General features: G+C 36.5%; 2 protein-coding genes across 4 annotated transcripts; both read right to left on the bottom strand.

Annotated features, from left to right (window-relative positions):
* Window positions 1-21,207: 21,207 nt before the first annotated feature.
* LOC127097162 (phosphatidylinositol/phosphatidylcholine transfer protein SFH8) lies at window positions 21,208-31,064 on the bottom strand. 2 transcript variants are annotated; one of them, XM_051035675.1, is made up of 14 exons: window positions 30,852-31,064; window positions 30,140-30,443; window positions 24,558-24,657; window positions 24,152-24,418; window positions 23,968-24,045; window positions 23,763-23,864; window positions 23,583-23,632; window positions 23,393-23,492; window positions 23,199-23,297; window positions 22,989-23,102; window positions 22,743-22,878; window positions 22,044-22,447; window positions 21,578-21,652; window positions 21,208-21,466 (listed from the first exon to the last, which is right to left on the bottom strand). In XM_051035675.1, the coding sequence occupies exons 1-14, from the start codon at window positions 30,856-30,858 to the stop codon at window positions 21,446-21,448; spliced, it is 1,857 nt and encodes a 618-aa protein (XP_050891632.1). In that variant the 5' UTR covers window positions 30,859-31,064; the 3' UTR covers window positions 21,208-21,445. The 2 variants fall into 2 exon arrangements, with proteins under 2 accessions (XP_050891632.1, XP_050891631.1); XM_051035674.1 differs by having other exon boundaries at window positions 30,825-31,063.
* An 8,091-nt stretch (window positions 31,065-39,155) lies between these two features.
* LOC127097161 (bifunctional nuclease 1) lies at window positions 39,156-42,391 on the bottom strand. 2 transcript variants are annotated; one of them, XM_051035672.1, is made up of 11 exons: window positions 42,121-42,391; window positions 41,457-41,751; window positions 41,099-41,269; window positions 40,963-41,012; window positions 40,730-40,786; window positions 40,550-40,615; window positions 40,375-40,449; window positions 39,974-40,092; window positions 39,794-39,885; window positions 39,473-39,527; window positions 39,156-39,391 (listed from the first exon to the last, which is right to left on the bottom strand). In XM_051035672.1, exons 2-11 carry the CDS (start codon window positions 41,740-41,742, stop codon window positions 39,385-39,387), a joined length of 978 nt encoding a protein of 325 aa, XP_050891629.1. In that variant the 5' UTR covers window positions 41,743-41,751; window positions 42,121-42,391; the 3' UTR covers window positions 39,156-39,384. The 2 variants fall into 2 exon arrangements, with proteins under 2 accessions (XP_050891629.1, XP_050891630.1); XM_051035673.1 differs by lacking the exon at window positions 41,099-41,269.
* Between the last annotated feature and the right edge of the window lie 29,698 nt (window positions 42,392-72,089).

Raw genomic sequence — 72,089 nt, 5'->3', positions numbered from 1 at the left:
TGTGAGTTTTCCCATTTTGATCCATTGTTTCTCTCGAACACAATCTATCAAAATGACAACTTTTTGGTTCAACCTTATGGTGAACAAAATCATTCATTACTATCTCTAGCTAACAAACAAGATTGGATGAAAACCTAGGTCAAGAGTTGGTAAACATCTCTCGATCATAAACCAACACAAAGAGTTTTAAATAGAAACAAAGTTTTCATCATATATTTACCATTAAAGAGTTTACACATGAAGATCCTTACATTTACACACAAAGCTAGTAATCACCTACATCTAACCTTGACAAATGGATGACTTAGCTACTCATTTTCATGGTAGCTTGGTCGGCAAGTTTCGGAAGAAGGTTGATCAACATCCAAGTCGGATAATCGATGTTGGATGGGAATCCACCTTCTTTTTGTAGAAGATGGTTACAAGATGAAGAGAAATGAAATCTAGGGCATAAAAGATCCTAAGAACAATGCTGTAAAAATATCTAACAAAAGTACAAAAGTGGAAAAATGCTGTAAAAACTAGGTATGGCACTCAAAAGTGGCACCTGCTACTTATAGAGTAGTACTGGGCTGTCATGCTCGCTAGGCGAGCAGAAAGGCTCGCCTAGCGAGGGTCTAATTGTGGCACACAAGGCACCTGTGTCCAGAGAAACAGGGTCTGTTGAACTGTCATGTTCGCCTAGCGAACAAACCTTCGCCTAGCGAAGGACACGCTCCAACCTTCGCCCCAGCGAGGTTGAGAGGTTTTGCTACTGGAATGCTCGCTGGGGACTCGCTAGAGCTTCGCCTAGCGAGTGAGTGCTGGCTGCGCTTTTCACCAAAACTGAACGAACTCGCTACCACCTTCGCTATCAGCTCGCCTGGCGAATTTATTGACATTTTACTGGAGCTTTTCGCTGGGCGCTCGCCTAGCGAGCAGGCTTCGCCACAGCCTTCGCCTAGCGAGCATGCTGATGAATGCTTGTTTTCTTTGGTTCCTTTGCCAACTTTCTTGTGTCTTAAATTTCAATTATTTCATGCCTTCTTCCTGCACAATAACACAAAAATCAAAGGCACCAAGCTTGTTTATCAATGTAATGCATTTCATCTAAAACAAAGGTGATTTTGACAATTTAGCAAGGAAATAGAGTGAAAGATACCCTTAATTGATGGCTCAAATAAGCACTTTTGGGTATCTAACAACTCTCCCCAACTAGATTCTTGCTTGTCCTCAAGCAAAGTATGCCTCTTGAAGGACAAAAGGATTTGCTTTAAGAAAATGGTTTCTCCGAAGTTGGATAAACGGCTCAAACACAAGCGAAATCAGCATATACAAGTTTCCAACGGTTCGAATAAAATAATACACAAGAACTAAAACTTAAATAGCAATGCAAAATATTTATCTATCTACAACAATACTATTCTGAATGAATCATCCTATCTCTCCTCTTCGAATAAGGAATGAAGATTTTACGCGTTTGCAACCGCGGGAATAATCTCACTCTCTAACAAACAATGAAGAAATCAAATAGATTCATACAATGTCTAACAATTATAAATGGTACTGTGGAAGCATAAAGATCAATAAGGGCTTTTCGGTTGAAGCTTGGTTAGGTTAACAAACAAGGGTCATTTCTAAGGCCATTGAAACGAAAGTGCCGATGCAAAAGAGACATTCACAGTATTATTCACACATCTCGACTTTGTTTCATTTGTTTCTTATTTGAAACCTTCACAACACATATTCCACAACTCAATTTTTATTTTTCACTATTTTTCTTCCAAGCAAGCATTCATTTTCATTCTTTCTATTTTTGTTCTTTTCTTTCACATCAAATATACAAAACAGATGTTTCTTTTCTATATTTTCTATACATATATTTTTTTATGCTTGCTCGGTTTTTCTTTTCTTTTTCAAGAGTTGTGGTACTTACCGATTCTTTTTCGTTCTCCCCAACTTATTTCTTCCTCACCCTAAGTGAATGCTCTTAACTTTTTACGGCAAAAGAACAATAATCAAGATTTTCCGGGTTGTAAAAAAAAGATTTTTGAGATCTCGCTTTATTTCAAGCCGAAATTCAACTGTTTAAGCTCAAAGGGGTTAACAAATACTCTCTCTGCTCACAGGTAAGTTGTTTTTGGATGTAGTTGTGCTCAAAAGAAAACAAGTGTCTTGATCATTTCTAATTGCTTCCACAATTTCACAATAATAAAAGACAAAGCATGAATCACATGAATCAACAAAACTTATTAGAATCCAGCATTTAAGTGTACAATGGAGGTTTCCTCACAATTTGTGGTTTTAAGTTCTAGATGAAACATTCATTCAATTATGTTGCAAAAAGACAATATTCAATTTACCAAAAAGAGTAAAGTTCCTAATGCATTCTAAAATTCTAGCCGGAGGTAACCATGTACCTTAGCTTCATTCACTTGTTTATTCTTATCATTGCCACCCAAGCTCGGATGCACCTTCATTGGGTACTTCTTGAGGAGCAACCAATCTAGAAGGTTTGCCACTTAATCACCCAAAAAATTATTAAACAGACAAAATTAAAAACATAAATAAATAACATTAACTGAAAATATAAATTTGTTCATGGGGGACAAAACACCCCAATAGTACAACACCAAAGTCAAGATACAAAATCTGAAAATACAAATAGAAATAAACATAAAAACTGAAAAGTACAAAAACTTAACCCTCTAAGGGCTCAGGACTCCTCCTCGCTACCGGCATCAGAACCGGTAGCCTCATCATCAACATCATCATCATCATCATCATCAGCTGCACCAGCGCCCACCCCCTCACTATACACTGGCGTGTCCACAGGCCAGTTGGCGTTAAGCAGAAACTGCTCACGCGTCATCAAAGCATGAGCACCACTTCCTTGCAGCTGCAACCGCTGCATAGAGTCGTGCATATCTAACATGGCTCTCTGGGATGCCGCCATCCATTCCAAACTGTAATTGCACACAGCTTGGACGTATGGATCTAGTCTAGGAGTAGAAGTACCAGGACCATCAGAAGCCCTGGTACTCTCTGAAGCAGCACTGCCTCTAGCATTCTTCGCTCTACAATATTTGGCCACATACCGGTCATCGATAGGTGGCGGGATCCTTACCTGACCCCGAGACGGAAGTCTCACCCTTGCCTGAATGCACAAACTCATGATCAAGCACGGGAAAGCTAGGGGACAATTTACACGAGCCCCCGACTTTAGCCCGCTCTCTATCACGGATTTAAGCTCATTGGCGATGATCCTCGCCACATCGATCTGGACGTTGGTGAGGATAGAATGGACCAAATGTGCCACTGGGATCGGCACTGTAGATGTGTGGGACTTCGGCTGTATGTTGGTCAGAACCAAAAGCAATATCAGTTGAGCCATGGGAGTCATGTCCTCCCTGTGATACCTCATTGGAACCCCAGATGGGTTCAGCTCAACAAATTTCCCTGGTAAGAGCAGGGCGGCAGAAATGGCTGGCACATCACGGTGAAGTCGTAGGTCAGTGTGGTATTGGTCCCTCTCTTCAGCTCCCAGCTGGAGCGGTTCCCCAAGGACTCGGTTGATGGCATCCCGATCAAATGCTACTGGACGCCCGGCCACTTTAGATACCCAAGTAAAGGGCTCGTCGTCGTCAGGCAGTGCATTAGCATAAAATTCACGCACTGTAGCTATGTCGTAATGCTCTAAGGGATTAATCAACCGATCCCATTTCTTCGCGTCAATCAACCCGGCAAAATTTCTGTTAGTGCCCTGTGGGTTGATCAGGAATCGCTTCTCTGGAAGAATTTTCCGCTTCTCCAGAGAAATGTACCTGGCGGCCTGCTTCGGGCCGACAAACTTATCTTGGTCAAACTGGATAGGCACAGTCCGGGAAGTAGTCGCTCCCTTTCTTTTCTTAGGCGCTCCAGACCTTGATTCCATCTGCAAAATATGAGAGGAAACAACACACACCAAACAAACAGATTAGACATCAAAGCAATATTCAAAAGACTGACATGCTCGCTGCTGCTTCGCCTAGCGAAGTGGCAGCGAACGCTCGCCCCAGGTTCGCCTAGCGAGTGCTAGCGAACCTTACGGGTTTTGGGGTTTTTCAGCATGTTCAGAGATTCTCCCCCAAAACCCATACTCAAATGGTTCCAACATCAGAACCTAATGATTTATCAAGTAAATAACCGTTCTATGCTATTGGGGATTACATATTTGCATTCAAAACCTAAAATCCCCAATTCTAAAACCTAAAATCCCAATTTGCAAAACCCAAATTACCACATGCACACCTAATGTTTCCCATACTCCACTCATCCTAATTGCAATTCAAATTGGAAATTTAGAGTTCAAACAAAAAGAAAAATGTAGTAGGGCAAACCTTAGTTACACGGATTTGGAAATGTGAAGTGAGTAGGATTTGCAATCGGCCGAGTAGGAAGAGAGTGTTAGTGAGAGAGATGCAAATGAGAGATTGTGGAGAGCTCTGTAAAAAATGTTCTCAGCAGGGTTGCAAGACAGCAAAGTTGTGTTAGGGCAAAAATGAGTGCCCTGCTGAGTTTTTAAATAAGTGTTGTCATGCAGCGCTCGCTACTGCTTCGCCTAGCGAGCAGCTAGCGAATCAGCTCGCTACTGCCTCGCCTAGCGAACAGCAAGCGAGCATGACAGCAATTGCCTTTTCAAAGGCAGCAATTCATGTTCATACAGCATGGTTTAAGCACAAAGAAACCCAACACAACACAACACAAAAAACAGTAAATACTTACAATGTTGAGGTGCCTCCCAACTAGCGCTTGTTTAACGTCGGCTAAGCTCGACGGTGCGATGCTCACAGAGGAGCATCAAGCGGTAGAGCACAGCTCTCGCGATCCACATGACCGCCGAGATAAACTTTCAACTGTTGTCCGTTCACGGTCCAACTATCTTTCTTGTCTATGTCTTCAATGACAATAGCCCCGTACTCCTTCACCTCTTTCACCCGAAATGGCCCGGACCATTTTGATTTCAACTTCCCGGGAAACAATTTCAACCGGGAGTTGAACAATAGGACCAATTGTCCGGGCATAAATTCTTTGTTACGGAGCTTCTTGTCGTGATATTTTTTTGCCTTTTCCTTGTACAACCAACTTGAGTGGTATGCGGCATTGCGCATCTCCTCCAACTCAAGTAGTTGCACTTTCCTTTTGTCACCGGCCAACTCATTTTCAAAATTTAAAAACTTTAGGGCCCACAAGGCCTTGTGCTCCAATTCAACCGGCAAATGGCAAGTTTTACCAAATACCAATTGAAAGGGAGTTAGGCCAATTGGAGCTTTAAAGGCCGTACGGTAGGCCCATAATGCTTCGTCCAATTTTTGGGACCACTCCTTTTTTGAATTAGACACGGTTTTTTCGAGGATTCTCTTAATCTCACGATTAGAGACCTCAGCTTGCCCATTAGCTTGTGGGTGATACGGAGTCGTCACCCTATGTGATACACCGTAATATTTTAAAATAGTTTCCAAAGGTGCATTACAAAAGTGTGACCCTCCGTCACTTATCAACACTCGGGGGGTTCCGAAACGGGAAAATATGTTTTTCTTCAAAAAATTTATCACCGTTTTCGCATCCGCCCGAGGTGAGGCAATCGCCTCAACCCACTTAGAGACATAATCGACAGCAACAAGCATGTACTCGTTCCCATAAGAGGGTGGGAAAGGTCCTACGAAATCTATGCCCCAACAATCAAATACTTCCACTTCTTGGATATTTTGGAGAGGTATTTCATCTCTCTTACCTATCCCACCGCTTCTTTGGCAACTGTCACAACTTTGCGCATGGGAATGTGCGTCTTTGAAAATAGTGGGCCAATAAAATCCCGATTGAAGAATTTTAGTGGCCGTTCTAACCCCATTATAATGTCCGCCGTAAGGCGAGTTGTGACAATGCCAAAGGATGCTCTGCGCTTCATCGCCAGTCACGTATCTCCTTAATAGGTTATCACTACCCAACTTAAACAAGTATGGGTTATCCCAGACATAATACTTCGCATCCGAAAGGAACTTCCTTTTTTGGTTCGAAGTTAGGTCGGAAGGCACAAAACCACTAGCCTTGTGGTTCGCAAAGTCTGCAAACCACGACCTAACTTGAACCTTAAACAGTTTTTCATCAGGAAATTCTTCCCGGATTTCCTTTTCAGACGCGGTAACCTCCACATTCACTAAGCGGGATAAATGATCCGCTACCAAGTTTTCCGACCCCTTCTTGTCTTTGATTTCCACATCAAATTCTTGTAACAAGAGGATCCAACGGATGAGCCTTTGCTTCGAATCCGGTTTGGTTAGCAGATATTTAATCGCCGCGTGGTCGGTATACACAACGACTTTAGACCCTATAAGATAAGACCTAAACTTTTCTAGCGCATACACTATTGCAAGTAGTTCTTTTTCCGTTGTGGCATAATTTATTTGAGCCTCGTTAAGAACCTTACTCGCATAATGTATCGCATGAAAAGTTTTGTCTTTTCTTTGGCCAAGTACCGCTCCAACAGCATAGTCACTCGCATCACACATTAGTTCAAAATTTTCATTCCAATCGGGAGCGACTATTATTGGAGCGGTAACCAATTTTTCTTTTAAAGTTTCGAAAGCTTGCAAACAATCATCGGTCAAGAGAAATACCTGGTCCTTAGCGAGCAAATTGCTCAAAGGCTTAGCCACCTTTGAGAAGTCCTTGATAAAGCGCCGATAGAACCCGGCGTGCCCCAAAAAGCTACGGATGCCCTTCACATTCACCGGAGGAGGTAATTTTTCTATCACTTCAACCTTAGCTCTATCCACTTCAAGCCCCCTTCTAGAGACTTTGTGGCCTAGCACGATCCCCTCGGTCACCATGAAGTGACACTTCTCCCAATTAAGCACCAAATTGGTCTTCACACATCTCTCCAACACCATCTTCAAGTTCGCCAAGCATTGACTAAAATACCCACCAAATACCGAGAAGTCATCCATAAAGACTTCCATTGTTTTCTCTATCAGATCGACAAAAATGGCTTGCACACATCATTGGAAAGTCGTCGGTGCATTGCACAGCCCAAAGGGCATTTATCGGTATGCGAACACTCCAAACGGACACGTGAAGGCCGTCTTCTCATGATCGGCCGGGTCAACCGCAATTTGATTGTACCCGGAGTAGCCGTCCAAAAAACAATAGTATTGTTGGCCCGATAGTCTTTCGAGCATTTGATCCATAAATGGGAGTGGAAAATGGTCCTTTCGAGTCGCGGTATTCAACCGCCTATAATCAATACACATTCTCCACCCCGTTGCAACTTTAGTGGGGATCAATTCATCCTTGTCATTCCGGATCACGGTAATCCCCCCCTTCTTCGGAACAACGTGCACGGGACTAACCCATGGACTATCCGAGATCGGGTAAATCATTCCCGCATCCAATAGCTTTACAACCTCCTTTCGAACAACCTCCTTCATGGTAGGATTTAAGCGGCGTTGTGGTTGAGCTACCGGCTTGAAATCCTCTTCCATCAAAATCTTGTGCATACAATAGGATGGACTAATTCCTTTTAGATCGGAAAGAGTCCAACCCATGGCTTCTTGATTTGTTTTTAGCACAATGATTAGACGGGCTTCTTCTTCATTTGTCAAAAGGTTGCTTATGATGACCGACTTTGCCTCGGTCTCATCTAGGAATACATACTTCAAAGTAGAGGGAAGCACTTTCAATTCAATTGGCGCTTTTTCGTCAATAACCTCCTTCTTCAAGTTTTCCTCCTCTACTTCCCATGGTTGTAGGTCGTCTAAACTATCAAGTTCCTTTAAGCATTCCTCAAGAGCTAGCTCTTCTTCAACAGTGAAAACCTCCAATGAGTCGTCAAGAGCTAACTCCATAGGAGATATCTCATGAATATGCTTTGAAACCTCCATAATAGCGTCTTCGATCACATCGATGCGGAAGCTATCATTTCTATCTTTTGAATGCTTCATTGCCTCGAATAGATCGAATGTAACTTCCTCATTTTGAACTCTCACCTTCATTAAGCCGTCATCAACATCTATCATCATTCGCGCGGTCTTCATGAACGGTCGGCCCAAGATGAGCGGAGCATCATCATCTTCCTCCATATCAATAACAATAAAATCGACCGGGAAAAAGAATTTGTCAACCTTCACCAAAACATCTTGGGCTATGCCATGAGGATGGGTCGTCGACTTATCCGCCAATTGCAACGTCATTCGGATGGACTTAATCTCAATGTTGCCAAGTCTCTTGATAATTGACAAAGGTATAAGATTAATGCTTGACCCCAAGTCAATAAGTCCTTTCCCTACATAAACGTCACCAATTTTAACTGGCAATGTAACTCTTCCCGGATCAACCTCTTTCTTAGGAAGCGTCCTTTGAATAATGGCACTACAGCTCGCATCAAGGACGATGGTCTCCGGTTCCGTATACCTCCGCTTTTTTGTTAGTATGTCCTTCATGAATTTGGCATACTTGGGCATTTGCTCCAAGGCTTCGGCAAATGGAATGTTGATTTGTAATTGTTTAAAAATATCCATGAACCGGGCGTAATGCCGTTCATTCTCCCTTTTGGACGGGGCATGAGGATAAGGAAGGTTTGGATTGGAGTAGCGCTCACTACCTCCTTTCCCTTTGCAACTCTAGCACTCTTCCATCTAGGCTTTTTTACTACCTCCCCTATTACCTCATCACTTGTATTTTTCTCAATCTCCACACCTTTTTTCTATTCAACTTCACCATTATTTTTATTCTTTTCAACTTCTTCACCCTCACTCCACTCTCCTACTTCACCATCAACATTTTCCTCCAATATTTCCTCCTCAATTTCTTTCTCTTTCTCTCTTTGTTCACTCTCAACTCTTTTTTTATTCTCACTACCCAACTCCCTCCCACTTCTCGTCATGATCGCCTTACAATGCTCCTTAGGATTTGTTTGCGTGTTGGCCGAAAAGGAAGGACCGGTTTGTTGTTCCGCGAGTTGCTTGGCAAGTTGCCCAACTTGAGTCTCGAGATTTTTTATGGCCGCGTCATTGCTCTTTTGATTGGCCATTGACATTTGCATGAATTGCGTCAATGTCTCTTCCAATTTAGAATTGACGACCGGCGGTTGTTGAGATTGATACGGATTTTGGGGAGGGTTTTGACGGCTAGAAGAACCACCTCCATAACCTTGGTTATGATAATAGTTGCTTCTAGGTTGGAACCCTTGGTTCCCTTGGAATTGTTGTTGATTTTGAGGGTGCGGTTGATAAGGTTGTTGTTGTTGTTGTTGTTGTTGTCTCGGTTGATAGTCCCGTTGATTGGCCATGTAGTTTACTTCGTCAAAACCGGGAGGTGGACAAAATCCGGTGTCATGTTCACCTTTACAAAGTTCACAACAAGCTATTTGTTTAGCTTTTGACGGTTCTCTTAACTCTTTGATTTGTTGCGTTAAGAGTTCCACTTGTTGTGAGATGAGCTTGTTTTGGGCAAGGATGGCATCATTCGTCCCTAGCTCAAGCACTCCCGCCTTCTTCAAAGAATTTCCTCGACTTTGACTCTGAAGATCATTTAAAGCCATTCGATTTATGATGTTTGTGGCTTCTTCGGCACTTTTTGACAATAAAGAGCCACCCGAGGTAGCATCCAACAACGTTTTGCAGTTTGGTTGAAGTCCATTTTTGAAGATATGGATTTGAGTCATTTCATCAAATCCATGCCCTTTACATTTCCGAAGCATGGACTTGAATCTTTCCCACGCTTCATTTAATGATTCACTGGTTCCTTGTGAAAACACCGAGATGGCCGTCTTGGATTCCATGAATCGGTTATGGGAGAAAAATCTTTCGATGAATTTCTCTTCTAACACGTTCCAGTCTGTCATTACGGCTGGTGTTTGATCTAGGTACCAATCCTTTGCTTTACCGAGCAAAGCGTGGGGAAATAATCGTCTGAACAACGGAAGCTCCTGAGCCTGATCCACTCCGGCAGCCAATGCTATCTCATAAAATTTTGTGAGAAAAGCAAATGGGTCTTCATGGTCCATTCCGGTGAATGGACTTCTATATAATAGATTTAGAGTTCCCGTTTTCATCTCAGCTTGCCTTCCGGTGTGGTTGGCAAACTGAGCGGTGTTCCTTGGACTATTGATGCATGGAGTAGAAATAGGTGGTGGTGGTGGTTGTGGCTCCATGTTTGGTATGAATGGTGGTGGATTTGTGGTTGAAGAACTTTCTCCTTGCTCTTGGCGTTGTCTAGCCTGTTGCCTCCTACGTCTCGTTTTTCTATTGAGCCTCCTTGCGGTTCTCTCGATCTCAGGATCAAAAAGAAGTTCGTCCACAGGGATTTGCCCTCGCATAAAACGTAAGCTGCACACTGTTGAAAGTATATTTCGTGTCGGGTTTTTGTTATCGTATCCACAGGGATTGTAAGATATCACCGCCGTTCGATGGTTGTATTAATCTTAGCTCAATGTAACAATAGGGTTTTGGTTTTAATCAAGTTATCTTGCATAGAAAGTAATAAATTGCGGTAAAAGTTTTGGTTTGAATAAATGAGAAATATTGCCAAAGTTAGGTTTCAATGATCACTTTGCATGTATTTGCTCGGTCAACAATCTTATAAACTCCTCTAGATGATAAATCATTTCACAAAGTCCTCTCAATATGTTTCTCTCGAACACACATTGTGAGTTTTGCCATTTTGATCCATTGTTTCTCTCGAACACAATCTATCAAAATGACAACTTTTTGGTTCAACCTTATGGTGAACAAAATCATTCATTACTATCTCTAGCTAACAAAAAAGTTTGGATGAAAACCTAGGTCAAGAGTCGGTAAACATCTCTCGATCATAAACCAACACAAAGAGTTTTAAATAGAAACAAAGTTTTCATCATATATTTACCATTAAAGAGTTTACATATGAGGATCCTTACATTTACACACAAAGCTAGTAATCACCTACATCTAACCTTGACAAATGGATGACTTAGCTACTCATTTTCATGGTAGCTTGGTCGGCAAGTAAGGAAAGAAGGTTGATCAACATCCAAGTCGGATAATCGAAGTTGGATGGGAATCCACCTTCTTTTTGTGGAAGATGGTTCTAAGATGAAGAGAAATGAAAACTAGGGCATAAAAAATCCCAAGAACAATGCTGCAAAAATATCTAGAAGAAAGTACAAAAGTGGAAAAAGTTGGTAAAAATGAGGTATGGTGCTCAAAAGTGGCACCTGCTACTTATAGACCTCTGCTGGGCTGTCATGTTCGCTAGGCGAGCAGAATGGCTCGCCTAGCGAGGGTCTAATATGGGCACATAAGGCCCCTGCACCCAGAGAAAACAGGGTCTGCTGAACTGTCATGTTCGCCTAGCGAACATACCTTCGCCTAGCGAAGGTCACGCTTCAACCTTCGCCCCAGCGAGGTTGAGAGGTTTTGCTACTGGAATGCTCGTTGGGGACTCGCTAGAGCTTCGCCTAGCGAGTGAGTGCTGGCTGCGTTTTTCACCAAAACAGAACGAACTCGCTACCACCTTCGCCTTCAGCTCGCCTGGCGAATTAATTTGACAATTTACTGGAGCTTTTCGCCTGGAGCTCGCCTAGCGAAGCAGTGCTTCGCCACAGCCTCGCCTAGCGAGCAGGCTGATGAAATGCTTGTATTCTTTGGTTCCTTTGCCAATTTCTTGTGTCTTCATTTTCAATTAGTTCATGCCTTTTTCCTGCACAATAACACACAAATCAAAGGCACCAAGCTTGTTTATCAATGTAATGCATTCCATGTAAAACAAATGTGGTTTTGACAATTTTAGCAAGGAAAAAGAGTGAAAGATGCCCACATATGATAGCTCAAATAAGCATTTTTGGGCATCTAACACACACTAAACCAAACAAATTACAAGCACAAGTCAAAAATTAACAAGCTAAAACTTAAACAACCATTGCGATGCTCGCAATATCAATTTACAATCCCCGGCAACGGCGCCATTTTGTTGGTTGTAAGTTTACGTGTCGGGTTTTTGTTATCGTATCCACAGGGATTGTAAGATATCACCGCCGTTCGATGGTTGTATTAATTCTAGCTCAATGTAACAATAAGGTTTTGGTTGGTTGTCACGTTATCTTGCATAAAAAGGTAATAAATTGCAGTAAAAGTTATGGTTTGAATAAATGAGAAATATTGCCAAAGTTAGGGTTCGATGATCACTTTGCATGTATTTGTTCGGTCAACAATCTTATAAACTCCTTAAGATGATAAATCATTTCACAAAGTCCTCCCAATATGTTTCTCTCGAACACACATTGTGAGTTTTCCCATTTTGATCCATTGTTTCTCTCGAACACAATCTATCAAAATGACAACTTTTTGGTTCAACCTTATGGTGAACAAAATCATTCATTACTATCTCTAGCTAACAAACAAGATTGGATGAAAACCTAGGTCAAGAGTTGGTAAACATCTCTCGATCATAAACCAACACAAAGAGTTTTAAATAGAAACAAAGTTTTCATCATATATTTACCATTAAAGAGTTTACACATGAAGATCCTTACATTTACACACAAAGCTAGTAATCACCTACATCTAACCTTGACAAATGGATGACTTAGCTACTCATTTTCATGGTAGCTTGGTCGGCAAGTTTCGGAAGAAGGTTGATCAACATCCAAGTCGGATAATCGATGTTGGATGGGAATCCACCTTCTTTTTGTAGAAGATGGTTACAAGATGAAGAGAAATGAAATCTAGGGCATAAAAGATCCTAAGAACAATGCTGTAAAAATATCTAACAAAAGTACAAAAGTGGAAAAATGTTGTAAAAACTAGGTATGGCACTCAAAAGTGGCACCTGCTACTTATAGAGTAGTACTGGGCTGTCATGCTCGCTAGGCGAGCAGAAAGGCTCGCCTAGCGAGGGTCTAATTGTGGCACACAAGGCACCTGTGCCCAGAGAAACAGGGTATGTTGAACTGTCATGTTCGCCTAGCGAACAAACCTTCGCCTAGCGAAGGACACGCTCCAACCTTCGCCCCAGCGAGGTTGAGAGGTTTTGCTACTGGAATGCTCGCTGGGGACTCGCTAGAGCTTCGCCTAGCGAGTGAGTGCTGGCTGCGCTTTTCACCAAAACTGAACGAACTCGCTACCACCTTCGCTATCAGCTCGCCTGGCGAATTTATTGACATTTTACTGGAGCTTTTCGTTGGGCGCTCGCCTAGCGAGCAGGCTTCGCCACAGCCTTCGCCTAGCGAGCATGCTGATGAATGCTTGTTTTCTTTGGTTCCTTTGCCAACTTTCTTGTGTCTTAAATTTCAATTATTTCATGCCTTCTTCCTGCACAATAACACACAAATCAAAGGCACCAAGCTTGTTTATCAATGTAATGCATTTCATCTAAAACAAAGGTGATTTTGACAATTTAGCAAGGAAATAGAGTGAAAGATACCCTTAATTGATGGCTCAAATAAGCACTTTTGGGTATCTAACAGTTGCCGAGAGGAAAAATCGGACGATTATGAACATGGTGCGTAGCATGTTGAAAGCGAAGAATTTACCGAAAGAGCTTTGGGGTGAAGCCGTTTCTACTGCCACCTATTTGCTGAATAGGTGTCCTACAAAGAAGCTTGAAAAGGTTACTCCAGAAGAGGTATGGTCCGGATTCAAACCGAGTTTGAGTCATTTGCGTGTTTTCGGTTCAGTAGCGTTTCGACATATTTCGGGTCAACTTCGAAAGAAGTTAGATGACAAGGGTGAAAAAATGTTGCTTGTTGGTTATCATCCTACCGGAGGCTACAAGTTGTTTGATATGAGTAGCAAGAAGATCGTGATTAGTCGAGATGTGATCGTGGATGAAATTCGGACTTCTGACAGCAGAATTTCTGCTATACCAGTCCAGGAAATTGATTCCCAGAAAGGGGAAATCGATTTCCAGCCCGAAATTGCACTTCCCGAAGCTGCTGAGATTCGAAATGCAGGCCCAGAAATCGATTTACCACATGGGCAAATCGATTTCCTGGGAGGAAATTTGAATTTTTCATCCTGTTAATGATGCTGGACAGCAACCATTCGCAATGGAGAATGGTGAATTGAGTAGACGACCAGCGAGGCAGAGAGGTATGCCTCAAAGACTCCGAGTTTGTGAGGTATTCCGTGATAGTGATATCAATAACGATGGTGATCTCATTCATTTCGCTTTAATGGCTGAATCCGAACCGGTAGATACAAAGGAGGCATTAAGAGATCCAAAGTGGATGAATGCAATGAAGGAAGAGCTTGAATCGATTGAGAAAAACAATACTTGGGTGTTGGTTGACTTACCGAAAGGTAAAAAGGCAATTGGTGTGAAGTGAGTCTTCAAAGTGAAAGCGAATCCGAAAGACGAGATAATCAAGCATAAGGCTCGATTAGTTGCAAAGGGATTTTTGCAAAAGGAAGGCATAGACTTTGATGAGGTATTTGCTCCGGTTGCTCGACATGAAACCATTCGGTTAGTTGTTGCGATAACAAATAACAATATCTGGCCGTTATATCAAATGGACGTCAAATCGACATTTTTGAATGGTCCATTGGATGAGGAGGTGTATGTTGGACAACCCCCTGGTTTTGTTGTTCAAAATCAAGAGGCAAGGGTCTACAAGTTGAGGAAGGCACTCTATGGTTTGAAACAAGCTCCAAGAGCTTGAAACAAACGCATAGATGGTTTTCTTAACGACATTGGTTTCAAAAAGTGTGTGTCCGAGCATGGTGTTTATGTGAAATCGGGTGCAAGCGAAGGAGTATCATACTTTGTCTATATGTGGACGATTGGTTGATTACTGGAAGTTGTGAAAAGTACATTTCAAGCTTCAAAGAAGAGCTTATGGAGGAGTTTGAAATGAGTGACCTTGGGTATGTGAAGTACTTCTTAGGCATAGAGTTCCAAAAGACAAAGTTGGGGTTGCTCATGTATCAAAGTAGGTATGCTTTGGAGATCTTAACGAGGTGTGATATGGAGCATTGTAATGCTGCCATAACTCCAGCCGAGGCACGATTACAACTATCCAAAAGCGAGGAAGAGCAAGATGTGGATCCGACTCAATACCGAAGATTGATTGGATCATTGCGTTATTTGTGCAATACGCGGCCAGATTTAGCATTTAGTGTCGGTATTGCTAGTAGGTTCATGGAGAGGCTAAAGGTATCACACTTGGCAGCGGTTAAGAGGATCCTTCGTTATGTGAAAGGTACTCTTGGCTGTGGAATTTTGTTTCCGGTAAGTGACACGGGCAGAAGGTGCAATTTACTTGGATACACCGACTCCAATTGGTGCGGAGATAAAGATGATCGAAAGTCTACGACTGGTTATGTCTTTATGTTCGGCGGAGCACCAATCTCTTGGTGTTCTAAAAAGGAGCCGGTGGTTGCTCTCTCTTCTTGTGAGGCAGAGTACATTGCAGTGTCATTGTGTGCATGCCAAGCTGTGTGACTTGTGAACTTACTGCGTGAGCTGGACAGCAGCACGAGAGACGCTGTTTTGTTGTTGGTGGACAACGTTTCAGCCATCAATCTTGCTAAGAATCCCATAGCACATGGGAGGAGCAAGCACATTGATATGAGATTCCATTACTTGAGAGATTTAGTGAGTTCAGGACAATTACGTTTGAGCTACTGCAGAAGTGAAGAACAAGTCGCGGACTTGTTGACGAAAGCGGTTACGCATGATGTTTTCAAGCGACTCGTGGTGAGGTTGGGCATGAAGAACATTGAGCATTTAACTTAAGATGATGTGTTGGATGATTAGAATAAGTCAAATGCAGTGTAATTGGCTTTTGAAGTGTTTTTGGAGAATAACTTATTTGAGAAGCTATTTTGGAAGGCTTCTTGTTTGTTGCAGAAATAGCAATTTCCTGAAGCCAAAAATAGAAAAACAGTTTTGTTTTATTAGGCAGTTTTGGATGCTTTGTTTAGTTTGTTTGTTTAGTGGTTTGTACACTATAAATAGACCTCAATTGTAATATTTGTGGTTAATGCCTTCAGATAATGTCATACCATTCAATATTCTCATCTCAATTTTTCTTATTTCTCTATTTTCATCATCTTCCTCAATTAACCTTTCTACCACCAAAATAACAACTTCCACCATTGATTCACATTGAACAAGTTTGATCTTGTTCCAATAAGTCCGAACAACCCAAAATTCTTTGACGCAGTGGAATAACGAAATATTGAAACATGTAAATCTCAACAAATATGAAATCAATCAAAGATTCAAGAATCATAAGTGTCAATAGCCCGTATCGGAGAAGATGAGGCTTGAATGCATTAAAATCATCGTCGAACATATTTTGGAAAAAAATAGTCGTGTCACACCTGTAACTCCTTTGTTGGTGTGACTTTAGGTGCGTCCTACGGATACAATAAAGACATTTTTGGATTTTCAGAGGTGGGAGATGCATTGTATGGGGTGGAATGAGTAACCCCCAAAAAAGAGAATAGGGGTTTATGATATAAGACTTTGGTTAATAAATATGGGGTGTCAAATGAGGAGGTCAGGTCCGGGGAAGGGAGAGATCGGTGTGGTGGAAGGATATTATACAGATAAATATAGATAATTTGAGTCAATCAAATGACTATTCCGTAAGAGAGGTGTTCCGTTCTTAAACCAGAAATACCGATAGATACGGAAGTTGTGACTGAGTAGGGTTTCTCGTGCGGTGGAGCGGGGGTGTACCTGCAAGATTAGCACTCAGACGCTCAAGTCAGTATGTGAAAGAGTAGAGAGTACTCAAATTATATGTGAAACTTGTTACCCGAAATGGCGTCATTCCTTATATACAAGGGAGAAATAATGGTCTCCTATCTTTTAGACGCGAAATGCGGAGGATCGTTGGATGTTCCTGAAGCGTAGATATCCTACAATGCGTATAAAATATTTCAATGGTCAGGAGAAGATTCTAGAAGCAGAACCGGGCAGCTGGTTGACATATTTTGATCCAGAGTGTTCTGTCTCATGGTGGTCGGATTGAGAGAGAAATGGTTTCCCCATAACAGTTTCTCCCAAGACTTTTCGAGAGTCCTAAATATCAGAGCGTCTTTAGTGATTGTGACAGACTTTCTTGAAGACTTGCCTCGAGTGTTTTCTTAGAACTTGAAAAGTTTGGAGTATGTCGAAGAAATAATGAGGGATAAGCGTAATTAATGCTTTCTTGTTGCCGACTCGTTGTCACCCACAATTATTAACGCGTTACCATAGGTTTGCGGGTGAGGAATCAATTACCTTATCTAGGATACTCAGTGTGGATTGATAGGATAAGATGTTGCTTACCCTCGTATTTTTCCTTTGTTATTTGATATGAACCGTCGATTTTATCTTGCCCTCTTTCTTCAAGAGTTTAGGTGTTATTTTTCAATTTCTTTTTTTCTGTTGTTACCACATACTTGTATATTCTCGTCATATCACTCTGCTCTGGTTTACGAACTTAAGTCTTTTCTTGATCAAGTAGTTTGATGGCGACGATCGCAACAAAAGATTATTCATGGTTCGATCCAGAGTATTTAGCCCTAAATCGATTTTCGTCCAAGGGGAAGAAATGTTGTCAGGTCCTTTAAAAATAGGAGTTTGCTCTTTCTACTGGCTCCGATCCAAGAAAAGGATAATCTTGCTTAGTTTCTAACATCCATAAGTTTGAAGGGTGCTTTATCCCTTTTTAAACATGTATTTTTGGGAGTTGGGCGTTCGTCTTCTGCTAACTTTTTTCGAGGAGGCTCTGGATCATCCGTACGTTCTCCCTTTGCAACTCCATCCTCGTGTCGAGGATTCTGTCCAAATATTTCAATATTGGTATGAATATCAGGGAAAGATGGATTTGGCTTCTCAAAATCTCTTTTGTTCATTTTTTTTGAAGTATATCCAACCTCGAAGGATGATATTGGTCACGACTTATTTCTCTCCGTCGTGCCAAGAACTAGGTTTTTAAGGTCTACATCAACAACTGGAATTATGTTAAACCTGATTGCTTTCTGGTTGCTCATGAGGAATTTTGAGTTGTTCTCCCTACTCCTTCTTCACAAGCTAAATGCACAGACCGGCGTCGGCGATTTCGATCTTCGAAACATTTCTCTAAAGGTGCCAATAGTTACTGACTTACTGGTCCCTTATGAGGCTGATAAAGATATGAAAGCTACTTTGCTTTCATTTTCGGAGGTTATGATTTTGTAGTAGCTAAAGAATGGAGGTTTATTTATCTTAAGCATGGATTAGGAGATGGATGATGATATGCAGAAGTGAGAAATAGATGTCTAGCTGTTTTATATTAGTGTGTTTTGGTGGATGTGTTAACAGTTTATTATTCTTTTATTGTCTGGCTCATGTGTTGTGGTATTCGATCAACGTTGTTTTATAGGTGCGGTTAGGAACTCGTGGATTTAAGTGTCATGATGTGTTGTGTTTCTGAAGTAGCTATCTTGAAGAAACTTAGTGTTATGACTGTGTAAGAAAATTAGTGCTATTCACTCGTATTACCATGGAGTTGTATGTTAATTGTTGTTAGTTGAATTTCTTGTTGGAGCAAATAAACTATATTAAGGAGGAATGAATATCTAGTTTAGCTTATAACCAATTAGTTTCGTAACAAAGTAAACAACAAAACATGAATTAATTAAACAACACTCTACCTAATTCATGTTCTCTAAACAACACTCTACCTAATTCATGTTTATTCATGTTTCACCTAATTCATGTTCTCTAAACTTCCTATGCTCATTAGTTTCTTCAACTCCTAAAACCTTGCTTTCTTTAAAGGTTTGATAAACATATCAGGAAATTGCAATTTTGATTTGAAATATTTCAACTCACGTTTTTGTTTATTCATTTGATTTTTAAGGAAATGATACATTTGATTTTTAAGGAAATGATATTTTCTCTTTATATGTTTATTCTTTCCATGACTCATAAGATGATTGACTAGATCTTTTATTGACTTGTTATCAACCAACAACTTCACCTTATCATGTTCAATGACTTTCGATTCTTCGATCACCATTTCTATCCATAAAATTTGTCATGTTGCATAAAAAGTTGTTACATACTAAGTCTCAATATTATTATTCTTTACTTTTTTGAGTCCATGAGATTTTTTTATCTCAACTCACTTCCGAACTGCCCTACGTATATTATAATATTTAAAATCATGTTATGCTTACTAAACTTATTCTATTCATCTAAAACTAATTTTTTGCTTTTTGTTTTTATAAATAGTGATTGGGCTACTTGTCCCACAACACGAAGCTCTGTCACCGATTAATGTCATCTTTCTTGAAAAATCATTAATTTCATAAAAATCAAAGAAGTAAATCACCGTCTCTAGCTCAAGCCCAAAAACAAAATATAGAGTTATTGCAAGTCTTAGTTGCGAAGTCCACTACATTATTGTTCCCTCAAGCCTAGAAGCAAAATATAGAGTCATTGCAAGTCTTAGTTGTGAAGTCCAATGACTACATTATTTATTCAATGACCTCTACATTATTTTTCCGAATCCTACTTCTATGTAGTGCGACAACTGCTCTGTTATGTATTTAGCATACAACCCAGTCTTCCACGAACGTTCCAAACACATTGAAATTCATTTTCACATCATCTCAGAAAAGCTAGAATCTAGTCTCGTCAAATCGTTTTCAATTTCATCTTCGTCTCAGCTTGTCGATGTTCTAACAAAGTCTCTCTCTACACCAAACTTTTTCTTTCTTTTATCCAAACTTTATCTCGTTTCTATTCAGAGTCCAACTTAAGGGTTTAGGAATGATGGTATTAAATAATTAATTGTATTAATGGTTATTATTGTACCGCTAATTGCATTATTTTAGACCGATTAGGTATCAATCTCCTTTATTGAGTTATATACAAAAGTTAATCAATGTAATAAAATTTAATAGAAGAATCGTACAAATTAAAATAAGATTTTGATGCAAGAGTAATACATGTATGTATCTTCCAACAATTCCATAATCTATTTTCTTTGATTAAGAGTACTTCTGGTGATCTAGCAACTTTAAGATTTAAAAAACAAAACTTACTTAACCCAAATCTTTGATTTTGAATTTATTATTGAAAAACTTACTTAACCTAAATCTTTGATTTTGAATTTATTATTGAAAAATCATTTAACCTTTTCATTTTCGCAAAATTATTATCCAAAAGGACTGTATCATCTATATAAACTAAAAGAGCAATCCGTTGTTTATTAGTTTGCTTAAATCCATTTGGATCTATGAAGCTTGCAAACTTTGATAGTTTTAGAATTATCGGTTTTAATGTTTAACCCGCGGGTAAAATCATATAAACTTCACATGTAAATCACCATGAAAAAAGCATTGCTTACTTTAAGTTGCTCAAAACCAGTTTTAAATTGAAGTTAAAGCAAAAAATCTTCCAAGTGTTGTCAACATGAAAAAAAAAATGTAAAAAATTCCAAACCTTCAAGTTGTGTGTATCCATCCGCCATTAATCTGGACTTATATCTCTCAATAGAGTCATCTAAATGATGTTTTATTTTGAGTATCCATTTACAATCAATATGTTTCATGCCATAAAAGAGATCAATAACAGACCAAGTTTTAGTAGAATCAAGGGCGTGTAAATCAGTATTCATTTCATTTTATCAACACTCAAATTTAGTTTATTGGAGATTAGCAACACTTTCATATTGCCCAAAAATAGTACTTTTTGTTGTCTATCAAATATTGAAGAATCAAAAAGAAGGATTTTCATTATGATGAGTGCAATAAGTTTAGTACAGTACCTCTTTGTAATTAAAATTATTTTAAAATAAAAACTTTCCTAACTGAAATAAAACAAACATACAAGGAAAATCTTGTGAGCTGACACAGCTTATTCTCTTCCCCTTTCTTGTTCTATCTAAAAACTATAATATATCTAAAACCCAGTCATTGATAATATCAAACCAAAAACCCCTTTGATGAATTCGAATAAAACATTTGATTTGGTCCTGAAAGATACGCAGTTGTCTTGTTGCTCCTATTAATAATTAAAGCGTAGTAATCATCATTGAAAAGTTCTTAAAATTTAATGGATGAGTTGAAAGTCTTTACATTAAGGAACCAGCCATACACCCACCTAATTCCAACCAACCAATTTAGACTTTTATAATGATTATCTTTCCAAATTAAGTTTCTCCTACTAACGTGCAACTTTAAGCAAAGGCCAGTTTATAAAAGTTCTTACAATGAAGATGGATCAAACTTCAACTTAAAACTTAAAGTGAGCTTCATAAATGTCATGCAATAATTTACAATTCAACACTCAAACAATATTACTAAAATTTAGAGAAAGATAAGTAGCCATATGTATACATATATAGTTTTCCATCACACAATAGTTTTATTCTGAAAATGGACAAGCCAATATGAAGACAAACTCACAGTGCAAATATACAAAGCACAAAATTCGAGGAACAGCTTCTTTCTGTACAGTTATCTCTTCACCAGCAAAATTTCTTTTTCTGCTTTACAAAAACAGATAATACATTTAAGACTTGTCGTGCAAGATAGTATCAAGTATTTCGATTTTTAAACTTTGAAACTACACAAAATGCAAAATATCTTTGACCTACCTCGAATTTTCTTCTTTCCTGACTGTCTATGTATGCCATTAGTTCTTCTTGTCTAATCAAAGCTTCGTATAAAGCCTGCGTAGAAGACGGAAAGCACTAATTTGTATAAATATATACCGAATTCATTGAACATTTAGCACTAAGCTAATCTTAGTTTAAATGGTAAAAAGTTAACTTCCCAGAGACAGTTCAGAAAGAGAATAAATAGAGTAAAAAATATATAATTGACTAGACCATAAAGTAAGCTATTAAAGTTTTTTCTATGCAAGTCTAACACAGATCAAGTTCCCTGGACCTGTGTGATAAAACAAAGATCTCACATGTACAATTTGGCAGACAAGAATCCTAACTCTAAGCAGTAATCTACCTACATGTCTATTATGGGTAAACTCAAAACTCGGAGATATGCTTATAATAAAACAGCAGGAAACAATAACTTTAATTTTTTGAAGTGTAATACAGTTACCTTCTTTGTAGTGATCAATTCAGCTTCCAATGCATCCACGCGATAAACAGCAGCATTCAGAAGCTCCTCTTTTTCACATGGCATTACATTAGGTTTTGACTGCAGCATTTCAACCTTTTCTTCGAGAACACAAAGGCGTTTCAAAGTAGATGAGGCGTGTTCTTCCTCTGCTGATCTGTGAGCAGGTGATGGGGGACGAGATTCCTCCTTGGTTATTCGTTCGGCACTAACCGACAAGTTAGGCATATTTTGGAGACTGTCAGATTCGGTGTCTTTTATTCCCTTAGTCATACGAAATGTTTTTGAACGAGCAAAAGTAAAAATGGCAACAAAGAAGCCAATGATAATAGCCCAGATATATGTACGCTTTCCATCCAATGCTCCATTCCTCGATAGATATTTTTCTGCAACAAACAACACATGCATTACGAACAAACATACATACTTTTCTTGGATGTCAATAACTAGTCAAATGTAAATCTAAAACTAAAACATAGAGAAACTTGCTATATATTCATCATGAAAACATACAAATTCCTTATACTTTTACCATAAAGTTCAAAACATTTAAGGCATATTGTGAATATTTTAATTCTTTGAAAAAATGTGAAAGTTGTATAAAACCACAACCATATTGAATATATTTCATATGCAAATGATGGGGCATCAAATTCAATAACTGCATATCACGTGTCCAACCTGTTGTGCCATATGAGTTATGAGTTGTCACTTGTTTCTCCTTCCATGCAACATCAACAGTCTTGTCAACCATGGGAACGTACTCATCATACTCTGAGAAACCGGAAGAAAGACCAGCCCTACCAGCCAACCTTGCCTGGACAAACACAAAGCAGTTGTATTTAATTCATTGAAACATTTTTCTATCAAATCTACTGTTTGTTTCTTTCCTTTTGCAATAACAATATCAATTTAATTGCCACTTACTTCTTCATGGACAGGAGTCAACCTAGGGTTTGTATAATTCCCACTTGCTTTAGGGGAAGTGATATCTTCAACTTCAGATCCTGATTCCGCTGTTGATGTATCACTACTTCTTATCTGCCCCAAAATCCAAACAAAATTTATCAGAATTCAGAAATATAAAATCCAAAAATTTAATTCATGAAGTAACTAAGATGGTATTACAAACTATACCATTGGATAAGACACCTTATCACATTCAATTACTCTCCCCTCATCATTAGTAACAGTTACTATTTGTCTAGAACATTGTATTTCCCCATTTAGAACCATCTGCATTCATGCAACTGTTTTAGCTGAGATGCAAAAACAAAGATAACTAGCATATGCATTTTGGTAAAAATAGTCTAAAATTTACATAATCAAACCTTCATAACGTTTGGGTCTTGCCATGGTCCTTTATCTGACCTCATACAACCGCCTTGATCTGCACAAGTACAATTACCACCAAGAAACTCTGGCAGCTCACTGAAAAACCACACAGATGGAAAGAATGTCTTAACGATAATACAAGTTGATTGAGAAATAACACGATTAAGAACATCAATGCATAGTTACCTGACATCAATAATTTCAAATAACTTATTCTGGAACTTGTTTCCAAGAACCTAATTGAACATTAATTATTAATTAATCCTATATATATAGAGTAGTCTGTCAACTGTGAAACATTATTATTTGATGGAAATACTAAGAAAATAAACAAATATAACTAATAACTCAATAATGAATACATACATTTATCTTTGAACTAGTTTTGGGATCAAGAAATGTTTTCACTGTGTTCCAAAGAAGCTTGAAACCAGGACCAGCGTTGATTATGAACATCCGGCATAATGTCTGCATTGAATCATTTACAGGTTAGAACACTTAATAGATGAATAAGTTCAAAAGCCATGAAGAATTGAAAACTATCAAAAAATTCATGATGAAAGCAACATACTTCGGGATAGTAGTCACCATCAATTTTCTGCAGTCGCATGATGAGTTCCCGTGCAGTCTTTGTGAAGTTTTTGAAACCCTACAGAGCATAAGGAAGAATAATGCAAACTAGTTATTGACTAAATTTAAGTCAAAATGGTGCCAAGGAAAATTTCAAGTCAAGATCACTAAGACATTAAACTTACCACGCCATGAACATCCAAAATGGTTGTACTTGAATCTATGTGTCTCTTTGCAGCAATAGAACAAGCAGGAAACTTAACAGCAAACGTTTTCTCAAAACCCTGTACATGGTATTTTAAATACCTTTCCATGGTAGTTACTTGCATAAGCTTATTGGGATCAACTTTACCTAGCCTCTCGATATAAATAGGTCTTCCTTCCTTATCAACGCCATGATAACCATGTGGATAGTATTGTAGGACTTCGTTAAACTCACTGAACTCAAAATCCTAGAGAGGAAACCAAAGGAGGTAAAGTGTGAACAACAAATTCAAGACTAAAATGTATGGGGGATCAATTTAAATATGATTAACCAAAGAAGAAAACCCAAAGAAAAGGTTGGGTATATTTTTAGATTGGACTACTCACCTCCATTATTGTATCGGTACCATACTCTTTCCTCCATTGGATCATGTTAGCCCACATATGCTTTGCCTTCTCGACGTCAAACTTTCTTGCTTTCAAGAATCTGCAATAAAGTCAGCTAATTCAAATTTTAAATTAAAATCCAAGGTGAATGTGTCATTTGTAAAATCTCCAGTTTAAACCAGAAATGATACCCTCTATGCAAAACACAAAATGCCATAACTTCTATGTGTAATCTGAAGTATGAATGTTGTGATTCAAACCGATCTACACAGATAACTCGTAGTAAGTAGAGGAGCGGGTGAATCATTGATTATAGTCCCATAATTGTAGGGTTCAAAATTGGTCCCTAAAATTTGAAAAGTTCCAAAATGATCTCTAGAATAGAACATCCTCGTTTACATTGTTACATCAAAGACAATACTGAATTGAACAACTCAAAAGAATTTACATTACTTTGAAATTTTACTAATTTTAGGAACAAAATTACCCGGCACCTACAATTTCAAAAACTAAATCAGTGACTCACTTTAAGCAGACGTATAACAAAACCATTAACCATACTTTAGTAACAATCACTGCAATCTTTATAAGTATTAGAATATCACTTAGAATAGGCAGAATACACTTTGTATAAGGTGTTACTGGCAGCTGCCAGTTTAGATATAGTGGTGACCTGCTATCACAGGTCACTCTGTTTTGCATCTATATAAGGCAAACAGTGTTCAAGCTTGTGTAATTTCTTCAAAACAGAATTCTGTTATCAAAAGAATGAAAAGCTCCATTATGATTTCTATGAACTTTATCATGGTATCAGTTTAGTTAGTTACGATCCATGGCGTCATCCTCGTCGTCAGGTTCGCCGTCTTCCGCTCATCTTACATCCCCAACCTCGCCGTCGGCGGCGGCAGTGATTGATGAATCGCGCCGCTTGCAGTTCGCTCTCAAGATCGCATACAAGCTTGATGAGAAAAATTTTCATCTCTGGCGCCAACAAGTGGAGCCATATATCAACGCGCACAACCTCACAAATCTTGTTATTTGCACTCAAATTCCACCGAAATTCGTGAACGATGAAGCTCGCCGTCAAGGTACGGTAAGTCCTACGTACTCGTCTTGGCTTCAGAAGGATCAATTGCTCCTGTCTTGGTTGCAATCGACGCTTTCGAGCGAGATCCTGTCACGTGTTCTTGGATGCACGCATTCACATCAACTTTGGGATCGGTTGTTCAATTATTTCCAGAAGCAGACTCGCGCGCGTGCACGTCAACTTCGCGTTGAATTGCGTGCTTCATCTCTTGATTCGCAATCGGTTTCTGATTATCTGTTGAAAATTCGTACGATTGTGGATGCGTTGGCATCGATTGGTGATTCAGTTCCAGTTACGCATCACATCGATGTCATTCTTGAAGGCCTTCCTAGTGAGTATGCTTCTGTAGTCTCTGTTGTTGAAAGCAAGTTTGGAGATATGGATTTGGATGAAGTGGAAATCCTTCTGATTGCTCATGAATTGAGGCTGAACAAGTTCAAGAAGCAATCAGTCCCTGATCTGGCTTCGCTTAATCTCACTCATGCCACGTCTCAACCTACCTCTCCTGACACTACTCAATCTGGATACACTGATTCTTCTCCTTCCAATCCTCCCTCTCATACTTCTGAACCTGATTATTCCAGTTTTAGAGGTGGAAGGTCCAATAGAGGAGGTAAAAGTGGAAGAGGTAGAGGTGGCAGAAACTCTGGAATACAATGTCAGGTTTGTTCCAAAGTTGGACACTCAGCCCTCAACTGTTGGCACAGGTTCAACCAACAGTTCCAGCCTCAGTCTTATTATGGAAGTCCTTATAACACTGCTCATTGGTCCACTCCTCAAATGCCTTATGGACAATTTCCTGCAAATGTGTGGACAAGGCCTCAAGCAAAGCCTGCTATGCCTTTGGCTCCCAGCACTTTCATTGCTAATGCTGCTCCTTCAACCTCTGCTGCATCCTGGTATCCAGACTCAGGTGCTTCATTTCATGTTACCAATGATGCTAATAACATTCAACAAGGCACTTCTTTTGAGGGACCTGATCAGATTTATATAGGCAATGGGCAAGGTCTACCTATTGACTCTACTGGTTCTAGCCATTTCCTCTCAACTTATCAACCTCACACACCTCTCACTCTTAAAAATCTCTTACATGTTCCATCCATCACTAAAAATCTTATCAGTGTCAGCAAATTTTGCAGTGATAATCATGTTTATTTTTTATTCACAGCTGATACTTGCCTTGTCAAATCTCAGGTATCTAATGCTGTCCTCCTGGTTGGCAAAGTTGGCTCAGATGGTCTTTATCAGTTCCCTCTGCTTAATGTCTCCAGTCCTGCCATGCCTTTAGTTTCTACAAATAAAGTTGTACCTAGCATTAATGCTACTAGTATTTCTCCTAGTTTGTTCAATGTATGGCATTTAAGATTAGGCCACCCTAATGTCAATACTCTAAAACTTGTGCTTCAAAGCTGTAATATTTCCTTTAATAATAAAAGTCATGATCATTTCTGTTCTGCTTGTTGTGCTGGCAAAGCTCATAGACTTCATTCCCCATCTTCACACACGTCTTACAATTTTCCTCTAGAACTTGTCTACTGTGATATTTGGGGTCCCTCACCTCAACCATCTACTCAAGGGTTTAGTTACTATATCTCTTTTGTGGATGCCTTTTCTAAATTCACTTGGATTTATCTACTTAAATCCAAAGCTGAAGCACTCAGTATTTTCAAACAGTTCAAAACTTTAGTGGAACTTCAACTTGGCCATCCTATCAAAGCTGTCCAGTCAGATTGGGGTGGGGAATTCAGACCCTTCAGCAAATTCCTCACTGAACTGGGAATAGTACACAGAGTTATATGCCCTCATACTCATCATCAGAATGGGGTAGTTGAACGAAAACATAGGCACATTGTGGATTTGGGCCTTACACTGTTGAGTCAAGCTTCATTACCTCTAACCTACTGGGATTTTGCTTTCTCTACTGCAGTCTATTTAATTAATAGACTTCCCTCTGCTTCCATTCAGTCTCAGGTTCCTTATTGCCTACTTTTTAAATCTATGCCAGATTATAAATTCCTCAAAGTTTTTGGTTGTGCCTGCTTCCCTTTGTTGAGACCTTATAATGCTCATAAACTTGAGTTCAGATCTCATGAATGCTTATTCCTTGGTTATTCTGCTTCTCACAAAGGTTATAAGTGTTTGTCACCTTCTGGTAGGTTGTACATCTCAAAAGATGTACTCTTTAATGAGTCAAGATTCCCATACTTGGAGTTGTTCACCACCAAAGTTGTACCTCCTGTTTCAATTTCATCAAAATTCAACTCTGTGTCCTCTTTGCAATCTCTGTTACCTCAATCAGGCCTTCCAAAACCAATTCCTATTTCTGCCATTCCCTTAACTCCCACTCAAAATGGTCTGGCAGCTTCTAATGAATCTAGTCAGCAGGTTTCCCTTGATAGTCCTGTTCTGGAACCTGAGCCTGCTATGCCTGCCTCTACCCCTAGTCTTATTTCTAGATCTGACTCTGTATCCTCATCCGTTGTTGCATCTAAGGCCTTAATCCCTTCTAATGCTGTTCCAGTTTCTAAGGTTCCTGTAAATGCGCATTCTATGCAAACTAGAGCAAAGTCTGGGTTTATTCAACCTAAAGTTCTTCTCACTCACGCTGAACCTAAATCTGTCAAACAAGCTCTTGCTGATGTTAAATGGAAAGAAGCAATGCAAGCAGAATTTGAGGCGCTTTCTCATAACAAGACTTGGTCCCTTGTTTCCCTTCCTCCCAACAGGCAGGCCATTGGCTGCAAGTGGGTTTTTCGCATAAAAGAAAATCCTGATGGCAGTGTTAGCCGTTATAAGGCTCGCTTGGTTGCTAAGGGTTTTCATCAAAAGCAAGGGTTTGATTTCAATGAGACATTTTCTCCGGTTGTGAAGCCGGTTACCATCAGGCTGATTCTCACTATTGCACTCACTAAAAGGTGGTCAATTCAGCAGCTTGATGTTAACAACGCCTTCTTAAATGGTCTGTTAACTGAAGAAGTGTACATGGAGCAGCCACCTGGATTTGTGGACTCTAATGCCTCTCTTGTCTGCAAACTGCATAAAGCCCTCTATGGCCTTAAACAGGCCCCCAGACAGTGGTTTGAACGGTTGCAAACTGCCCTTGTTAACCTCCATTTTAAACCCAGCAGGTGTGACCCTTCTCTTTTCATTCTTCGTTCAGCTGGCCACACTGTCTACATTTTAGTATATGTTGATGATATAATCATCACTGGTAGCAGTCCTTCTCTTTTAAAGGACATTATTGCTAAGTTAAATTCTGCTTTCTCTCTCAAGCATCTGGGTACCTTGGATTACTTTCTTGGCATTGAAGTTAAAGCTGCTGCCCAAGGTTCATTACTGTTGACTCAGTCCAAGTACCTCAGAGACCTACTGCACAAAACTCACATGTCTGAATGCAGTTCAGTTCATTCACCTATGCAATCTACTTGCAAGCTTACTAAAACTGGCTCTCCAGCCTTGGCAGATCCCTTTATGTATAGGTCTGTAGTAGGAGCACTTCAATATGCCACTATTACTCGACCTGACATTGCCTATGCTGTAAACAAGGTTTGTCAGTTCATGTCTCATCCTTTGGAGCCTCACTGGGCTGCAGTAAAAAGAATTCTCCGATATCTCAAGGGCACTATCCATTATGGGTTACATATTTCTCCTCACTCACCTAATCAACTACCTTCTCTAAGGGTGTTTTGTGATGCTGACTGGGCCTCAGACCCAGATGACAGGAGAAGCACTTCTGGTGCTGCAATATACTTTGGCGGTAATTTAGTTTCTTGGTGGTCCAAAAAGCAACAGGTTGTAGCCAGGTCCAGCACGGAAGCTGAGTACAGAAGTCTAGCTCAAGCAACTGCTGACCTTCTCTGGCTGCAAACGCTTTTACAGGAATTATCTATTCCTACTCAACAGCCCCTTGTTTTGTGTGACAATCAATCTGCTGTGTTGTTAGCACACAATCCCATATTACATTCAAGAACTAAGCATATGGAGATTGATCTTTTCTTTGTAAGGGAAAAGGTTCTAGCTAAACAAATTACTGTCGCCCACATTCCAGGCGTTGATCAAATTGCTGATGCCCTCACCAAGCCTCTACCTTCAACCAAGTTTCTGGAGTTAAGGCACCAACTCAGGGTTGCAAGCTCCCCATGAGTTTGTGGGGGGGGTATTAGAATATCACTTAGAATAGGCAGAATACACTTTGTATAAGGTGTTACTGGCAGCTGCCAGTTTAGATATAGTGGTGACCTGCTATCACAGGTCACTCTGTTTTGCATCTATATAAGGCAAACAGTGTTCAAGCTTGTGTAATTTCTTCAAAACAGAATTCTGTTATCAAAAGAATGAAAAGCTCCATTATGATTTCTATGAACTTTATCAATAAGTAAGCTACTAGTAGAAAGTGACAATCTACATCTATATTGATAATAAAAAATGCTATATCGGATAATCTATCTCAACCACATAGTTAAATCAACAATGAAGCAAAAAAAAGCTCAGTAACCTCAACAACGTATGATAGTCATCATGTCTTGGTGGCAACAAATTCTCCAAAATTAGCGAATGTCGAAAAGCATCCACAGCTTGAAGCTCCTTAACATCTCGAACATCCTCAATGGCAAGCGAATTACTCCGACTTGCATTCTTTCTCCGGCTTTTCTTCTTAAGAGAATGCCTAAATTTACTCGAAGCATTAATAGCTTTCTTTTTCAAACTCCCAATTCTCGTTCGCCTATCGTCTTCGGAATTCTCAAAATCCGATTTCCGCTCCCTTCTTTCATCATGATGACCAGAAAAACCTTCAAAACCTAATCAACAAAAATTCAACAAATCCAAAATTAAAAAAAACAAAAAACAAATGCAGAAGTCAACCAAATTTAAATCCTATGCTTCAATTCAACTAATTAATCAAAATTACTTTCAAATCTCCATGAACAATTCAGATATAAATGAGATTATGAGATTATCCAAACAGTATTGATAATTTGTTAAACCTAAATTAACTAATACAGCATGTAATTATATTAATATTAAACTAAATTCAGCTGATATAATCTGAATTAGAGTTAATTCAGTGATCTAGATCAGTATACAAGATAATCGGATTCATCAAAGTGAAATTCATAAACTGAATTGATGAATAAACATAAAAAGTTAAGAAAATCAGCACAAAAAAAAGAAAAACTGACATGGACGAGCGAAGCGATCAAGAGGACCTGACATGTGGAGAAGCGGTTGAGATTGGTAAAGAATTATCGGAGAATTTGTGATTTAATGGAAGTATGAAATTAGAAAGAAGCATGAAAAAAAGAGGAAATAAATAAAGTGAAGAAGAACAAAATTTAGAATATAAAGTTTTTAAAAATTGGATATAGTAGTAGTAGGTGTCGGCAGAAAGAGGGGAAAATGGATTGAAGATAGAAGAATTAATTTAAAAGAAACGGTGAAAGTGAAAATAAATGAGGAAAAACTGTTGTTGATATTATTAAAGTCAGAAACGGTTGCTTCTTTCAGCTTGCCAAGGCTGCCATTAATATTATTATATATTCACCAAATGATTAATGATGTGAAATACTATGCTGTGATATGAGAGCTCGATGGGTAAATATATTTATTTACCTAATGACGTCAACTTCTTTTTAATATTATATATTTATTTATAAAGTTATTATTATAAATAATTTTAGTACGTAAAAAAAGAAAGATGGAGATTTCAAGGTTGGAATTTCTTATTTGAATCTTGAAATTAGACATTTAAACATAGGAAATGTGAATGAGTTTTCTAAGAGATTTCTAGTTATGAAATTTGATTGTCCTTTAAGCCACATTCTTCTTTGGGGCTTTGTTTATGATAGACTTATTGTTGGGAAAAATAAGAAAAATATAGATGAATTCAAGAAAGCTTTTAAGTAAAAATTTGCTGTGAAAGATCTAGGTGTTGTGAACAAGACTCTTAAAATGGAGATCAATAGAGATCTTTCTAAAATAATGTTGTACAGATTACATCAAACAAAATTGCCAAGGTCAACATGCATAATGCCAAACTTTTGCATGTTCTGTTATCTGGTCATTTAAAACTTATCAAGCAACAATGACCAAACAATTACAAAGAATAATAAACAATTACAAAGAATAATAAGCAAGGTGTCCTACTATTCAGCAGTGGTAGTTATATGTATGTAATGGTCTGTACATGGCATAAAATTACATATGTTGTTGAAGCTGTGAGTAAATTTCTATGGACTCAGAAAGAAATCTTGGAATGTTATGAAATAGATATTGAGGTATTATTGGAAATTTATCAAAAATTATGGAGATTTTCGCTACAATTTTGACAAAAAGATTCAATCACACCGATCGAATTCCTCTTGTTCTTTACTCTTCGTTTGAGTGAATCAATCATCAGCCTTGATTGTGAAATTGCACTGTCCAATTGTTAATGGAAGAAGAATAAAAATGGAAATTGAAAAAAAAAAGGAATTAGAATTTATCAAAATAGGGGAAGAAGAAGAAGAATTTATGGAGAGTAACTCTTTGCTCTAAAACTGAGATTTTATTCAAATGTGCATCTGCACTTTTATTGTGTATAATAATCGATAAGGGTTACTCTCCATTTATAGATTTTGGGTTTACTTGCTTCTTAAGCAAAATTCAAAATACCTCATTCTTTTAACACTACAAAATTAGACCTAAGTCAAAATTCATATACGGATGCAGATATAAGAGTCATGTGAAATACATTTTTTGAATCGATCCTAAAAAATCTGAAAAATCCAAGACCCATCAAAACTCACCAGTTTAGGACCCCATAGCTCATTTTAATAGCATATCATAGGGATGATAACATCAATCGCACATAAATAACACAAATTAGAATTGCATATAAGAATTAAATAACAAATTAATCTTACATTCACCGAACAAACAATTTAGTCCATATATTAATAAAGTAACTTCTAAAAAAATGATAAATTTATATTTTTGTTTTAATTAAAAATCAATAAAAAATAATAATAATTAAAATTAAGAAAATAGAACTAGTTAGTGGTTAGTTATTAAAAGTTAGTGGGATAAATTTTGATTAAAATAATAATAACTAAATAAATAAAAAGTAAACTAAAATAATTGATTAATAATAATAAATAAATACTAATAAATAAAGTTATTCAAATAACCTTAATTTTAAGGTCAAAACTTACTTCAATAATTTAACAACTTTTATATAAAAATATTTAATACTATGATAGATAGATTGATAATTAAGATAATTAAAAAAATGATTTATTTCTTATAAAAAGGACAGAAGACAGTAATTATTTTAATTTTCACCTGTAGGTAGCTATTCATTTTAAGGGTCCTACAAGTATTATTTGATGCACTATCATTCTACACCATGTGTCTTTTGGTAGGTCCAATATATTTTCTGAAATTAATTGCATGAATTCGCCGTCGGTACGGTGGTAGTTGGTGGCTGGCTGGCTACATTGAAATTCTAATTGTATATGATTCTATAATAGTTGTCTTTCCAAACATTTCTACAGTGTAAATTTGTATAATATGATTTGGAGTTAATATCAATAAACCAAAATTCTATCCAAAACTTAATCATTGGTTTCTACTTCAACTACTACTAGTACTATTCTATTGAGATACAAGGTGCATAGTTGTACTCAACCTTTGCATGATTAGGACATAAATAAACAGTGATAATAGGGCAGGGAAGAAATAAGGGATTTCATACAAAACATGTATGCTTTCGTATTATTTCAGAATAACTTTTAATTTTCGCATCCAAACTCAAAAAACACTATCTTTTGTTATTTTTTGTACTTGCACAATTATTGTTTTGTCAAATAGTAGTCCCTTTGGAATCGATATCTTTTTCTTACTTTAACACTATCAGTACATTTGCCGAGAAGTCGTCACCTTTTTCTAAAATTGAGGTAGTCGTCCTGAAAGATTTAAAAATTGCTCCTTCCTAGCCTTCATCTGGGATCATGGGCATACATAATGGTCTTCTAACTGTGTGTCGAGCATAAATACTGGAAGCCCTCTTTTAGCTTATTTTTTATCTTTTTCATCTGAGGCGTACTTCCCCGAATAATTTTTATGATCATGGGCTTATTAGTCTTCATCCAGTCAACCTTTGGTTCGACCCCTCCACTTTGGATTGGGGAATTTCATGGGAAGCTTCTTCTTTGTGAAACCTCTCACCTTCACAACTCATTCTATTTTATGCTACTTCCCTGTTGATTCTCCTCAATTCTGTCAATTTACGTATCCAAAGTATTGGTCCAAGCTCCATTTTAATCAGTCTACTTACTCCTATTATACCAAGTCGGGTTCTTTTTCTATGGACGAGGGGACGATGAAAAAGGAAATGTGATTCTGGTTTCAAGGAATTGGCTATGAAGACGGGTTCATCCTTAATTAGGTTCCTCTTTCCGATGTGAGGAAGAAGTGAATTGATATTCATGTTATCTTGATTGGAGTTGATTTTGATGAGATGAATGAAATATTTGGTGATAGTGGAGTCTTAATGCTTTTTTTAACACGTGTAATTGTGTCTTTCAGATAGCATGGATAAGATAAGCAAGTTGAAGATGTTCCAAAGCCTTGTTGATGCTCAAGGTATTCGGTTGTGGCGAATACTAGAATTTCTGTTTTTGCGCCGCTCTCCTTTGGCGGCTACAACCCCTACACCGGTCTCTTTTCCTAACTCGACTATAAAAGCTTTAGCTCTTCGGCTCAAGGTGGATCTTGTTGTCGTTTGGGCTGTTTTGTCAGTGGGGAAACCAATCTCACTTATGGCTTCGACAAAGAGGGTTTGAGATGAGGATCAATCGTCTCCCCTAGGATGAGGTTTCTCCAAAAAGGACTCGTGTCATTGAGGAAGAAGTTTCTGAGGAGGTGACCCACTTTATAAAGATACCATATATTTTTTCCCAACTTCCATGCACTTTTTAGGAGGAGGCTGATATTGTCTCGACGTTGGACTTATCATTCGTCCAAATTCTTCCTGAGGGGGATAAGATGGAAATGGATTTTGAACTTGCTCATGACATGTTCAAAGTTGTTTCTATTTTTTCTCTTGTCTATGTTGGACGGGGTGATATCTTGTTCCCAAGTAGTCCCTTCAAATAGAGGGGTGCTTAGAAAAGGAATGTTGAAGCCATGAAGCTAAAGTGCATTAATCTTTAGGAGGAGCTAGTTGTGATACACGAATAAGTTAGTGTTGCTAACTCTTTGCGAAAGGTGGTGAAAGTAAATGGCTTTCTTTCAACCTCGATGACTCGCATGACCGAACTGGAGGTTTCCTTCGGAATGCAGAGGACCAGTATAAGGTTGCTTCCGATTCTGCTGAGGAAAAGGCTCACCAAGTATAAAATTATCACAAAAATGTAGAGGCCTTGAAAGCTTTCCAAGATGAGGTGGTTAGCCTGAGGCAGGCGCTTCATGACACTCTTCAATAGACTATGCATATCGTGTTTGGAGTCCGAAAACGCTTTGTGGAACATGTGAGGAAGTTTTATCCTGATGTTGTGATTTATGTCAAGGTACTTGACCTGTTTAAGTCTTCTTCTAGGGTGAATCGGGGACGTGATTCTGATGTCTCGACTTCAAATATTTCAGCTTAATTTTCTTTTGCGTATATTGTTTATTTCCTACAATGTTTCCTAGACTTTTATGCCTTAGGTGTTATAATTTTTTATATCTAATGAAATATTTTACCTTATGTTTTAAACATTGTTAGCTTTAGAGCTTTGTGTCGTCCTTTGCTTTATATCATTAATGCTTACGAATTGTTGTAACTCTGGGACTTATTCTTTTACCCTGCGGAATTTTGTTTGTTTGAGAGTTTGGGTAAGTCCACGAGAATTCTTTAACTATGGTGGGATGTCTATTTTGGGCATGAGAGCCTCTATTGTTTGCTTCATAGAAGAAACATCACATTTGATTGTAATGGAATGGAAAATATGTCTCTATAAGTCTCCTTCTTTTTGCAACTTGGTGCATTTGAATGACGCCGACTACCAATTTTGGATGCCATATTTGTTTGATGTATTTAGAATTTACAGAAGTAGCATGCTAATTTGTACATCGTGTTTGGAGAATTGATTGCATTCTTCGGAATGAGGTCGGAGATCGACGAAGTTGATGTTTTGGTAATTATATTTGTATTGCGTTCCGCGTCATAGAGGAACATTCCTCGGCCAAGGGTAAGATCCTCGTCCTTTCCCCTGAGGCTTGGCTCAGATCGAGGTGGACATCTCCAGGATCCACCGATTATGCCCTAGGATTGGCTAGATCTGAAGGGGTGCAACAACTATGTAGAAGTGTGTTTAATAGGCCTTGGACACGAGGTGTGCATTTGAGCTGTATTAGAATTGCAAAATTTCATTACATTTGTATCGAATATGCAGTTGGACATAAATGTGCTTAATATTTATTAGAATCATATATATGTTTTAAATTTGTATCGGGTACACATTGGAGAATGAGATGTGTTTAAGTCGTATCGGAATCGCAAAAATGCGTTAAGTCCGTATCAAATGCACATTCATGAAGACGGTGTGTTTTAAGTCGTATTAGAATCACATAAATGTGTTGACCCCATAATACATTGAAGTCATATTAGAACTGCATAAAAGCTTTAAGTCTGTGTCAGATATGTAGTCACACATTTCATCTCGCTTTCCTGTTCTAGACATTCTAGCATAAAGAGACAAAGAAACATACGGTGTGTGTATATATATATATATATATATATATATATATATATATATATATATATATTATATATATATATATATATATATATATATATATATATATATATATATATATATATATATATATATATAATATATATATATATATATAATATGAATTAAATTTGTTACAAGTAAATAAATAGTTATCGGGGTGGACACCCTCAACGGTGACCTTAGGGTGATCGGGTTGCGACCGAGGTCTTTCGTCGTTGTTTTCATTAAATATCTGGGTTGAATTCACTTCGCGCTTTGGAACCATTCTTAGGTTGGGCGATGTCTGAGGTCTTTTGTGTGTACCTCTTTTTAGGCTCCGAGTTAAGTGTATTTCGCACTTTGAAGTGCCATTTTCGATTTGACGGTGTCTGAGGTGCCCCTTCTCGCATTTGCCTGTTGATGTAAGTTTTTGTGGTTGGATTTTGCCCGGACTCACCGAGGCAGTAGATTGTACTTGGCCATTGAGTAACTTTGTCTAATGCTTCGGTGGAGTACCTCTTGCACCCCTAACATTGAATCGGCGCATGGTGTTATAATGAACTTGTAGTATATAGGCACACTTAACTAGGAACTTGTGGTATCCTTTAGTGTCTCCCATGGAAGAACCCTGACGATGGGAGGAAACGTGAAAACCGTATTAGGTCGGAGTTAAATTATGAATATCTAGCTCGGATTCCATAGGAATCACCTTCGGACCCCGACATAACTCTATGTTTGGATATGAGGATCGTCCTTCTGTCGTCCTGCAGAGTTCTTTGGGGAATCAGAGATCTAGACTTTGTAAAGTGGGAATGGAAACGATAATTGACCGGATCGACTGTGGTGGATCTTCGCGTTCGTTTCCGAACATTTCTCGATTCCAAATCTGAGAAAGTTGTAGATGGTGAACCAAAGATTCATATATGAATTGTGAGATTCATATCTAAAATTTATATGCTTGATTGATGGTGTTTAGGAAATGAACGTGATTTTTGTGGAAATCATATGAATTGAAAGTCGGTCTCCACAGACGACGCCACTATTTCATTTAGGAGCTAGAAATGGATGTTTCAGCTTCACGACGGAACCATAAATGATGAGATATTGATAATTATTAATGTCGAACGACTCCTTTACGGTTGTGCGGGGTGGACATGCATGGTTAACACTCCAACGCCCAAATCAGTTCAAGGTTCAAGATGAGTAAAGTGAAATTGGAGATTAGAGACCGTGTACCTTCTCTTGGGATGTGAACTGTTTTTATATTTTTGGTCGAGTAGAGTGGGCTTGAGATGGATTAGGCCTTGGTCAATTGGGCCTTTAGCCGGTTCAGAATAACTCACATATGGACCAAATATAACTAGATTAAGCATGTCTTCGTTAGAGTTGAAATCATCGGTTAGGATGTCATAATTGTCAAGTCAAGTTGGTGGACTCCTAACTCTCTCTTGATCCAAGTTCAATTTAGAGGCACTTGATTCTTCATTATTTGTTGTGTCATCAATCATCAACTCCTCAATTCTCTCGTGATCAATAACTTGAGTATTTAATTCTTTTTTGTGTCACTAGTCTCTTCTACACTTTCATCAATGTCAAATTCGTTAACTTCAATTTTCTTTTCTTCATTCTAATTCCATTTCTCAAACTCGGCCAAAAAAAATCTCTACTTAATTTATTTATTTATTGGTATATGAATATAAGTAATACACCTAAAAATTTGAAATTTTGAACAAATGACTTTGATTAACTCAATGCTTCTTCATGAATGATATGAGAAATATCAACAGTATGACTTCTATTCGGTACATGAATGACCCAGTTGACAGCTTCAGGCCAAAACACCTTTGAATTTTCCTTGCTTGCCAAAATGCTCCTAACCATGTTTAAGAGAGTTTTGATCTTCCTATCTGCTACTCCATTTTGCTAAGGAGTGTAAGATGAGGCAAGTTATCTTTTGACTCCATTATCTTCACAATACATCCTGAAATCAAGAGTTATATTCTCTTCCACTGTCAATCCTTAAACAATGTATTGCCTCTCATTTTTCTTTTTCAACCATTGTTTTGAACTTCTTAAAGTAATGTAATGCACAAGACTTTTCAACTAAGAAATACACCCAAGCTTTCCTACTGAAATCGTCAATGATTTTAGTATATACCTCTTTTTGTTGATGGGTGAAGAATGTATATGGCCACATAGATCATAATGTATGAGTTCTAGTCTCTTTGATGATATCCAATTGTTTTTATTTGGAATCTCTGTGTTGCTCTCCTACCATACAATTTTCACACACTTGATTAAAATTCTCAGTATTTGGAAAGCTTTTCACTGTATTCTTCTTTTCTAAAGGTTTTTAGTCCCTTGATGTGACATGATATATTAAAATAACACTTCACATTTTATAAGTTCATTTTGCAAGGGTAAGTTTGTTTCTATAAGATCATTTACTTCACATTTTATAAGTTCATTTTGTAAGGGTAAGTTTGTTTCTATAACATCATTTTGTAAGGATAAGTTACTTCCAATTTCAAACCTGATAAGGCACCTGATAAGTTGCCTTATCTAGAGTTAGTAATTGACACTGTTTGTGCCTGTGATTCTTTGATGATTGATAATTGTGTTTATGATCAAAAGTAGGGTTTATTCGGAGTTATTCAGATAATTGACTTGAATAAACACGGTCAGTGGCCATTTGAATCCTCTGAGTAACATATATACAAATTTTCTGTAATAAACAAGTCTACCTAAAAATAAAAACGCAAAAAGAAAACATAGAACAAAGTAATTATTTACAGCAGCATCCGAAATAAGTTAAAAGTAATTACATATAAACAGTTTTTTTGAGGATTAAACAAGCATCAGATATTTCCACATGATGCATTAACACCATTAATGTTCAATTCTATACAGATATTCACAGACAATTTCGGCATATATATAGGATGAGGAACAACGGCTATCAATTATATCCAGAATATATGATTGTGTAGAGTTTAAAATTTCAGGACCTGCAACAAAATGAAAGTTGTCAACATTCTTTAAGAGCGCAATATTTGGTGTAAATTTGTAATATAAAACTAGTTTCACACCTTTTCTTGATGTTTTTACCCGCCCTATGTTGATTAAGTTTGTCCCTCCACAATGCTGGAGTTGTTGCATCAGAAACATGAGATGCGAAAGTAACAAGATCAGAGAAGTAAAACTTATATGGTAGTCCACAAAAGAAATGTGGAACTTGAATGAAAAATAGTGGATTTTATTCAAATTATTCTTATAAGAAGTTCCTCTTATGTTAGAGGGCGACATGACAGGATCCTCATACATCATACATGGAAAACACAGACTCAATAACATAAAACAAAAATCACTAAATGATTGAAATAATTGAAATATCAGAAGACAGTAATTACCTGCATCATTGTACCGCTCTTCGACAACAGCTTTCATCATGTTGTTCAAAAGATTGAATTCGTCGGTTTCAGCACAAGGCTGACCATTTGGCCTGCAATGTCACTTTTAGCTAATGCAAAGGACTAATATAACAGACAAGTCAAATTGAACTATAACTACGAGGTATTTCGCAAACATACTTGTCCATTTCAGTTAGTAACCGGCCATCAAAACTAGGTAACTGTATTGACAGTTTGCCTGACTCTATTACTTTCATTCCATCACTGTACACCAAGGACTTGTTGACTTGTATTGGCACCTACATCATTAGTAAAATAGTGAAATACATGAAAAAAAAAAAAAAACGGCATTAAATTTAAACTAGGCGAGTTCAATGCAATCCATTGGATTTAAACTTTCCCCAATAATGAATCTTTTGGAAGAAGAAGAATGCCAGGAAAAAACAAATTCTACCACCACTTGACTTTTCTAACATCAAACCGAGCAAAAATGATTAACTGTCAAGCAAAGTCGTCAGAAAATGTAAAATGCTTCAAGTGATGATGTAGTTGAATGCATGAGCTTACAAAGACTACTCTACCTTGCATCTAACTGCGATATTGATAGCATCTGAAGGTCGAAGATCAAAACTCCTACATTCTGCCTCATTTCCAACCTATACCAAATAAATACACCGTCATACAGCACTTGAGGTGAATGTTGCGTGTTTTTATCGTTTTTGAGGGATGGGGGAAGAATATGTACAGAGTAAATACCTTAGTAAGATACAACTGTGCAAAATATGCCTCATCAACTCTTCTAGTCACTCTGACAAGTCTAACCTGCAGAAGCAGGAAATGACACGAGTTCATTGTATATAATCATGGAATCTGATGGAAGAACCACAATAAAATCGGTTTTTAGGAGTAAGAGTACGAATCGAAACAGAATCATACTTGGTAACCCATTTTGTCAATCATCTTCATCACTGCTTGGTATAAAGTAGGCCTAGCCTGATACAGCAACGAAATAGTTAGAATTTATGTGGGTATAATACATACAACCAGATTCTTTCTGGATCGATCGATTGATTTATTATACATCTCGGAAGAACAGGAAAAATAAGTCTCAAGTCTTGAGATACATGTGACAATAACATAGTGAAATTCAACTGACAAAGAAGGCATACAATTGGAACATTGCGAATTGCTGCCATTAGTAAGACGCTTGGCATCTCCACTGCAAATAAAAACATTGCAGAAATTTAAAACTGTAAAAATTCAAGAAACAAACTTATATGATTATAGGGTGTGAGAAAGACATACAAACAATTATAGGGAGAAGTAGACCAGTCCCGTCTTCCATCTTCAAAACAATAGCGGGGTGTGGTGAATAATCGGGAAGATGACTTCCCTGAGGATTGTTATGGACACATCTCAAGTGTCTTCCATCCCTCATTTTGATTATAAAGCCATCTGCTCCACTTCTCACCTCAACTAGAAAACAAAATCACAAAAACAATCAATTCTTGCACTAGCATTACACACATTTGGTTAGCCAAAGTTCGAAAAAACCATCCACAACTAAAAACATCTTTGCATCACATACAGATAACTCGAAAAAGACCATATCGATCACACTTACATACTTTTATATCAATTAAGTTGTAGTAGCTAAACATACCAGCTTCAATCACACTTGAATTAACATAATCTTCATCATTTTCATCGAAACTATCCGCCATACTTCCGCCGCCATTCGACGACGAATCTAAACTAGAACGCACTTTCGTCTCGCTCTTCCGTATTTTTACGTGACAAGAAAGAAACCCCCTGTTAAATTCCTTGAGTCCCCAAAACTCAGTTCCAACACATCTTACATTCATTGGCCCAATCATAGAAAGGCTGCAAAACCCTCCAACTTTAGGATGAACAGAGGGACACACAACTGGTCCTTGCAGTGAACCCATTCTCACAACCTACACACACCAAAAGAAATCAACCATGTTCACATCGTTGACTTTGTAATAATTAAAAAAAAATTGTAAAAAACAACTCTGCAGAATTTATTATCAAAAAAAAAGTCAAACAAAAAATCAAGTTTTTTCTCAAACCCTAATTAAATTTCATGGAGATAAATCAATGAAATATGATACAAAACATGATTACAATATCATGATGCAATATACAGTTACTAAACTCTTAGATTAATAAATACTAATTTTTTTGGTGCTAGATTAGTATAATCCTAATTAATTTACGAACAAATACACAAAATTAGGAAAATAAAAAAATAAAGTGGTATAAAAAGTGAATAATTATTATAAACAATCGTAATTTGTTCATACCTAATTAGAGAGTTATGATTATGAAGAAGAGAGGAAAGTGCTAGGTTGAGGTGAAAGATGGGAAATAAGATAAGAGATTCTTTTTTGAGAAATGAAAAACCGAAAAGGAAAGAAAAGGAAAGGGTGAGATGAACACAACACGTAACCGGATTCACCGCAGGTGAAGAACCTTAGTGCTGCTGACGATAATTGCGTGTTATGGGATCATCACTCGCATTTTATTTTTCTTGCATTATTAAATTGAAATAAGACAACAATCGAGAGAGCTCTATCAATAAAAACAAAAACAACTCGAGTAGAATTAATACAAAATTTTGACCCCATCAATGCAAGTATGTTAGGTTTTGTTATATTATAAAAATAATCGATTAAATATTTTATCATGAAATTGATGTTAATGTAGATAAAAGTGAAAGGAAAAAAAAAGTTGGAATGGATAAAAAAATAAAATAAAAGATTAGGAAAATATGATTGAAAAAGTGTAGTATAGAAAGAGTTGAGAGTGAAATAAAAAAGGTTATAAAATTTTTAAATAAAATGATTACAATAGTAGGTAGTAATATAAAATATAAAAATAATAGTATAATTTAAAAGAAAAAAAGAAAGGAAATAGAAAAAGAATGATAAGAGTTGTAGAAGGGAGTAATGTTGGACTACAAAGATTTAAAAATTGGGCAATGTTTTTAAAGTGGGTCTGATGGGACATTAAGTCCATGTAGCAGTTGAAGAAAGAAGTGCAGAAGTCGGTATGTATACCAAACATATGAGTTCTTCTATAAAGTCATATGCGTAATATAAAATACCACAGTTAATTGCATTTGAAAGGTGCAAATGACGTCATTGAAGAATTGTGGAGATAATGTATGGTAAGAAAAGTTTGATAATCACGTTGTAACATAAGCATTCAACGTTATTTCGCATATGAATATGTTTTTGTTAAATGTGTTGCAGATTTTTCAGATTTGTTCCTAGGCTTCAGGTGACAAATCTGAAGATCCAGACTGGATTCGAAAAACGCTCGATGAAATGCATGTTGAGGCCAAAGGAAAAGCCGTTATGGGTTTATCAAAGGTTTTGCAGATTTCTCGAAAGACTGACACCACTAAGGAAGCCACAGAAGTTGAAAACTCAAAGTCAACTGAAAGTGGCAGGTAAGATATTGTTGTCCACGTTATACTTGATTTTGATTTATAAAGTTGTAGTAACCGATGAAAAATAATGCATTATTGGTTGTTACGTTGTGGTTAGGAAGAGAGCTTTGAAAGTGACGTATCTGATAGTGAGATTCAAGAAATGATCAGGATCCATGAAATGGTTATAACGGTATTAGATTCACCAACCCCGGATATTCGCACAAATATGTCAGACGATTATGAAGACTCGGAAAAAGATGAGGAGTATTCATGGGAAATGGTGGTTAGTTTCGGATACAAAGTGGGAAAAAAGTTTTGGTATGTCGGTGTATTAGTTAAACATGTTTGGTGTTCTAACATGCATCTAATTTGGTGATAACTTTATCTGAATGTATAATATGTTTGATGCAGTAGTTTCCTAGGTATATGACAAAGAACTACTTGTGATGGAATCAGAAGGCGATTGAGATTATTGACTGTGATAATTAAGATAGGTATTTCGGGGAAGTTCATTGTGCGAAGAGAAAGAATAAGGTGGTAAAGCTGGAGAAATTCATCGGCAAGGACTGGTACTAATATGCGAAGAAGAAGAAACTATGTAGAGGAGACAAGGTGGGTTTTTATGATTCATATGAATGAAAATGTTAAGAGTAATCGGTATGAGGTTTAGATGTTGGTTTGTCTAAAATATTTTGATGGTTTATATTTTGTAAGCTAAGTCTAAGTTGTAGTAACGCTAGGGTAGTAACATTATGTTATGATGATATTTATGTAATAAAGTTGTAGTAATTTAAGGTTATTTTGTAGTAATGTTGTAGTGAACAATGTAAGGTAGGGTATGTAAAAACTATCTAGTGTAATGAACTTATGTTGATGTTGAAGAATGTTGTAGTAAATTAAACAATGAAGTTGTTAGTAAATGTATGTTTTGATAAGTTTGTGTGCAGTTTGGTAAGTTGTTCATGGTATAGTTTTTAGTTTTGTATTGTAAATTTAAGTAGTTAGTAAAAATTCAGATTGGTAAATATTGGAATGAAGATTTGTTTGGTTGGTGTGAATTATTTATTGGTAAGTTTGATCAAGGAAAACTAAAATGTAGTTACAGAATGTTATGAAACACTCATGTAAAGTAATCCCATGTAATTTGAATGTGATGTATTATGAACACCAGATTATGAATATGCAGGTTATATGAGTAATGTGTATCAGCTAAAATTTATGAATCAATGGTTGTTGTGACATTAGAAGTTTATGTAGTATGAACAGTTGGTTATGAACCAATGGTTGTGTAAAACTGTATTGTTAAACTGTTGTAAATTGACAACTGTATTTTAAATACTAGGTTATCGAGTTGCATGTAATATGAATTGGATCCAAAAATTATTGTCCAAAAGATATGTTCAATATAATATAAAAATAATGTGTTGATATTCCAAACTTTAGAGGATTGATCCCAACTAAAAAGATACGAAAAATATATATGACAAAGTTATAAGCAAACCTATATGTGTAAGAGTTACAATACAACAACAATCAAATAACCAAAAAAAAGTGATGATATCCAAAATTTGTGATGGTATAAAATTCATTCAATTAACCAATCTGAGTAAAAAGTTATAAACAACATTGATGAGAAGTAAATTGGATGGTTGAGTATTTGATTGAATATGCAACTCATGCTGATAATAATTGTAGTAGTAGCTTGGACAAAGAAAGTGGATATCGGAAATGGTAATAAAAACATATACTTAAACAATTAAGAATAAAAGTGTAACTCACGGAACAAAAATAAAATAAAAAATAGTGAAAGTAGAGAGTCAAGTATGAATGGTGTTTGATAATAAATTAAGGAGATGTGGTGTTGTATGTTACCATTCAAATGTTGTGAAAAATTTCTTTGTAAACAACGTTTGTCATTGTAGATTTTACGTTGATTTTGTCATCGTGCATCAAGATTTTGATCCCCTTTTTTGTTATGACTCTTGATAGTGCGACATAAATTTGACCATGAGTGAAAACATCTCTTGGTATATACAGTCCTACATAATCTAAAGATTGACATTGGAATTTTTTAACCGTCATTGCATATGATACAATAATTGGGAATTGAAGTCTGTTTAATTTGAATGGCCAAGGGAACTGCAACGGGGACATATTCATTCGGGGAACATAAATCAACTTTCCATTGCCTTTTCCAGCCATGATTGCTACTTCAATAACATGATTGCCCATCTTAGTTATGATCAACCTTGTGCCATTATACAAACCTTCGGATTGATCGATGTTCCTCATAAGTATAATTGGTGTTTCAATCTTTAACTTAATGTGATGGTTAGACACCCAAATATTTTCAATAAACTGAGAAACTCGGGGCTTAGGACATCAAGAAAGTTGTTGTCATGTATTTCAGATCGATCGACAGTGTTTGAGATGTAGTAATCCCGTAAGTCACCTATACATAAAATGGATAATTATGAGGGTAAAGAAATAAAAATATATAAGTCAAATTGAAAAACACATTTGATAACTAAACTTGGTATCAAGGCAAGAACATGATCATTGATTTGATCAACAACTTCCAATATTGATGCTAGTATGGCCCGACCTTTGAGGTAATTGTAAGATTGATAACTATCAAAGAAATTTGGGTAAGTACTCTTGACAATGACAACAATAGGGTCTGTAAAGTTTGTGATTAGCTCAGGGGGCACGTCAATTTCGACAAATTCGTCATCTGATTTAAAAACTCCCCCTTCACCAATTTGTAGAAGCCAATTTGAGAAGGTAGTGAATTCCAACTCTTTTGCAATGTGTTATATATTGTGTCTCAATACGAAGCCGTGTAATCTCGAGTAAAATAAAGTTATATATTGATGCTCAATGTTTATAACACTTTTTTTAAATGATTTTATGATTGCATCTAGTTGCAGACTTATCCTTAAAGGGGCATTTAATTCTTCTACTACAAATGACTTCAAACTTGTTCAGGTTCTTGTAGTTTTCCCCCCTCTCATAATCCATAAGCAATTTGTTCATCCTCCTTCTTTGGTTATATGGTGTATTAGAACGAATGATAACAATAATAATATCATGTTGTCTTCCAATAGACTGTGCACATGATAACACTTCGGTCCAGGATGAAAATATATGTCAATTAAAACATATAATTAAAACATGTAAGTAAAACATACAAAGTCAATGGTGAAGAATTGGATAAAATTTGTAGAAGAACCATTTATCTTAAGGCGCACATAAGAAGACCTTGTTGAATTGAACTATCATATTTTGTAGGGGGTGCTAAAAATCTGGTAAAAATTGATATCGTATTTTAAAATTTTTAGTAAAAATGCAATTTTTTTCTCTGAATTAGTAAAAAATCTACTGAATTTTTGAAGTATCATATCATATTTTTTGTCTACTTTTACTGGTTCATTGCAAGTAATTTTTTTTCAAACGTAACTTTACGATGGGGTAAATATTGACAAGAGTAATATTGTCATAATTGAAAGGATTAGTAAAATATCTACTAGATTTTTAAAGTAGCCTATAAGATTTTTTGTTTTAACCGATTATTTGCAAATAATTTTTGTTTCAAATATCGTTTTTGGATGGGGTAAATATTGACAATAGTAATTTTGTCATTATTGAAAATTGTGGGAGTGTCATAAATAAATAGAGGGTGCCAAGTAAAATTCTAAAAAATCTCATAGCATAGAAATTTTGTCCCACAACCCCAGTCATACCTAGCACTTCCTATTGATCGTATCGACTAAAATGTCCTTCTCGTTATTTACTTCATCTCAAAATAACATTTAGTCAAAAAATAATTCACTTAAAAAAAACAATAAATTTAAAAAATTTGATAGTGTATTTAAAAAATTCAATAGTTGATATGGGGTTGCAGGGAGAGAGGGACTTATACTAATATGGGGGTATGTGCCCCCACAATGAATTATATATATATATTCGAATTGTTTTTTTTATGATTTTAAAATAGTTTTTTTTCTAATCTTTAAAAAAAATGATTTATAGGATTTTATATTAATACTATGATCTCATAAAAAATGCATAAAAAATATTTTTCTTGATAATAAAATTTAGAAAATTACAAAAATAACAAATTTAGAAAATTATTAAATATTTTTTTAAAGATAAATTTTATTAAAAATTAAATATATATATTTATGATTTAAGAATAAATAAAAATAAATTTATATATTAATATATTGTCTCCACATTTCAAAATCTCTTGCTCCATCCCTGTTGGGTTGTCCCACTGAAAAGCAAAGTTAACATTATCGATTTTTTTGATAAATCCAATATATTTTATAATTTCTGGATTTTTAAAAAATTTGGTAGTTTGTATCAAATAGGAAAATAAAATGAAGTTAACACTATTAGATTTTTAAAAAAATCAAGTATTCTATGCCGGATAATTGAAAACCCGGTATAAAAAAATATGATTTTACACCATTTCTTTAATCCGATAAAAACACTCATAAAATTCGATAATATATGGTAAAAACTCAGATCCCTCAAAAATTTAATTGTCGTAACTTCATTCTTTTTTTAAAAAACTCCGGTAAAAAAACTCATAAATTTTTAAAAAATATGGAAAAGAACTAAAAAAAACTACTCAAAAATCCAGTAAAATCTCATAGATTTTTTAAAAATCTGATAAAAACTTATGAAAATTTTAAAAAATATAATAAAAACTCAAAAAATTTCAAAAATCCGACAAACACTATATATTAAAAAAAAACCTATAAAATTATAATTATAAAGGATATTATAATAAAAGAGCTACTACAAGGGGGTGCGAGATAAAATTGAGGGTGGCAAGACAAAGTCTCCAAAGCATAACTTAAATGAATTTAGATCCCATTTAATGAACCTTACCCAAACCCAATATCTATCATTATCAAATAGTATTAACTTATAAGGGTTGCTTCATACAACCCTCATTATATCAAAACCCTTATCTCTTTCCTTCACAATACATTAAATTATTATCCTAACAAAAACAAAAACAAAGTTCACGTTAAAAACACGTTTTTGATATATCAAATTAATCTTGGCAGCTTAATTTCCGCAATCAACAACCCACTTCTAACCACTACCATTATCAAAAGTACAACCAAAATAATTTTCTTAAGCAATTACTTGTTAATTAAGGTTTCCATCATTAAAAAAGTTGAAGAACTACATAGGTTTAATTAATTAATATCCAATTAAGCTCAAGTTAATTTGCTATGGACACATTCTGTCTCTTTCATACTTTTTCTAAATTTCCCTAAAGTTTCATTTGAAAGCTTCTGTTAGCTCCCATTTCAATAATACTAAACTTTTTAATAATGGATGTTAAATATATGAATACCAGAAAAGAAAAGAAAAGATGGAAAAGCTATGAGGTAAATAGTCAACAATTAACAACAAAGGTGAAGAAACAATGAGCTCTTTTCTTTTAGTATATATTAACATAATAAGATCCAGATATGTCATTAATCTGCCAGATTTTGTCTGCTTTTAATTTACTCAAACTTTGTCTGCATATATTGTATAAGTGTTGTATTGGGTTATGTGTGACAGATTATTATGATTATTTTTATTATCAATGAGTTAAACGTTAAATATGTGAAAAATGTAATATATATATATATATATATATATATATATATATATATATATATATATATATATATATATATATATATATATATATATATATATATATATATATATATATATATATATATATATATATATATATATATATATATATATATATATAAATTTTAACATGTTTGTAATTTGACAATTTTCTATTGATGGATTTTATTTTATTTTTAAAAATTATTGAAATATAATAATAATAATAATAATATTTTTTTTGGGATTATTTAATTTTAAAATTTTTATTTGTTATTTAAAGAAACACTGTACACGCGCAAATCAATTCTAGCATAAATTTTCTTTATATATAAAAATTAAATTATTTTAATTTAATTTAAATTAAATATATAATTTATAATATAACTATAATGTTTGAGTACATTGTTATTTATGATTTTATGCAATAATAATAAAAATTAATCATGTTTCTTTGGATATTTTATGTATTTTTTGTTTGTTTATAAATTTGTTTATTTAATAAAGTTTGTCAAATAATCTTATGAGCAATGTGTTAAACTTACAAATTCAAATTATATGTGTGGATAGTATCTTATAAATTTAAGAGTTTCTATTTAATTTGCTAATTTTTTTATATATAATTGCAGTTGATTTGATTGAATTTTAATGCGTATATATGATTTAATTAAACTTAAATAAAACGTAATATGGAATTCTTCATGTGATTTGTTATAAGTAAAAAAAACACACAACTTGGACAGATTATTACATATTTATGAGGATAAACGTAAGTGATTATAAAGTTATTCATCACGTACTAATTGAATGTTCAAAGATGACTATTATTAGATATAATTTATCGCTTAGGTTTGATAAACGCATTTAGAATAAGATTGATAATTAATTTTTAGAGTTCAAAATTATAAATGAAAATGGGCGTCTCTATAATAATACATTAACATGTCTAATAATGTTAATAAAGATACATCTATTGAAGTATATCTTGATTTGGATCACACATATAATATACATGACAATTGTAAGAATTTATCTTTTATAAATATTAAATGTGAATGGTTGATCTAAGAAATTAATATTGTTTTTTAAAGACTTAGTATATTAACTGTGTATCACTATTTTTGTGAATAAATTTTGCTATTTTTATTCACTTTTAATTAAAATATAATTTATGTATATGCAAATTTGATTGTTATTTTTTTCTTAAAACTTATTACTTTTAAAATTGAAAGAAAGACATTAATATTGTTCTAGAACCTATAACTTAGATAAGGATGATGAAATTCACATTTTATCACAATTTAGTATCTCTAAAATAATGATCAAATATAAATATGACATTTTTTATAGGTGTTATTTAAAATAGAGAAAAAAGAATATGAAAAGACATTGTAAAATATTTTTATAATGTTAACCAATGAGATTTATGTATCCCGCCACGTCATATTTTTATTTTAAAATATTGTTATGATTTGGCAATATAAAATGGATTTAATTGAAATACACTGACAGTGTAAAAAGATTTTACACCGCCAGTTAATCATAGCCGTTGGATATTAAAACAAGTTTGATTTTTATTTTAAAAATCTATTAAGTAATGCAAACGGGTGATGGTGATGAATCGATTGTGTAAAAAAATTTATACTGACAGTGTATAATAATTAATCTCATATAAAATATTTTAATTGAATGACAGTGTAATATCTTTTTACATAAGCTCTTTAAAATAATACAATTTTTTAAATATTTTATTTGTTGAAATTAAAGTGCTATTAAAACAGTAAAGAGATGAAAAAGAAAACTCTTACGAAAGATAGGATTGCATTAAGATTTAATAAGGAAAAGAAACACCTTTAATATTTTTGTAATATTTTATTTTTCTAAGACGTTATAATTTTTTTTGACTAAGAGATAACTTCCTCAAAAATTTAATATTTAATATTTTTTTCATAATTAAAATAAAATTAAAAATAATCTTTAAATATGACTATCTTATAGAGTGTGCAGTAAAAAGGGACAAAAGTAAGATAAAATATAATATTATTCATTCGAAAAAGTTTTAAAAGATAAGGGTTCTCGAACACGGAAGAAAAAGAGATTAGGGTTCTCGAACATGGGAGGAGAAGAAGAAATTTCTGCAGAGTAACTCTCTACTCTCAAACTGAGATTTTATTCAACTGTGCAATTACACTTTGTTGTGTCGTATTACAATCAATAATGGGCATTTCCTATTTATAGATTTTGGACTTGCTTGCTCCTCAAGCAAAGGCCAAATACCTAATTCTGCTAACACTGCAAAATTGGGTCTAATTAAAAATCCATGTCGAGGTTAACTCCTCGACACTTAGGTCTTTTGAGAGCAACATGCTTAGACACCATGAATTACATTCTCAACACACCACCTAATTCATTTTGTCTAAGCTATATACATTCATCATAGATCTTAATCTTTTGAATACTTCGATCTGCACTCCTTTCGTGATGATGTCTTCAATCTAATTATTAGTTCTGCAGTGTTCCAAGTTCAACTTTGCTTTTGCAACTTGCTCTTGAAGATAATGGAACCTCATTTCGATGTGCTTACTTCGTCAATGCGCAATCGAATTCTTCTCTAGATTGCTAGCAGACACGTTGTTGATCTTCATCGTAATCGTTCCTTGATTCTTCCCTGTAATCTCTTCGACCATGTTAGGTCTGGTATGTAGTGATTGGTTGCATTTTCGAAAAACAAGCATTCTAGTCAGATGTTGAGAAAGATGTCATGACATGTGGTTCAACATTTGAGTGTGGTCTGTTTTATTGTCTTGTAAGATTTGTTTCCTTTTATGAGATATCTGAAGATACGCTGAAGATTTAGTTCACGAGATACGTGTGTCAAGTAACACATTTTCTAAAAAGCAAAAGATTGTTTTGCCTTGACTTATTTTCGAAATAAAGATGTCAAAATATTTTAGGACACATCTGATCTGATTGAAATCAAATCTGCAGAAGATTATGCAGATTCCTTGGATCTACTGTGAATCAAGCTCGAAGCCCATGTCTTTCAAATGTTATATATAGATCGTTTCTAAACCTAAGAAGGCATCGAAACAACGCTGGATATTGTTTGTGTTAGGGTTTAGTTGTCTTTGCTTGTGAGTCATTCGAGTATCTCCTCGATAATTGAATTGGAATTATTTTATTAAATTGTAAGTGTCAATGCCTCAGAAGCTTTTAAACAAGTGTGAATTGTGTTTTTTGATATAAGTTGTTGTCACTGTTGTATGATCAAAGGGAGGTGAGAGGGGTCTCATATCTAGGAGTGTCTTAGATAGAAACGTCCACGAGTATAGATTATGTGAGAATTTTGTAAAACCCGAGGTTGTTTAAAACTTCGAACTAATTCTATGATATTGGATTTCCTTCCTGGCTTGGTAGCCCCCAAATGTAGGCGACGTTGCACCGAAGTGGGTTAATAACTACTTGTGTTATTTACTTATGTGCTCTTATTTAAATCCTGATATTGTTTGTGGTGTGACAATGTGTTAACCAAAGTGTCGTGACATTGTGTACGACATTCGGGATCTGCATACCAGAATTTCATACCAAATTCACCATCCATGTTGCTTGACATGCATAAAGAAAAACAACTATGTTCATATCCCAAAATTTTCCCTCCCCCTTTCACTTTTCATCTAACCTTTGACTTGAGATTCATCCACACTCATTCACCGCAAATACATGTGTATCATTCATTCATGTTAGAACTTTCAAATAATCATCATAGATACAAAGTTTATGGTTATTTATACCTAATAAATCTAGGGTTTTCTTGAGGATCAAGCCCTAGGAGATGTGGAAAGCCCATCATATGTAATCAAGGGGTAAAACCCTAATTTCTTGTTGCTTGGGACCTTAGTTCATGAAGTTTACAATCATGGTATTAACCTATGCACAAAACCCAAATTTTTGGTCTTTGGTACTCATGGAACATGTGGTTGACCTTATGAGTTTGAAATTGATCATGAAACCATAATCTTGGGACCATTTGTAGGAGTCTTGATTGTGGAGCCTCAGTGCTTGGTTTGAGGTCCTTGATTATAGGGTTTTCATCTTGAAACCCTAATAATGGATGCTTGGCATTTATGAACCATATTGGTTTGGCTATTGATCTTGTGATTGACCGTGGAACCCTAGTTCATTGGAGTGTGGTTCTTGATCATTATGCTATGCATCATCAATCATCAAGTTTGCTCTTATTCTTGGGAGTCATTCATCAAATTGACTATTGGATTTACATGCCTACATGCTTGATGATCCATCTGATCCAAGGACTTGTTCAAGCTTTTATCCAAGTCATGTTGCATTATATTTTGCCATTTAAGTCCATTGGTCCTAGGTCTATGATGCATTCAAAGTCCATGATCCATGATTTGTAGTTTATTAGCTCATAATGTATCATACACTCTTAGTCCATTGATTTCATGTTTCATGATGCATTCTTGGTCTATTGGATCATGTTCCACTATGCATCCTTAGTCCATTAATCTTTGCTTTAAGGTGCATTTATAGTCCGCTGGTTCTTGATTCATATCATTATCCTAGCCCATTGGTCCATGAGTCATCATACATTCATAGTCTTTTGGTTCAAGTGTTTTATTTCTCATTCTTAACCCATTAGTCCATTCAAAAATCATAGTTCTTTCATGGCAAGATTGATTCAAACATGGATTTGGAAGGCAAAGTGATAACTTAAGAAACAAGGCATTATTTCTTAGAACCCAAAATACCATTTCCATTCAAAGAAAGTGTACATTCGTTCATCCAATGTCATTTACATGGTTCATACAAGAAAAAAAAATACAAATTTGACCTACAATTGACTTTTGATTAACTGTTAACTTTTTTGGTCAACTAGTTGACCAAAGTCAACTGAACTATTCCATTTACCTAACCATAATGCCTACTTTAAGTCTATATCATTTCCCATTTTTCCTTGTGATTCCATTACCAAGTTTCTTCATGAACGAGAAAACCATTTTTGTGCCAAGCCTTGTTTCTTGCCATGTCATGCCAAGTCATAAGCCAACCCTGCATTCAATATGTGATTTAGCAATCCAATCAACATACATATATGATTTAAGGCATACACACAATACATCATCCAACATTTAACAACAAACATGCATTTGGAAACAAGTATCCAAGGCTTAGAAACATGAATCAAACACAAACACAATGCAAAACAGGCCTGCTTTGGTGCCATGGTATACTCTACTACAACTTGCCCTTATGCATCTATGCCCTGTTGCACTTAACTTTTCTACATGCTTATCTCACCCTTCATTCAATGCATTTGGAAACTTCCATGTTCATCCAAACAAGTATTAATGCATAAGACATAGCAATCCAAATTCATTTGAGCAGGCAACAACAAACATATTTCACTTCAGCAGAGTTATGTAACAGACTAACATGAATCAATTGTGACTCATAGTAATTAATCATAAGCCATATAGCAGCCAAGTTACCATTTCCATTTGCTACCTAACTTAACCTAGTTACTAACATCATTTAACTACATTTCATAACAATCTCGACATGTGCAGCTATGAGTTCAACATGAATTGAATCGAAGAGGAAAGTATGCATCACAATACCTTGACCTGCAGCAGGAATGCAACAACAGTGTTCACCAATCAAGTTTCTTCTAACAAGCCATGCCTAACATTCTCATAGCTAACCATTCAACCAGTTTTTACATTGCCATTGCCTTTCACTAAGTTACTACCTAAACAATTCAGCTAGTTACATTGTAAAACCTGCATTTGATCAAACTAACAAAAGAAAACTCGCAGTTAAGCAAACCTCACCTGCACTAGAAGGTCACCATGTAATCCATCAACTGCATCATGCATATTATTCATTACATTCATGCAAAAGCATTCATCAGGGTTTAGACGAAAAGTCAGGAGTTCTGGAATTTTATAGGGTATTTATGGCATTGATCCAGTCGTCTCTTCATTAAGAAGTCAAAAAACTTGATTTTTCAATCTCAGTGCATCATTTATTTCCATTGTATCATGTTTCAGAGGTTTAGAGGGTGGCAATAGATAGTACTATCGTCATTTGAATCTTTGTAGGGTCTTGCTTGTGTTTAATAATAAAAAGAAAACAGTTCAATAGCGATTCATTTACATCTAATTTTCTATTCACGATTATTCGATCAGTAAATCAATGCATTCACAAGACATATGTATTTTCTACTTATCACATCATACATTTTGTTTCGTGTAACACTTAAAATATTAACCAAAATATTTTTAAAAATCTACAGACACATTGGTTGAATCAATTTTCAAATGTACGTCGAATTAGCGGGCGAAAAAATTTCAAAATCAAGCTTGCAGACATTAGTATTCTTAATCTATGGTCACATAGTTTAACTTGGCGTGCTCGTTTTAAGTTTTCAACTACTTTTTTTGTCGCATTTTAATCAGCCAGAGCCTTTTAGACGGTCGATTTTTATTTCAAAATCTGATTAAAACCTATATATTTTCGAGAAGTTTATTTTACACTGATCATTTCAGGCATTCCGTTTAATTTTACGGTCATTTTTGCACCCAATTTAAATGCATTTTTTATGTGTTTATTTTTTGTTTTTTTAGCCAAAATAAATCATTGGAATTAAATAGAGTTATATATGTTCTCTTTCCGATTTTATTTCGATTTTCTAATTTTTATTTGATCTATTTTGTTTCAATTTACTTTAATTCATTTTTATATTAAATTTGTTACACAATGGTGTTTTTGGCTTGGTAAAAATATAAACACTTGTATTCATTTATTTGTATATATATGCATACATTGGTTTGTTGCAAAAGTGGAGGCAAATTAAAAAAAAAAGTTGATCCCAACCACAACAATAGGACATGCGACCCCCATTGTGAGGCAAGAGTTTTTTCGTTCTTTTATTTTTTTTTAAAAAAGACTTTTTCTTTCTCTTCTTCAACTCATTTCCTACTCTCTCTCTCTCTCTCTCTCTCTCTCTCTCATATTTTGCTTTCACTACAACAACAACATAACCACAAACCTCTTTATTTCAAAACATACTCATCACCTCCAAATCTATCCCACCATCATCATCCTACATCATCATCAAAAATCAAACAAAAGCACCACATCTAAAACTTCCTCCTCATCTGAACTGAAGATCGTCTCTCCATATTCTTGATCATCTCTTCACAATGTAGAGAGAGAGAGAGAGAGTTAAGCAAAAGAGGTATCTTTATTTCTTTTTGTAACAAGCACTGAGAGAGAAGAAGAGCTTCTTTTGTTTTGATCTTTTTGGTCATCTTTACATGGCATATATGTTCATGTTTCTTTTTCCCTTCAATGACACGTGTCTTAGATGGATTAGATGTTTGATAAACTTTGGAAAAAAGATGAATAATTATGGTTGATTTTACAGGCTGAGCGAAGGAGAGAGGAAGAGAAAATATCTCATTTTTAAAAACTCCCCCCTTGCCACATAAGTGGGGGGAGGGGGGTATATTTTTTCAAAAATATCTTCTCCTCTTCAACAACTAAACCGCCACGTTTTTTTACTTGTTATTTATTTCTTTTATTTATTTATTTATGATTATTATGTTTACTATTATTATTATTATTATTTATTATTATTATTATTATTATTTTATTTTATAATTTTTGGATTTGGATTTTGTTTTTATGGGCCTCGGGTTCATGCTTTGTGTTTCTTTTATTGATTACACCCTATTGTCATGTTTTATTTTTATTATTATTATTATTACTATTATATTTTGATTTGATTAAATATAATTAATGATTTAGTTAAGTACTCCCTTCGTTCCTTTTTAAATGTCTCTTTTTTAAAAAAGTTTTGTTCCTTTTTAAGTGTCACTTACAAAATTAAAGGTAGTATTAATTGTATTTTATCAAAATTATCCCTAGGTAATTATTACAGAGAGAAAAAAAAAACAAATGTAATAAATAGTTAAGGGTATTACAGGTAAAAGGAGAATTGTTGTTGAAAAAGTAACAGTAATGATTAGCTTTCTTGATACATGTAAAAAGTCAAAAAATGACATTTAAAAAGGGACGGAGGAAGTAATTGTTTAGTTTAGTTGATTAACTGTCTTTTAATTGTTAAAAAGAAAATTCGATGTATTGTCTCATTGGTTTTTCACATATGCATTGCAATTTCGGAGTTAAAAAATCAATATAACTTTAGTAATTGCTTAAACATATAAAGTTTTATTGACCGATCTCAAATAGGGTGATTCTTACATGAATCGTTTTACGATTTCTTAACATATCGTTAAATTCTTTAGTTTAAACGTCATTTCTTTTTATCTTTCAAAATGTCGCTTGATTCATCGGTTTTTCATAGATGTATTGCAATTTCAGAGTTAAAAATTCAATTTAACTTCTGAAATTGCTTAAACACACACAATTTTGTTGATCGGTCTCATATAGGGTGATTTCTATATGAATCGCTTTACGATTGCTTAACATAATGCTAAATTCTGTAGTTCAAATTTCTGATTATTTCTGGTCCGTTGGCTTTCTCTTGGGTCTCCTTACAACAGAACTTTTATCATTTACAGTTGTTTATTGAGCTTGTTTTTGTTAAATTATTGTACTGTATCCCCATTCGACAAATTGTACCATAATTCTCGTGATGTGTAATAAGTTTACCGCATTCATTTATTTTATTGTGTTAGTTGATTATTAATCCAAAGACTAAAATCAACCCTTTTTAGAAAAAGAACAAAAATAAATACTCGATCCAATGTCGAGTCTTTTTCCCAAATCAAATCCAAATTGAATGCAAAATTGAGCATATCTCCCGATTAATTGATACTCTTTTCATAACCAACTTACAATGCTTGATCCAACATCAAGTCGTTGATACAAAACCTTTTTCATAATAAAATTGAAAGACAAAGGACCAAGAGATGCACATCTCTTCAGACCCCTTGATGGTCGAGAGTTCAAAGCACACCGGATTCAAAACGATTATCAATCTTTCAAATAAAAAAACATGTTAAAATAAACTTAGAATAATGGGGCAATGAGACCACATCCATGCATACCCTGAGTAAACGCACACTTGGTGCACACCTTAGCTCAAATGTTTACTCACCTTCCACAAAGTTTAAATCTCCATGATAAAAGCAACTTAACCAATCAATTTTTTTTTCTATCCATGTGCGACTTCGAAAACCATTTTTTAGAAACGGGTATGCTACATCTATTTCAACACGAAACAAAACAAAGACTTTAGCCTCCAAGAGCGAGTAACAAGTAAAGATTTAACCGCTCAAATGCAATCTAAGTATCACTCCTTAAAAGCAATCAACTTAGTAGTTCTTTTTAAGTAGAGCAACGTAACCTTGAGTTCTTCATAGCACCTGAAGATACGTAGGAGCAGGATTGAGAAATCTTGTCATACACATCTTTAATAAAAAAATGTTTTTCTTTCTCTTTTCCTCACTCGATAATTAGAAGATCGCAAACAATATTACGCTAACACTCTTCCACAAAACTAACTAAATGGGTCGCGTTAAGTACAACGGATGTGAGGGGTACTAATAACTTCCCCTTGCATAACCGACTCCCGAAACCGATTTGGTTGCGATAACCATTTCTTTTTGTTTTTCGTGGGTTTTATTGATAGTTTTCCTTTCCCTCATTGGGATTAAATAAAGTTCGGTGGCGACTCTATTTGTATATATTTCGAGTGTTCCTTACACTCGGGTATTTTTCGCAATGTGACATTTACAGCAAATCCAAAATGGTACACATACATTTACATCATACTAATCTAGGTTACAACAGTGCAACAACCAAGAGAAATTAATGTAAATGATCATAATAATCTAGGAAGCAACCGACCGAATGTGAACGAATATCATATATATGTTCTTGTGTGAACGATGTTTTCTCGTTAAACACTTATAATTTAAAGAAAATTTAAATTAGGATAACACAACAACAACATTCAACTTTCAATCCCCACAACAACAATAACATGAACCTTTTACTAGCTAACAACAACAACATTAAATTAAAATCTAACATAAATAAATTACATACATATGGATAAAGTGTTTGAGAATAATGAATATAAATTGAAATCACCATAAAAGTTGTTCTTACATGCACCATAATTATAGTCTGACTATGTCAAGCTAATTAGTACCTTGCACAAGATCCACAATGCAACTCATTTGAATTTCAAAAAAATTATTTGGTTCATGTTGTAATTGTATCTAAAAGAAGTCTCACATCCCTTTTACCATACTTGTTAATCTTTGCAATGGATCTGGTTGAGGTATTGGGGTCTCAATCTTGTGTTGGGGATGAACAACTACCTTTCATACTTGCACCATGAAAAATAACTTTCTTAGATATGTCTAATTGATTTAAATATGGGTGGGTGAGTACACCCATCGATTTCAGTTGCTACATCATAACAACAACATCAATATAATATATTATTTTAATAGCACAAACAACAACAACACACAACAACACACAACACATATTTTTAATCAAACAAAGGAAAAACAAAGTTCCTAAACCAAACTTATATTTACCTCAATCACATCCCGAGTCACACTCTCTCGAATCTCCTGGATCACACTCTTCCACACCTCCTAGGTCCCACTCTCCTTCATAGTTGTTCGCTCATTTTCTAATTTGTCATATATCTTCCCATACATATTATTCTTCAGCCTCTGATCAACTAGCTCTTCAATCTCTTTTTTCCCGCATTTTGTCACTATTGACGATGATTAAAAACATAACCCCAGGTTGATGCCTCATCCAACACCATGAACACGCCTACCCATGATCCTTAGTTCCAATCTCTTCTACCAACATATGATGGTGTTGTTGTGGAACAAATTCACCATCATTGCTTTTTTTAACCAGCAATTCCTATACACAAATAAAAGTTCATTACCAAATTGAATTAACTACAATTGATAATGTTGAAAAAAGAGTCTACTTAAAATCTTATAAGCAATTATGCGTGTAGCATGTGATGTAAACTCGCCCCCTGGTCTTCGATGTTCTTTATTTCATTTCTCATGGCGTGATGGTGGAGATGGATTGCGATCAAGGCTTATAGAAGGATCTCCCGACTCCTGTTCTCTTTGTTTTCTTTTTTTCTTTAGTCACTGTCTCCTCCAGTTTATCATATCCTTCACGCGACAATCTATGAAGATAGATAATTTTTGCCCTATTCTTATTTCCTCCTTGACTCTTAGCTAGGAACCCATGAGTTTTATGAGACTCGACAAACCTATTCCAACTGACCTGATCGATAAAACTATACTTCTCATGTGGAGTCTTTAAGTGACTCTTTGGCATTTTAATATAATCTATTGTGAGTTGTGATTTAAAGTCTCTTAACACTTACCAAAACATGATATTCATTCCTTTGTAAGCTTATCATAATCTATTGAAACAATAAAAAGATTCTACGTTTACATAATAGATTTAATATTAATATTTAACAAAAAGTAAATGGTCATACATCCTTGTAAAATAAATAATGAAAGTCAAAATAAATACCTTAATATCGATCCATATACTTTTTTTTCCAATTCACTATCAACCTGACTCCAATCATCTAATATAATGCTCTCTTGTACAAAGTAATGTCGCGTAACTATTAAAGTTCATAACATTTTCACCATAACATTTCCTACTTTTTAAATTAAAAACGATCAACATCATAACACCGATGTTGTGGACGTTTGTCAACTTGGTCATCATCATGGGACATTGTCATACCCCAAAATTTGCCCGTTAATATTACAAGGCATTTTTCAAGACACTCCAACTCATTGTTCAAGGCATTGATCTTAAAAGAACAAAGACCCAGCACATAGGTGGCCAAATCCAGAAAATGGCCCAAACTGGCATGCTCGCTAGGCGAGCAACTCCTTCGCCTAGCGAACCCTTCGCTACGCCACTCGCCTAGCGAAGCTTTCGAATACCAGAAAATTCTGGGCTTTATTCTGAGCCCATCAGGTCACAAAAATTATTATAAATAGCAGAGCTTCATTCAGAAAAAGAGGACGGAGGCAGACGGACGGAAACCCTAGCAAGGAAACCCTAACAAAAGCAACACAGCAAACCCTGGAGGCTAACCCAGAGAATTCAGAGCAACCCTCAAGGAAACCCTGAAGGAAACTCATCTGCACCAAGGTTACCTCCGCCCAACTCAACCCGGCGCCAACCCTAAGAGTGACTTGCCAATTCAAGGTTGCAATTCAGTTGCAAACAGGTTTGCATTACTATTACCGCTTTATGTTCTTAATTTGCATGTGGCATTATAATTGAATTTATAAAAATATCTTAAGCTTTGCATGTGAATTTAAGTATGTATGAATATCTTGAACATTTAACCATGTAATTTCTGTGATGGATGCCATAGGGTGTGAAGCTTTCTGGAATTGTACTGTCATTAAAACCAGAACCCGCAGTCGCTCGCTAGCACATCGCTAAGCGAGCATGTAGCGAGCATTCGCTAGGCCTTCGCTAGGCGAGGCAGGAGCGAACGTGACAGTCGCTGATTTTTCTGTTCTGTTCTATGCTTATCTGATCCGTTTTATTCTAACCATGTGTTATTTTGCCTGACATTCCTACCGCTGTGTTCCTTTTGTGGTGTAATTCTCGATTGCACCCTGATTTGATATTCTGACCTGTTTGCTGGATTTTGTAAGGGTTCACATACTCCCGGAGAAGGTAGCTTGCTAGGTATTCTACTTTATTTGTGGATACCCTTGTGGAGATTCACCCTAATTACCTAATTGATTATAATGTGGACCTAATTACCTAATTGATTACAACTACCTAATTGATTGTAAAATATTGCCTTTGAATATGTGATCTTGGACCTCTCTTTGTTGCCTTACGGTATTACGGTATTACGTTCATGTCCCGCGAATGTGGGGATACACTTAGCAAAGATCCTTCGATTAAATCATCAGGTCCCTATAAGATAAATCATAGTCCCTCGGATGTTGCCTGCGAATATATGATTTTGTCCCTCGATGACCCTTCGTTGTAGCCTACGGTTAAATGATGATTGTCCCTTCGAATACTAAGGTATCCTTGCAAATGTTACCTTCAATGACCAATCGATGACCCTACGATGTCCCTTTACATCCAAAGGATAAAACTACTTACTTCTCAATAGTAAAGACAGTTTTACCCTCATAAGGATAGGAAATGCCCATAAAGACCTTGGGTAGGTATAACTCTTAATTGCTAGCTCACAACCTAAAACATTTTTCATACCTCACACTTTGCAAATACTAGAAAATCACCACTTGGTATACATTCGTACTAGAATCATTGCCAAGTTATATTTTTCTAAACCGCTTTCAAAATTAAACGAGATAAATACTTTGTATACATTCGTACAAGAATCATTACAAAGTTAAACTCTCTTTTCAAAACATTTTTTAAGCAATTCACAAACACTTTTTTCAGACAAACATAAGTGATCAAGCAGTTAAGAGCCCATGGATAACCATGGATACAAAGGGTGCTAACACCTTCCCTTTGTATAATATACCTCCCGAACCCAAAATCTAATCTAGGTCTTTCCTGTTCTTTTCCACCTTTCCTTATGGGATAAAAGAAAAGTCGGTGGCGACTCTTGCTATCCGCGACATTTGCTTTCCAAAGCAAAAACACACGAAGTCAGTTCACCGTATGACAGAACTGGCGACTCTGCTGGGGAATCTTAAAGAGAGGTTACCTTAAAAACAAGATCACTTATTTAAATTGTCTGATTTACTTTTAAGGGATTGCTTGGGTATTTTATGCTTGAGTGAAAGATCCTACACCCGGATCTAGTGTAACTTAGGTAAGTAGCAATAGATCATCGCGACTATCCGGCGTATACTGGAATGGTCAAAATGATGGCTACGGTTAATGTGACACTTTGGATGTCCTGATGTTCCTCATGTTTACTTGAGGAAAAATTTGGCTTCCGCGTGGTGTCATCAAAGCATTAACCAGACCTTTAGAACCCTAATTAACTCATCCTAGCCATTAGAAAGTAGTGAGTGTAGCACCTCAAATTTGCACCTATCATTGTACATACATTTTCATATTAGGTCATAGCATATCATGGTCCATTGCATAGCATTGCATTGCCTCTTTTGCCTCAAGTGCAAGCCAGTCAAAGAATTAGGTCAAACTGATCAGGAGATCAGTCAGCCAAGCAAGCAAGCACAATTCTCAAGGAGCCAAGGCCCTAGGGTTTGTCCAACAAGTTCACATGACTTGGAAGTCCATTTGAAGTGTTGTGGTCAAGGATTGAAGGCTCAGAGGTCATCATTCTATGCACAGACAGTCAAAAACCCTAGAAAGTCAACAGTCAGTCAAAGCAGTGGATGGTGGCCATTCTTGTGGAATTTGGGCACCATGATCAATAATCAAGAGTTCATACAACTTGGGACATCATTTGAAGTCAAGTTCTCAAGGAATTAGGGTTTGGAACTCATCAGAGGAGGTTCAGTCAGGCAGAAACCCTAAAAGTCAACTGTTGGTCAACTGTCCATTTAATCAGTGATTTGATGATTGGAATTGGTTTGTGAGAGCTCATTCATGGCCAAATAGTCCTCATATATCATGTCAAACACCATCATGGAAGAATTTGAAGCCAGATCAGAAATTTCCAAAAATGGAAACTGGACCTGTAACTGAAACCTGCCATAAATGGAAAGTCTTGATCCTCAAACTTACATCATGATACAAGCCTCAAATGAATTTTTGCCCAACATGAAAGTTGAAGATCTTGTTCTCCCATTTCCAAAAAGTCCTAGAACTCTCAATTCCCATGTGTGGTTGGCAAGTTATGATCGAATCGATTTCAGAAAATCTTGAACTTCAAAGGGCCATATCTCCCAAACCGTTTGGCCAATTTTGGTGGGGTTTTTTCCTACAAGTCACATTTGATCCCCTCTTTCCAAAAATATAAATTTCATGAGCCAAAACTTCACCAATCAAAATGGCATTTTTTGACCTATCTCATTTAAATGCAAGTTTGACCAATGTTTGACTTTTTGATATAAACATTTTTCTAACATTTGGCCAATTGGAATAGCTCAGAAATATCATTTAGAATGTGTTTGCAAGCTCAAATTATGCAGTACATGAGGCCATTGCTTGATTGCTTGAATTGTAAGAAAAGTACAAATTCACCATGACTATCCATGCTATCCACCATACCACACTTTGTACTCCTAAACAGAAACTTAAACCTGATTTTGCTGTCAATTTTGAACACAACTTGCAGCCTAAAACTAACAGCAAAACAATAAGTCATGTCCTAGTTGCTTAAGAATTGGAAAAAGTACATGTTTGCACCATACTTCCACAACCATGCTTGTACTTACACATAACAGTTTGGTGCATCAGATTTTCTGTCATTTTTGAATATTACTGGCTGCACAATACCACAGTAAAAAGAGATTGCCTTGCCACCAAAAGCAGCACTGAACAGCAGTTCTGGAGGATGGATTTGCTGTCATATTAAGGACAGTAGCAGCACAGCAGGCCAACCATTCTTTCACCCATCTTGATCCACCTTGCTTTGGCACTGTTGAAAAAAAAAGCTGTCAAAAAGACTCCATATTTCCATGGCCATACTTGGTACTGCACATAGCAGTCTTGATTCATTGTCTGTCATACTACAAACCCTTGGCAACACATGACCAACCATTTTTTTTGGACTGAGGCAAAAGACCTTGCTTTTGACACTTGCAAATGCTGTCCAAAAAGCAACTTCCAACAGAATTTTCTAAACCTAATTTTCCTGTCATGAGGAATTAAGGACCAACATAACCAACAAACACAAACCAATGCAACAGAACTGAACACATTCATTCATGCTAGAAAAAAAAACTGCTTTGGCGATGTTCTACAAACTGTCAAAACTCAAAACCACAAAGCCATCATAAAACCAACAGTTCCACCATCATTTTTCTGTCATGAAGTAGCAGCAGCCTCCCTCCAACTTCCCATTCTCTCAAACTTCTCATTCTTGGCCAAGGTCATTTTGCTGTCCAAACACAAGAGAACAAAACCAAGCCTTGTAACCCTGCCATGGTAAACCAGTAGCAGACCAAACACTTGTCCCCTTTTCTTTTCTCTCAAGCCTCACTTTGCCATTTCATCATTTTGAAAACCTTGCCAAACCACAAAGCAACATAGAACAGCAAATGAGAAACACCATGTTCCTGTCATGAGAAAAACTGCCAGCAGCATACACTCTCTCAAACCTGACCTGGCTATTGGCTTTTGCATTTCAAAGAATCCTGTCACAACATCCAACAGAAAAAGAACCATAGAACTTCACTCAAACTAAAAAAGGCCTAACTGATCTTGCTATTGGATTTTCAGGATTGGCTGTCAAAACACAAAAGAACAAAACCTTGCCAAACCACAAAGCAACATAGCACAGCACATTAGAAACACCATTCTCCTGTCATGTGAAACCTTGCTAGCTGCATCCATCAAACCATTGTGCACTCATTCACTCAAAAATCATACCTTGACTCTTTTTCATTTTCAGTCCAAAAACTCCAAACCCTGCCTTGCCAACCATAGCAGTTTGGTTCATCTCAACTTTTCATCATTGCCAACCAACTAGCCAACATAACACCAAAAAACACACAAGAATTCCCAAACTCACCATTGCAGAAAAACTCACTTTCTACTTCAAAATCCAAATCTTCAAAATCATCATTTCCCCCAAGTTCCTTGTAAACTATCCATTCAAACACCTTCCATATAACATATAGAAGCTACTGTAGACAGAAAATCGCATCTGTAATCACTAAATCATCATATCCAAATCTCACATTTTCACGCTTGCAACTTGAGTTGGCCAGAACAGTTGAGGAGGTTTCAAGGCAAACTCTCAATGGCATTACATTCCTGGAGCATCAAAGGTGCTAAAGGGATCATTAAGCACCATTAAAAGTGCTTGAAATAGAATCTCCATCTTCACCTACAAGCAAAATCAGTTTAGTGGCCATCTGCATTTCCAGCTTGGTTCAAGTTCAAGTAAGGTGTCAAACAGCTTGCCTTGGACTCTTTGAAGCTATTTGGATACCTGTCAAGCATTGAAAGCATCTCCAGCATCACATTCAACATTGCCCTGTTCAGTTTGGTAAATTTTCGAGCTCCATTGTTCTTCAAATTACTACATGCTTTGGATAGGTCCTTTTATGCTGAGCATCATGATGTTTTTGTTTTTGAAAATGGTTGTGTATTCATGAAGATGTGGTGAAATGAAGTTTGATGCTCAAAAATGTTTCCATTGATTTCTTGTTGTGTAGCTCAAATTAATGAAAACCAATGTTAGGATGTTGTTGTGTGTTGTTTGATGATTACAATGGTGTATTCAATTGACATTTTGGGAGAAATTGAGAAACTCGATTTTGGAAGAGGGATGATGATGTGAAACCCTAGGTCATTGCATTTGCCCAGATTTTCCCCCATTTTCGTGCTGCATGGCTTGGCTTTCCTCAACAACCAATCAAAACATTTCAATCCTTGCCCAAAACGACTGCATTTGGTTAAGTGAATCATGATATTACAACTTTGCCATTCGTGCTCCATTTATTTCATTTTAATTTCACATTTTATAACCAATCTTCCAAAAATCATAACTTGCTCATTTTTGATCCAAATTCAATGGGATTTTTTGTGTTGTGTTCATCATGATCTCTACTTTTTTATCATTATTTTTCCAGAATTTTTGGATGAGTGGTTTTTAAATGGTGCTAGGGTTTGTGACATGTGACCAAATTTTGTACACTTTGCCAAATCAATTGTGAAATGATGAGAATGTATCCAATGGCTCCCAAATTTTTTGTGCTTAAACTAGACACATTCATGGTGATTTTGGTGTAGAGTTTGTGAATTTATCATTTGTGGTTTGTGAGTTATGATTTTTTGAATTAGGGTGTGACAATTTGTGTCACACCATTGATGTCCAACTTCATGATTTTCATTACCATGCTTCCTTACATCCAAATGACCCCAAATTTTGCATGAACCTACTCTTGTATGTCTAGTTTACATGTGAATTTTCTTGGAATTATTTGTAGCATTTCCTAATTGTTTGAGATTTTCTCCCCTGCCTAGTCAATTGTTGACCTTGTGTGACACTTGTTCCCATTTCATTTGTGAAATTCTCATACTTCATTAGATAGACATGAAATTTTACATGAGATAACTAGACATCCTCATCTTTACCATGGTTTTGATCCCATTCATTTATCATACACCATTCTTGACTTACGATTTTTCTAAGTTGATGCATGTTTGGTTGACTTCATTGAGCATGTTCAAATTGGCTTTGACTTTCTGATTTTCATTGACTGCCTTCCACTTGTCCAAATGGGATGAAATTTGACATGCTTACCATGCTATGTGTTAGATTTGATCATGATTTATTTGGTGATTTTTGAAAATGTCTTAGTTTGCTTTTGATGCAAGTCTTGCTGTTGACTTCTATGAGCCTCTGTTTGCCATGTTTTGACCTAAATGGTTCATGAAATGATGATAGTGATTGATATGAATGTGAACCCAATTGGTTTTGTTTCCTAATGGTTTGAACATGATTTTGGATACTTAACCCTTGCTGTTTTGACTTTCCCATTCCTTTTAGACCCTAGGCTTGTCCTAGTGGTCCTGTTACTCACTTTTGAGCTTGTGTTTTCAGGTTGACCAACAAATGACCAATGAGACCACTTCTTTTGATTGAGCTTGCTTGTTTATCATTGACTAACTTGTTTGTTTTGTAGGTGGCTTGGCTCACATGCCTTAAGCCTTGTGCCTTGCACATCCATGTGCCTCCAATTAACTGTTGGTGTCTGTTTCTGTTTGTTCTGTTTGAAGTTGCATGCTAACATCTGCTTGACTGTTTCAGGTGCTTTAGTTGCTTAGTTCCTTGTGAACTTTTTGCTTTGCTTTGCTTGTATAAGCAATTTGCATTGAGGTATGTCTCTTTTTCTTCATGTAGTCTGGAAGACCTGGCCTGTTACTTGGCCAGACAACTGTCTGAAGTCCTCCTTAAGAGGCAATGTTTGTGATTGTTTACTTTTGTCCTTGCATAGAGTCAAAGTCCTCCTAAGTGAAGAGGCAATTGGTGGAAGGTAGGGATATGCAATCTATCCCCCACTATTCAGTGTGTCATCTGCTTTGCTCACACCACTGTGTTGATGCATTACAGATAAAAAACCCAAGATCTTGTGCAATCGCACAGTTGAGTCAGTCTTAAATGTGTAGAAGGGTTCCCACTTTCTGAACCCACACATTCTTGTCTTGAGCTCTCCCAGGCCAGGGATAAGAGATGTGAAGTCTTATCTTCACTCACCTTTCATCTGCTTCACCTTAGCCCCTCAATGGCAAGGTTAAGAGCAACACTCACCCCATTCCAGAGGTTTGTTTGTTGAGGTTGATATGACCCCTTGACTAAAACCTAACCCTTGTTTGAGCCACTTGTTTGTGTATAGCGTGTGCTATCTGTGCTTGTAGGATTGTTTGACTTGCTTCCTGTGCAAGATAGGATTGTTTGACTTGCTTCCTGTGCAAGATAGGATTGTTTGACTTGCTTCCTGTGCAAGATAGGATTGTTTGACTTGCTTCCTGTGCAAGTTAGGATTAGTTTAGACTTGCTTCCTGTGCAAGTAGGTTTTGCTTGGCTTGTTTCCTGTGCAAGTTAAGTGTGTGTGTGGCTTGCTTCCTGTGTGAGCCATGCTTAGGATAGGTTGGCCCTTGTGCCAGTTATCTAGAAACCTTAACTTAGGGATGATTTGCATGATAACATCTAGGCTCGAGTCGTAGTCTCCCTAGTTGTGTCTCCCTCTGTTATCTGGTTAGGCTAGTCCTTTATCCCTCTGTAGGGGAACTACATCGCCCTGATCTTCATACCAGATGAAGTATGTAGGCAGGAGATTGAGCTGATCTCTCCGGGCGCCTTTTCTTTTCTTTTGTGTGTGTGTTTGACAGTTATAGGCTCGAGTCCCCGACTCCCTATCAACTTGTTGTGTTGTTATGTGCTTGGAAGCTGATGTAAGTCCATCGAGTGGCATTTGGGTTCCAGTGTGCGTGTGTTTAGGTTCGGATGTCAATGTAAGTCCAGTGATTGGCATTTGGGCTCCATGTTTGCCTTCTTGTGTGTTTTGGTTCGGATGCTGATGTAAGTCCAGTGATTGGCATTCAGGCTCCATGTTTGCCTTTGCCTGTGTTTGTTTGTGTGCGTGTCAGCCGAGCTACGAACGCTCTGATTCTTCTCTCGTCCGAGAAGATACGTATGCATAGGATGCGACATCCTAGCGAGCATGTGTCGTTTCCCCAGTCCGAACTACTTCGACTCTGATGTTTATGCCTGATAGACTAAGTAGGCCCAGGATGCGACATCCTGCCGAGTCAGTTTCAGTCAGTTTCTTGTGTCTCTTTCAGCCAGTGTGTGTGAGTATTTGAGCAGTGTTTAGCAACCAATTTATCCTTCCTTTTGTGCGTGGATCCCGTAGAGTACTACGGATGCGTAGGGGTGCTAATACCTTCCCTTCGCATAACCGACTCCCGAACCCATTCTCCTTGGTCGCGAGACCATGTTCTTTCCTAGGTTTACTCTGAGCGTTTCCTTTCCCTCTTTTGGGATAAATAACGCACGGTGGCGGCTCTGTTGTTCTTTCTTTTCCCGCCAGTTTTTCGCGCGATGCGACAGCTGGCGACTCTGCTGGGGACATAAGAGAAGTTGACCTGTGCTGGTCCATCTTCCCTAAGCGAGTCTCTCCTAGCGCTCTCTAGGTTAGGGCTTTGGTTGCTTTATGCTGTTTTATTGCATTCTTTGTATATATTTGCATTTACTGTTTGCATTTATTATTTGCATTAATGTTTGCATTCATTCATATTCATCTGTTCATCTGGCTGTGTTTCTCTGTTTGGGGTGGGAGTTACTCGAGGTAAAAGGCCCAATACCCAGGCTATGAGTGAAATCTAGGAAACCTAGGAATAGAGTGATTCATGGGAAGCGGGTGGTATGGCGCCACTTAGCGGAACATTGATATCACGAGCAGTTCAGACCCTGGTGGGATATTATCGGTGCATACATCGGGTGTGCACAGGATGATATTCTGCGAAAGGTTATTTATGCTGCGTTTCTCTCGACCTTACCCTGGCCTAGATGACACCCGTGAGCGGGGCGGGATGGATCATTTTAACAGGTACAGTTGGTGACTCCTGGTACTGATGGTGACTACGAGTTATATTTCTGGACGCCGGAGGTTTGACCCTGGTTTTGATCAGAGGGTTCCGTTTATTTCGGATCCCTGGGCTGAATTTGAGGGTACTCGCTCAGATGGTGACTCAGTTCTCCAGACATGGGTTCAAATGCCAATTGATCAGATTGACTTTGGGTTTCAGATGAGTGTGGTTCAGAATTCAAGCCGAAGCTTTGACCCTGTGCCTTGGGACGCACAACCTGACCAGTCATGTTGCATTATTTGCATCATAGCATGTTTATTTTCAAAAAATAGTAATGCAATGAAAAAAGTTAACTCGCATACGCATATCCTTTTCAGGATCATTCATGATAAGATAGCATCCGCATCCGCATCATGCATATCATACACATCCTTGCATTGCAGACATGTTTGGAAAGACTCCTCGCTTTGGTTCCCGACTGGGACAGGATTGTTGATCACCGTCCGCACCGCGACCAGACTCAACCATCAGAGAAGTATGGACCAGGTTCAAGCTGAGCTAGCTGAGATGAGGGCGAACATGGCCCAGTTCATGACAATGATGCAAGGAGTTGCTCAGGGGCAAGAGGAGCTGCGTGCCTTAGCCCAGAGACTGGAAGCCGTGATTCCACCAGTCCACCGTGCTTCACCAGTGGGTGTACCCGTTCATGAGAATGCTGCTGTCACTATTCTCGTCAATGATTATGCCGTGGGTGATGAATTGAAGGGGATCAGAATCAGTGAACAGCCTCTTGCTGTAGAGACTGTTAATGTCAGAGCAACCCGCGCTCCGGTTCGCCATCCTGGCTCTTCAAGTTCCTTGAGTACTAAGAAGACATACTCTGGGGCACCCAAAAGGGGAGAGATTGAAACAAATGCTGTGCACCGACGGGGGAGTGTGAACAGAGGACAGTATCGTCAGGCTGTTGGTGTGACTATTCCAGCAACTCAACCTCAACAACAGCAGAGAAGGTCAACTCAGCAATATCAGCGTCAACAACATCGTCCTCAGCAGCAGGCTTCCCAGCCTCACAATGGTAATCAAGCCAGTACGAGTAATGAGAGGAAGAAGATCATTTTGATCCAATCCCCATGTCCTACGCCGAGCTCTGTCCCTCGTTGATAGAGCGGAACTTGATTACTCCCAGAGACCCGCCACCCATACCCGTCAACCCTCGGTGGTGGTATAGGCCTGAACAACATTGTGTGTATCACTCGGGTGCTCCTGGTCATGATGTGGATAGTTGTTTCCAACTGAAGATGAAGATTCAAGACCTCGTGAGGTCAGGTATCCTGAACTTTGAAGACTTGGGTCCCCGTGTTAATCAAGCTTGAAGATAACAAGTCCTGGGCTGGCGCCGACTTTTTCTTCAGAAGGATTATTCAGAAACAGAAGCTGCTAATGCAAGAGATACTGACAGTTGTCATCCCCGGTGGGATCTATCACAATTGGGTCACTGTGGGCTTTCCTACAGTTGTTCATAAGTCAGAGTAACAATCACTTTGTTTAAAAACCCTTCTCCCATGCCAAAAGGAGAAGTGATGACATTGTTGGCAACATTTTGTGCAATGATATTTTCATTCAATTAATTCATGTTAAAACATTTGTTTTCCATTTGTTTTCCCTTTTTGCTTTTTTGCATGAAATTGGTGATCACAAAAAAACCCTAAAAAACAAGAATAAAAGAAATCTTTTCATCTGCATAACGATTGTCTTGTTTGATTTTCAAAGAGCTTTTCATATCAAAATCTTTATGCAGGTTGTTTCTCAAACCCATTGAACATAATGATCGGACGTCATCTCCCAATTTTGAACTCCCTGTATTCGAAGTGGACGAAGATGATGTTGAAGGGATTCCTGACGAGATTTCCCGACTTCTTGAGCAAGAAA

The sequence above is a fragment of the Lathyrus oleraceus genome, chromosome 6 (assembly GCF_024323335.1).
Source record: "Lathyrus oleraceus cultivar Zhongwan6 chromosome 6, CAAS_Psat_ZW6_1.0, whole genome shotgun sequence".
Lineage (NCBI taxonomy): Eukaryota > Viridiplantae > Streptophyta > Magnoliopsida > Fabales > Fabaceae > Lathyrus > Lathyrus oleraceus.
Note: the sequence above shows the minus strand (reverse complement) of the source record. Positions and strands in the feature narration are given on the sequence as shown.

What these genes read in the sequence shown, in the direction of transcription:
- LOC127097161 (XM_051035672.1), bottom strand. Translation starts at nt 41,742, where the DNA reads ATGGGTTCACTGCAAGGACCAGTTGTGTGTCCCTCTGTTCATCCTAAA. An exon ending in TTCAAGTGTGATTGAAGCTG is followed by an intron (nt 41,270 to 41,456) that starts GTATGTTTAGCT and finishes TTTGTTTTCTAG; the next exon opens with TTGAGGTGAGAAGTGGAGCA. An exon ending in ACTTCTCCCTATAATTGTTT is followed by an intron (nt 41,013 to 41,098) that starts GTATGTCTTTCT and finishes TTTTATTTGCAG; the next exon opens with TGGAGATGCCAAGCGTCTTA.
- LOC127097162 (XM_051035674.1), bottom strand. Translation starts at nt 30,858, where the DNA reads ATGTCAGGTCCTCTTGATCGCTTCGCTCGTCCAT. An exon ending in ATGGTGACTACTATCCCGAA is followed by an intron (nt 23,865 to 23,967) that starts GTATGTTGCTTT and finishes GATTCAATGCAG; the next exon opens with ACATTATGCCGGATGTTCAT. An exon ending in ATAAGGTGTCTTATCCAATG is followed by an intron (nt 23,103 to 23,198) that starts GTATAGTTTGTA and finishes ATTTTGGGGCAG; the next exon opens with ATAAGAAGTAGTGATACATC.